Here is a 72,089-nt window from a genome sequence, read left to right on the forward strand (position 1 = left end):
AGAAATGAGAAGCATTTATATATACTGTAAATAAGAAAGACTTAGTCTGCTGATCTGAAAAAGAGCCAAAGCTGTCAAAAAGCTGAGGGACCATCTTCAAAGTGCAATGCTGAAACAAATAATGCAAGCAATAAAATGTAACTTCCAGGGCTTGAGATTAAAGTAGTCCCGTCGTCCCAGGGACGGTAAAAAAAATGCACGGGACGAAATGAAATGCTCCCGGGGCGATGGCTTTTAACCATTTTTTTTATTTTTATGTATTTATTAATTTTACATTTTATATTAAATGTCTTGGTTTTTCTACCCTCTGAAAATCCTATGAAATTTTTAACAAGCCATCCTATAATAATACAACAGCTATTAATGTAACAATACAATAAAACACATATATTTAATGATGTTGTTTTCATTATTTTAACAATAGGCTAATGTATATTACTTTATATAGATTCTACAAGAAACACAAAACTTAAAAACTAAATTATTTACAATTGCAGACACAAGGTTCTTGTTCTGCAGTGCTGTGTGCTAATGTGCTTCGCACACCTGCCAGACCGCAAGCAAGGTCGCAAAGAAAATGCGGACTGGATTTTGAGTGATGTGGGCATTTTCTATATGAACAAGTGGAATGGATTGGATACCGACGCACTAAAGGGGCTCTCTACCTTACGCTATGAAGTGAGGGGAAACTGAGTGAATAATGACAGTTTATATGATTATTTATTTAAACTCATATTCGGGCCACTTTATAATGAATATGTCGGCATGTACACCAAATGATTTAGGGGGGCTTAAGAACATTTTAGGGGGGCTTGAGCCCCCCTAAAATAGGCCTAACAACGCCAATGGTTCTTAATATGAAATAAACGTAAATAAAAGTCCGCTTACAGCAGAGCCAACGAATTTCCCTCATAAAATCCAATAAATAACCATTCAAAAACCGCCAAAAATACTACATTAGCCAAGTATAAGGGATATTATTGTTACGGCTCAGACTCCTGCCAACGCCGCTCATCCGTCTGTGCGCACCTCGGGACACGCCCACGGGTGCGCACATGCAGGGACGCGCTGCGCGCGTCTCCGCCCTGCAGCAGCCACCAGCTGCAATCACTCACCGGCAATCTGCACACCTGGGACTAGCACCAGTCCCCGGCTAGTCTCCGAGCTAGCACCAGTCCCCAGGATAGCCCCTGCGTCTCCACCAGCTCCCAGGCTGGCCCCCGCGTCTCCACCAGCTCCCAGGCTGGCCCCGACCTTCGCCCCTCGGCCAGCAGCGCCGACATTTTCCCCTCGGCCAGCAGCGCCGACATTCACCCCTCGGCCAGCAGCGCTGACCTTTGCCCCTCGGCCAGCTCCGCCGACTTCAGCACCTTGGCCTGCTCCGCCGACTTCAGCACCTCGGCCTGCTCCGCCGACTTCAGCACCTTGGCCAGCTGCGCTGACTTCAGCACCTCGGCCAGCAGAACTGGCTTCAGCACCTCGGCCAGCTCCTCAGCTGCCCTCCTCGTCTCCGGCTTTGACGTCCGCTGCTTCCACGCCGATGACTTCCGCTGCTGCTTCCACGCAAAGGACGTCCGCTGCTGCTGCTTCCACGCCGATGACGTTGTCTGCTGCTGCTTCCACGCCGATGCCGTCGTCTGCTGCTGCTTCCACGCCTCAGACGTCATCCTCTTCGCCTCAGACGTCTCCTCCTCGTTTCCGGCGAGACGCACCATGGCGCCACTCGCGTCTGCCTTCCCGACGGCCAAGATGGTGGCCGTTCCTTGGTCGCCCGCCTCGCCGGCCTCAGCGACGTTCTACTCGCCGCCGCCACCAGACTCGTCCCCGGTGGATTCGGGGACATTTGGGCCGGCGACCCACCAGTTCACCCCTCCGCCCTCCCTTGACTTTTGTTCCTGTGCCTTTTGTGGTACGACCTGTAGGACATCTGGGAGCTGTCCATAAGGAGGGGGTACTGTTACGGCTCAGACTCCTGCCAACGCCGCTCATCCGTCTGTGTGCACCTCGGGACACGCCCACAGGTGCGCACATCCAGGGACGCGGCGCGCGCGTCTCCGCCCTGCAGCAGCCACCAGCTGCAATCACTCACCGGCAATCTGCACACCTGGGACTGATGAGGGCGAGCTGGATAAAAGACCAGTGGACCCAAGGATCGGCGTGGGAACTTAGTTTTCTCACGGATACCGTAAGGCTTATGCTCTCTCTCTCTGCGTGTTTCCCTCGTGTCTGATATCCTTGTTTGTTCTCCCGTGCCTCCGCAGTGTTTACCTTCCGTTGCCCTGGATTTTGACTGCCTCCCTCGTTTCCCGACTCCTCGCTCGCCCCCGGACTCTGACGTCTCTCTCTGCCCCACGGACCCCTCGCGGATCTTGGACTCCTTTTGCCTTGCCCTTTTGGTTTTTGTCTACCTTCCTCATTCAACATTTACGGTAACACTCAACAGCTAATCTACACACATAGTCACACACATACACTCTTGGATTTTGTCACACTCCATTCTAGTTTATTAGTATTGTTAATTATTATTATTATATATATATACAGTATATAAATATGTTAACTATATATATAATTAATAATTGTACATACTACCCCCTGGTGTCTGTTTGCCTTCACCTCCCCTTAGTTCAACCATAACAATTACTATTATAAGAACTAACACACACAAACTATTTATAGCGGCGCCGTGATCATTACCGTGTGTGCCTATGTTTACATCATCAAATGGTCTGCTGCTTCTTCGCTTCCTTGCTCCCTGTAAGTTTATTCTAGATCATAAATCATGCCTCTCACCTGGACAGAACATAGTCTGAGTAGGTATTCGAACAAGTTGGGACACGTTGACAGCCATCTAGGACTAGGAAATGGCTAGGACGACACCCGCACCCTCCTAACCCGTTTTTTTCGTGAGGATTATGAGACATTCTTCACCTAAATGGGAATATATGAGAGGGACAAGTAGTAGAAAATGTATATATGGATGAACATCCCAGCAGTCGGCATCCTAATGACAGCAGACCTTGCAAAGTAAGTGATGCTTTATTATGTTTGTTGGCTCTCATGAAGTTTGCAGTGAGTAATAATCAGTGATGAGGGAAAAAAAAGAAGCAAATGTCGTTATGCGTTTTTGAAATTAATACGCCGCAAATGCTTAAAATGTTTAAAATACGTAAATATTAAATGTTATTATAATTGTGCCCGATACTACATCACATATACAGTATACTTACATCATGTATTAAAACCCTAATGGAGGTGTTTGGATGTTTTTTAAGGGCTGGTCCAGACCACCGTGACATAATCCCTTGATACAATTATTTTTCAATTTAAATTCAATTCAATGGTTTTTATTTGGTCATCAGTTCATGTTAACAGTACACTTCATGTGCATAGCAGATAAATAAATAAAAGTATTGGTTTACATTTCCTGACCAAAAAGGTATAAATGCTTATTGCTACCCTTTCCACATTCACTTTGTACATGTCAATTAGAGAAAAGAAAAAACAAAAACAAGAAATCGATCTTGAGATAAAGAAACACAAGAAAGGACTCTAGAGTCTCTGTCAAAATCATAGTACTTGATCACATGCATTGTTAAGCATGTAAATACATGCATTTACAATATATACATATGAAAATATAGACATCTACACATATACACCTACCACATTCAATTGTTCAAATGCACAATTGTGCATACATTTCATTTTTTTTTCATTTTTCCTTCCCCTTCCTCTTTCTCCCTCTTTCCTGCCTTTCCTTTCCATCCCTTTCTTCCCACATCGTGATCCATAATATAGTAAAGTAAAGAAGTCTTGTGTATAAAGAAGAAGTTAGTAATGTACAGGTATATAAACATGATACTATCATGTTCCACCTCTATTGATCGTATTTATTTCTACTCACAGCACATCTCTGTACTTATTTATGGTCTTATTTTTTTTAATTTAATTTTAAACACATGGATTGAACTGCACATCCCCAGTTCCTTTTTTCAGCATTTCCACAGGTTTACCCCTTTCACAGATGCACAATGCTCTCTGTAGGTAGTCTTGCCCATGTTGTTGGAAACATATCTGCATTTCTGAGTTCATATACAGTGTCTTTGGTCACAAACAGCTTCTGAAGACATTGTGGAAGTAGATTGTTGTGAGCTTTCATTTTCTTGGAGTTTGCTTGCATTTTCTGTTTCAGCACTCTTATTTGTGTTTCCATTTCCTGTTTGCCTCCTTTTCTGCCACAACTTCTCTTTTTAGAGCGCTGGCTCCTTCACCTGTCCCTTTATTTTTGTTCATAAATACATACATTTGCTCCCACACTTTGAGAAATTGCCACCATTCCTGTTAACCTATAATATTGTATAGCACCATATTTACAGTTAATTTGTCCCAGAGAAAATAATTGAAATTAAATTAATCTGTTCAAAGGTCAAGTTGTCGCCGTTACAAAATGTTTTATTAACGGTAAAGACCATTTTTAATATTTAATACATTTTGTAAATGACATACAAGTGTAGAAATAAGTAAAGCAGTTAAATGTGAAAGGTAAAACCGGTAAAACACGTTCTTCACTTTATTCCTGCGCATGTCAATTTGGCTATATTGTACTGAGCAACCAGGACGACGGATGTTGCCCTCCAAAAAAATCTCTCTCTTTTTGAAGAAATAATATCAGAGGAACTCCTTCGACTTGTCAATGGGACAAAACAAACAACATGTTTACTTGACCCATTTCTGGGAAACTTATCAAATAACTGTTTGTAATATTAGGACCATCAGTGCTAAATATTATAAACGTATCACTTTTCTCTGATACTGTTCCCCAAGCATTCAAAAAAGTGGTTATTCATCCTCTGCTCAAAAGACCTATCTTCGATCCTGACCTCATGATAAACTACCGGCCGGTGTCCCACCTTCCCTTTATCTCGAAAATCCTCAAAAAAAAATTATTGCACAACAGCTAAATGAAGACTTAGCGTCTAACAATCTCTGTGAACCCTTTCAGTCTGGTTTCAGGGCAAATCACTCTACGGAGACAGCCCTTGCAAAAATTACTAATGATCTATTGCTAACTATGGATGCTGATGCGTCATCCATGTTGCTGCTTCTTGATCTTAGCGCTGCTTTTGATACTGTCGATTATGACATTCTGTTAGAACATATCAAAACTAGGGTTGTCCCGATACCAATAATTTGGTACCACTACTGGTACTAAAATGTATATCGATATTTTTTATACTTTTTAAAATAAAGGGAACTACAAAAATGTCAATATTGGCTTTATTTTAACAGAAAATCTTACAATACAATAAACATATGTTTCCTATTGCACTCAAAGAACAATTTTAGAAGGTTAAAATATAAATTAAAGGGCATTAAACACATTGGGCTTTTCTTGTTGCACTCAAAGAACCATTTACAATTTTCCGGCCATAATCAAGGATTAGGTTTGCTGAATATAATACAAAGCTTTATTGACATTAAATTAAATGCTTCATGATTTATGGTGGCCACTCCTGGTCTATGCTTTAAGAAAAATATAATTATTAGTAAGTACTAAAAACAAAACTATGGATAAATGTACCCATATAAGCCATGTAGCAGGTAAAACACACATTTGTTAAAGATAGAACACAAATTGTAGCAATTTGTTACCAAATTCAGTCACTTTACTTGCATTAGTTGACTTTATATGGGTCTTAACTGCACTAATATTTGGCATCAAGTCAAGCAGCTGTGTGTACGTCTACACATCTACATGTTATGTATGTACATGTTCTGTATCTACATGTGCACAACTGAGGAGCTGGTTAACTTAGAGTAGTGTATGTCTGTTTAAGAGAATGGCAACGTGTTGTCTGAGTGATGTCAGTGAGTGAGTGGACGAGTAAAGAGGGAGAGAGGTAGTGCATGCACTGCGCAGTACAGTGATGAACGGTCCGGTTGTGTCAAGCAAAACTAATAATAAAGCAATCAGATTATCACAAATCAGTGGCCTCATCATTCTGACCTGAAATCGGAGCTTAGCAGACCCATTGGCAGGTAAAGTGAAGGGTATTAACCCGACGAAAGCATTGACCCTAAAGGGAACGTCTGCCCTGTGCTCCTCCACTACGGTTTGCACCGGAGCAGAACAGCAGGACAGGTGTAACAACTACATTATTACCTGTCACTCTTTAAACTCCTTGTGCAGATATGAATGCTTACTATTTAAATGTTTATCTAAGTTTGAAGCAAAGGTGGTAATACTAATCGCCATATTTGGCGAAGCGTGTTTTAAAGCAACACTTGAAGCGCGGCGCTTCCTTGTTCAAAGCGTCACCTTTATTGTTGGTTTTGAAACCCAAATACTTCCATATTGCGCTTCACCATCCTCTTTATTAACCAGTAGAATTGTCGTTTTTTTGCCATTCTTCCTCTCCAAGATGTTATTGCTTGTATGCACTTTGTGTTTGCGTTTTGACACAATCAACATCATGCGCCTCGGCTATGTAGTCACCGCCACACAGCGGCATTCAGATGAAAGAATGGTACCGGTACTTTTCAAAGGCAGTATAGTATCGATTGCAATCAGTTAGTATCGCAGTACTTTATTAGTACCGGTATATCGTACAACCCTAGTCAAAACATATACTGGTGTGTCAGACTTAGCCTTTTCTTGGTTTAATTCCTATCTTACTGACAAGATGCAGTGCGTCTCCCATAACAATGTGACCTCGGAATATGTGGTTTTTTTTTGTTTTTTTAAAAAAAAATTTCATAAAGAAATACAATCATGTGTGTTTACGGACTGTATCCTTGCAGACTGTATTGATCTATATTGTTATATAATCTATATATTGTGTTTTTATGTTGATTTAATTTGAAAAAAAAAAAAAAAAAAAAAAAAAAATTTTTTAAATTATCATTATTTTTTTTACATTTCTTGTGCGGCCCGGTACCAATCGGTACCGGTCCGCGGCCCGGTGGTTGGGGGCCACTGTGTTAGGGTAACGTGCGGAGTCCCACAGGGTTTGGTTCTTGGCCCTGCACTCTTCAGCATCTACATGCTGCCGCTAGGTGACATCATAAGCAAATACCATGTTAGCTTTCATTGTTATGCTGATGACACCCAACTCTACATGCCCCTAAAGCTGACCAACACGCCGGATTGTAGTCACCTGGAGGCGTGTCTAAATGAAATTAAACAATGGATGTCCAGCCAACTTTTTGCATCTCAACACTAAGAAAATGGAAATGCTGATTATCAGTCCTGCTAGACACCGGCACGTATTTAATAATACCACCTTGACATTTGACAGGAAAACAATTATACAAAGCGACTCAGTAAAGAATCTCGGTATTATCTTCGACCCAACTCTCTCATTTGAGTCCCACATTAAGAGTGTTACTAAAACAACCTTCTTTCAGTTTTACTACTTACGTATAAAATACTAAACGGTCGAGCTCCATCCTATCTTGCTGATTGTATTGTACCATATGTCTCGGCCAGAATGATTCCCGGAGTCCCAAAAAAGTCTGCGGGCTTTAGAGCGTTCTCTATTCGGGCTCCAGTACTCTAGAATGCCCTACCGGTAACAGTTAGAGATGCTACCTCAGTAGAAGCATTTAAGTCCCATCTTTAAACTCATTTGTATCTCTAGCCTTTACATAGACTCCTTTTTAGACCAGTTGATCTGCTGTCTCTCTTTTTTGCTCTGCCCCCCTTTCCTGCATGGAGAGTTTATCAGGTGACCACGGAGATACATCAACGGATGCAGAGCTAGCTGCTCAAAGTCGGGACCCCGAATTGGACCACTCCTCTTTGCATCAGTTGGTGACGTCTCTGCGCTGTTGACTTGTCTCCATTCAAGATGATCTCCTGCTAGCCTACCAATGGACTGGACTTTCACATGAAGTCGGGACCCAGACTGACCACTCCTTATGTCTCTGCGCCCCGACATGTCTACATGCAAAACGATCCCCTGCTGGCTCTGCTATGGACTGAACTCTCACATTATTAACCGTATTCACTCTGCATCCATTGCACCTGTCATCCACGGCGGGTCCCTACATCTGTGGTCCCTTCCAAGGTTTCTTGTTGTTCTCATTGGGTTGAGTTTTTTCTTGCCCTGATGTGGGATCTGAGCAGAGGATGTCAGTGTGGCTTGTGCAGCCCTTTGAGACATTTGTGAATAAGGGTTATATAAGTAAACTTTGATTGATTGAATGATGGCAGAGTAAAAGTCAGGCAAAGCAATAGTTTGATGGGTGAAGGGTATGTAGCACACAGGCGACCAAACTTTGCATCCCAGAAAAGGGGAAGACAGGCACCGCCTGGCAAAAAAAAAATTGCAATAAAAATATGATATTAATACACAAAATTAATACACACAACACCAAAGCGCCAGAGGTGGATAGCTTACGTTTAAGTGCAATTACTCTAAAAACATATGTTTATAATTTTAACAGCTGTGTTCGTTAGCATAACTAAAACAGACACTTGTTACATACATGTAACCAGCAGCATGAAGACCCATGGCAAATACGTAAGATTGGTCTCAGCATCAGCACAGGAAAACCGTCTATAAACAAGTAACATGTCTAAAAGGCAACAATTTAAATAGCTGATTTGGCCATACAGCTAACAGTTACTAGTCTACATGCCTTCAGTGCAAGCGAGAGGATGTTAGGCGTCCAGGAAGTGGGCGTAACACAATATAATGGGACTAACCTTCCTAATTATAAAGTGACCCCAAGTGGCAGCCTCAAGTCATGATAGGCCCCCATCACCTGTTGACAATGAGGTCCCACACACCTGGTAGTAAATAGCCACACACACACACACACACACACACACACACACACACACACACACACACACACACACACACACACACACACACACACACACACACTCACGCACACACTTGTCCAAAACAACAATGAGCAACCTCATCCTGCTACACATACTTGGGCGTCCAGGTCACACATATGTTTACCGAACTTTATGAAGCCAACTTTGTTCCACTTCTGTCCAGAATCCAGGGAGACTTTGATTGCTGGTCCCTACTTAACTTATCTACAGTTTCTCATGTCAACTATATTGAATCTAATATATTTCACCGATTTTCTTATCTGTTCCTGTGCATACACTCTTTCTCCCTCAGTCCTTCTGTCGTTAATTCAATAGTCTGATTTTGGATTTTATTTGAAATAAAAAGACTTACAGGTTACGTGAACAATATTGTTGGGAGGATTAGCACGACCAAACTTTAGGTTTTATTACTAGGCCACCAACATTAGAATTCTTAAGTAATGGCTACAATATGAAGCATTTGATCCCCTTCCGTTATTGGTGATTATGGAGGCAAACTCAACTAAACCAGTTTCTCTTAGAGCTTTGGTTCACTCACCCATTCACTCATGCACCTCCTCTTATACCAAAGACCTCAATTGTAAAGAACTAATTAAAGATTTGGATGCAATATGAGTGCTATTTTGGTCTACAAACTATTTCTAGTCTTGAACCCATCACTGCTGATCATGCTTTCCCTCTTTCCATTGTCGATAGTGCCTTTTTAAGATGGTCAAGTCTGGAGATCAACAACATTAAAAATGTATACATTGACAACACTTTTGCTTTTTTTCAGCAAATTTGTAATACATTTTCGCTCCCTAACATAATTTTTTTAGATATCTACATATCCGCAGTTTTGTTCGTAATACTTTTCCCAGGTTCCCAAACTTACCGACTTACTCAGTTTTAGATGCGTTTTTGACAACACTTCTGACTTTAGAAGGATCAATTACAAGTATTTACAATCAAATTTTTAATTTACGCCTGGAGTCTCTGAAAATTAATTAAGGCACAGGGGTTAGTGCATTTGTCTCACAATACGAAGGTCCTGGGTTCGATCCCCGGGCTTTTGGTCTTTCTGTGTGGAGTTTGCATGTTCTTCTCGTGACTGCGTGGGTTCCCTCCGGGTACTCCAGCTTCCTCCCACCTCCAAAGACATGCACCTGGGGATAGGTTGATTGGCAACACTAAAATTGGCCCTAGTGTGTGAATGGAGTGTGAATGTTGTCTGTCTATCTGTGATGGCCCTGTGATGAGGTGGTGACTTGTCCAGGGTGTACCCCGCCCTCCACCCAAATGCAGCTGAGATAGGCTCCAGCACCCCCCCCCCGACCCCGAAGGGGACAAGCGGTAGAAAATGGATGGATGGATGGACTTAGGAGTGACCCTACAAGATGAGAGCTGGACAGAGATCTTAAGTAGCCTTATTCAATGCAAGCTAATACACCACACTTGTACGAAGGTCCAAGTGGCTAAGATGTTTGACAGAATATCGGTACTATGTGAATGGTGTCAACAGTTTCCAGCTAACGTAATACACATGTTTTGGCTTTCCTCATCCCTGTGAAGTTATTTGACTGAAATGTTAAATACTTTGTCTTTGGTAATTGGCAAAAATATTAAACCAAAGCCACCAAGCGGACTATTGGGGTCGCCCCTCTGTCATCTTCTCCCATCAAAACCAGAAGTACAGTAGGTGTGTTAGCTAGAACACTCATTATGTTAAATTGGAAGGATGCAATGCCTCCCTGCCATACCCGCTGGATTAGAGATATTGTTTATTTCCTTAAATTGGAGACAATTAGGCTCACAATGAAAAGTTGTTCTGTGAAATTTACAGTATCCCATACTGTAAGGCAGGGGTCACCAACGCGGTGCCCGCGGGCACCAGATCGCCCGTAAGGACCAGATGAGTCGCCCGCGGGCCTGTTCTGAAAAAAATAAAAAATAATAATAAAAAAATTTAAAAAAAAATATTTTTTTATTTTTTTTTTAAATTAAATCTACATAGAAAAAACACAAGATACACTTTCAATCAGTGCATCAACCCAAACAACCTCCCCCATGCACACTCATCCACACCCACTCACACAAAAGGGGTTATTTCTTTCTGCTACCAATATTCTGGTTCCCACAACATAGACAACACATCTGCAAGGGACACAGTCCCTGAAGCACACATGATTGTATAGGCTGCTGGTCCACTAACATTTTCATTAATTACTATTTTTTATGTAATTATTTTTATATTGTTTTACTTTCTTTTTTTTCCAAGAAAATGTTTTTTATTTATTTATCTTATTTTATTTTATTTTTTTAAAAAGGGCCTTATCTTCAACAGACCAGGTTGTCAATGAAATTAGATTTGTTTAAAGGGTTTTTTAAACCAGGCCCAGTCCAGATAATGTCCAAGTCGGACTCAGCAACACACACCTTCATTCATGTACACAGAAAAAAATTAGGGAACACAACAGATTGCATATAATTTATAAACAAAATTACATTTTCAAAATAAGCATTTATGTACAGTCCAGATTATGTCCAGGTCACTCAAATTAGGGAACACAACAACAGATATCATATAATCTATAAACATAATTATACTTTCAAAATAAGCCTTTGAGGACTTCTCATCTTTTTTTTAATGTTTTTTGGCATCATTATCGTTTTCAACCATGCAACTTTCTAAAATTAGAAAATACTGAATAAATGTTTTAAAGAAAGTAATACTAAGTGAATATCTGTTTTTGGCCTTAAAAATAAACATTTTACCGAGTACTATAATTAAATTGACTAAATCATGATTGTCAATGAACTCTCCTAAAATAACAGAAACCACATTAAGCTTCATAAACAAACCAATCCTTAAACACATTTTTTCAACTTCCACCCAAAACAAAGACACAATATGACAATACCAAAACAAATGCAGGGTGGATTCAGGCTCCTGACAACAAAATCGACAATCATCTGACTCTGTCATATTCCATAATTTTAACATTTTCCCTGTGGGTAAGAAGTTATAAATAATTTTAATTTGAAAATAACGATTTTGCACATCGATAGTGGTTTTATAGATTAGTTTGAATATGGCATCCCATGGCAACGGGCAGTCAAAAAAGTCCTCCCATTTTCTATTTGTGTTGTATGAGGCAGCCTTCAAAGATTTCTTTATTAAATAAAAAATATATATTTTTCTATTTATTTTAGTTCCTTTTTGCCAACTAGAATTTCTTATTAGAGGTTTACAAACTAATAATTTAATAGTTCCATAATTAATTATTTGTTTCCATCTTTTCCCAATTACTCCAGTTAGTTGATAAAATGAAAAGCTTGAGCAAGCATCACCATACATAGCTCTAAATTCATCATACTTCATAATTTTACCATTCTCATTGATAATATCATTGACAAAAATGATTCCTCTTTCAAACATATTTTTCCAAAAGAAAGGCTTTCCATCTATTACAATATTAGAGTTCATCCATATTAACTGCTGCAAAATATCGTCTCTTTTTTCTGGCACATAAAATTGAAAACACCACTATGAGTGGATTGTTTCCTTTATGAACCCCGCCATGTTTCCCAGCAGACTCTCTGGGAGGGGATCACTTGTAAAAAAGGATACAATTTCTTTTGATACAGTACATGTTTTTTGTCCAACAGGACATTTGTGTACCACTCAATGTTTAAATACATCTTTGGAACAATTGATGCTTTTAAAGACAGACACATAGCTTCAAGGTTGAGAAGTTTCAGGCCCCCATATTCATACTCTTTGTACAAAACCTTTCTTTTAATCTTTTCTGGTTTGCCGTTCCAGACAAAATCGAAGACCCTCCGCTCATAAATCTTAAAAAAGTTTTGTGATGGAGCTGGTAATGACAAAAACTAATAAATAAATTGAGGAATAATTAACAAGTTGGCAATAGACATTTTACCATACAAGGTTAGGGATTTCCCTTTCCATAATTGCATACTTTTGTCCAGCTTTCTTAGTCGATTATCATAATTTACTGAGCCTAGATCTTCCAGATTTTCTGGGACAACAACACCAAGTATGTTAACTGGTCCATCTGTCCACAAAACAGGCACTTTGCATTCCATTCGAAAGGACGTTCCCTTTAGATTTCCGATCCTTAACATTTTACATTTATCATAATTAAGCTTAAGGCCAGATTGCTGTGAAAATATGTCCAAAAGATTAAGAAGGTTCCGCAAACAATGAGGAAAAATCTTATCTTTGTGAATCAGCCTTTTCTGACATGAACTTCATCAAGAACAAACACAGAACACGCCTCACTGATGCACATCTGCAAGACTCACTCAGAGTTGCAGTGTCAAGTTACACACCAGCAGAGGTGGGACCAAGTCATTGCTTTGCAAGTCACAAGTAAGTCTCAAGTCTTTGCCCTCAAGTCTCGAGTCAAGTCCCGAGTCAAGACAGGCAAGTCCCGAGTCAAGTCCAAAGTCAAGACTAGAAAGTCTCAAGTCAAGTCCCAAGTCCTGCATTTTGAGTTTCGAGTCCTTTCAAGTCCTTTTAACCACAGACTAATATTTTTACACAGATTGTGTATGCTTTTAAAACGCTGTATTTATTTATTAAAACAAGTGCATTTGAAATTGCAGGAAAAAAAATGGTGCTGACATTGCAATTCATAATAGCACTATTAACCAGTCATTTTAATAGTTTAAACAATTTTAAACATTTAACTCATTCCTTTACAGAATAAACACATTTGCAAAAACAAACATTAACATACTATTGGTGGTATTTTATGAAAATAACATTACCACAAAGTTGAGAAGGAGCAAAGATCTTCAATATTTGTATGTGAGAATCACAAAGAAATCTTCTGGGGGAGGATGACACCCCTACAGGGGTTTGGTTTACAAACTTTCAGCCCCACCTAAAACAAAATTCACCAGCCGCCACTGATTATGTTGCATTCTCATTTTAGGCAAAGTATAAGACAATACTTTCTTAACAGTATAATTGTAACCAGGAATAAGTCTTCAAGTAACAATATTCAAATACTAACATTGTTGGGTAAGACAGCATTTGGTTTTATTCTGAATCCAGTGAAACAGATTGGTGGTTTTAGCTGATATAAAGACTTTCAGGTGTTTATATATGTTTAAGTATTTGGCAGACGCTTTTATCCAAAGCGACATACATAAAAAATAGATATAAAACAATCACTGTAAACATGATCATTTAAGGGAAGAATGTAATACAAAATATCAATACAAAGTGTCAAGACAGAATAAACTCTCTGCTGCTGCAGCAACAGAGATACAGTCAATAGATATATAGATATCTAATGTATTCATACATTGTTTATGTAGGATATACGCATGTATATATAACCTAATCATATTGTTTCTTCAATTTAAAAATAGCTGACCGTTTTTTTCCCCCTTCTCTGGGATTATATTCCCAGTTTTGATCTCGGACGTCTGGTCATTTATAGCGTATAAGAATATTATATTACTGTTAAGCAAACTATGAATAATAAAAACGCCAAAACATGTGTCCGTTATCATAGCTACACGTATGACAAAAAACCGCGTGAAAATCAGTGGTATTCAGTGAGGTAAGATGAATTAAATTTGCTGACAGTTCATTGCTCCTGCCAAATGAATTGCACTGAGTGGAGCGGATCACCACTCCAAGATGGCGGCCCCGCGTCTCGTCTGCGCCAGTAAGCAGTAGCGCTCAATGCTGCGTACCCTTAAAACATGTCTATGGTTATAACGTTAGCAGTGAGTTTACAGCCTCACTGATTTAACTACACAGCAAATAAAAGTCATGTTACTTAGCCAATAAACGTTATCTTACATTCAAAACTTACCCTTCTTTGGGCAACTTCAAATGTCGAACGAAGTTGGAAGTTGTTGCGTCTCCGTCTGTAATATTCAAACTGCGTGATTTGCATACGCAATTCGTTTTTTGTTGACCAAGTCGTAGTTTTTGTACCCGAACGAAACCAACTTTGGCATAATTGTTTCTCTCTGCCGCATTGTTTGACAACTCATGTTCGGTGGTTGTCCTGCAATTTGATTGGATGAATGCTGTGTGATGAAAACAACGTAGATTTAATTTCATTGGCTGTTGTACTGACAGCACACACGCTGACACGCAGCACACACGCTGATAGACAGACAGACACGTACAAAATGAAAGATACGGAGCGCTCCCAAATAACTTTTTAAGCTTTGGGTTTTGGGGAAAGTAGCAAGTCATGTCAAGTCAAAAGGCTCAAGTCCAAGTGAAGTCACAAGTCATTGATGTTAAAGTCTAAGTCGAGTTGCAAGTCTCTTTACATTTTGTCAAGTCGAGTCTAAAGTCATCAAATTCATGACTCGAGTCTGACTCGAGTCCAAGTCATGTGACTCGAGTCCACACCTCTGCACACCAGAGTATAACACACTAGTTAACAGCATGCAATGCCAGGCTTCCCACTAACTGACAAAGAAACAGATAACAGATTTGGTGTCCAGTTCAAAGTGTGACATGATTTAAAAATTTGAGAGTTTACTTTTGTATTTTACATGAGTTATTATTTGTACAAACATGGTGCAAAGTAATTCATGATTTGTTAAAAAATGTTAGTGGCTAGCTAGTTAAAATGGGATATTGTGATTTCACAAGACTGTCTTAGAAGTGATCATTTGAAAATGTTCAATTTGAAAAATGTGCACTTAGAGCAAATATAAAAATAAAGTGTTGCATATTGATATTTATCTGTTTCTATATATATTTATTGTGAGAAATCATTAAGATGATCAGTGTTTCCACAAAGATAAATATCATTAATTATTAATAATAACAGAGTTAAAGGTAAATTGAGCAAATTGGCTACTTCTGGCAATTTATTTAAGTGTGTATCTAACTGGTAGCCCTTCGCATTAATCAGTACCCAAGAAGTAGCCCTTGGTTTCAAAAAGGTTGGTGACCCCTGCTGTAAGGTATGGGATAATTTCCTAAAATATGTATAAGAGACTGATGTCAAATTTAACCCTGATTAAAAGTAATTAAAATGTAGATAATTGATGAGCCTTTTGTTTGCTTTTGTGTATAGCTGCACCGTGTTGGGGACATTCCATACATAGTGCAGTTGTCTGTGGCTTCATGTCAATATATGCCTGTACTTATTTGACGGATGTTTTTGGGGGCTTGGGGGGGGGGACATCTGAAATGTATTGAGTTGTATTTCTGGCAAATATATACGTATGTCAAAAACTCAATAAACAAAAAAATTAAAAACAGGATAAAAAAAAGAACTATACACTACATTGTATTAGAAATGGCAACAGTGGAAGATGCATGTACATGTACGAGCTAGTCTGCCCCACAACAAGAGGATAACGAAAAAGAAGGAGCTTATTAACTACATTGTCTGACTAGAATGGTGGACGTGCGTAAAGCCCTTTAGGTAATTTTCTACTGTAATTATAACACCAGCTCAGTGGCCTTCCAGTCTCATATACTGAGACTGGAAGGTCGTGAGTTCAAACCCCGGCCGAGTCATACCAAAGACTATAAAAATGAGACCCATTGCCTCCCTGATTGGCACTCAGCATCAAGGGTTGGAATTGGGATTATTCCTGAGCATGGTCACCGCTGCTGCTCACTGCTCCCCTCACCTCCCAGGGGATGAACATGGGGATGGGTCAAATGCAGAGGACAAATTTCACCACACCCAGTGTGTAACGATCGTTGGGACTTTAACTTTGACTTTAACCTGCAAACGTCACCAAATGGACAAATTTCAAACAGCTAGTTTTCCGGAAGTATGAAGGAAGGCAAGATTGTTTTATGAATATTTCATTTCAACCACTTATGCAGATCCCAAATACACAACAATAGGTAAGAAAAGTTGGTTTTACATCAAATAGGGGCCAGCACATACTGTATACAGGGTATGTTGACAAGCACATGTGGTACACAGATTCAGCAAAATCGCCTCATTTCTCACAGCTGTGTGTGTGCGTGCAGCTTGAGTTTTATTCTTGATAAATAAAACGGTGTGTGCTAAATGATTATATTTGCATCCTCTCCTCCAAGTATTGTGGAATGAGGACAGACAAGCTAAAGTCTGCTCACTGAAGAGACACAATCTCTTGTGTACAAGTTTAGTAGCTCAGCTTTGCGTGTGCAATCAAATTAGCGCGTGTTTTAGTACACATAAACCTTTACTAGATCAGGCCCTACGTGAATTTGTTTTATTATGTTTGTAGTTTGTATTTCATGTTTAGCACTTGGCACTCCTGATAAGTGATTTTTTTTGTTTGAACCTGCTTATCACTCAGTGTCTAAGACTTGTAGATTATCATCCGTATATTCAAGCTCTAAAATATAAGGTTCTGAATCATCATTTGTCCCAAAGTCGTCGTTTTTTTCTAATGAAGTCTTCCATGTTTGGTATTTTGTTGATGTAAATAGCCGAAGTTGTGATTCCATGCACTGCCGAATGTTAAAAATGCGCAAAATACGTAAATATGTCATGTTGTTATGTGCCTGTTACTACATTACATACAGTATATACTTACATCATGTATATGAAAGGCTTTTATATGGGCGGAAAAGATCAAATCCCCATTACCTGCATTAATGTTAGCCGTTTTTTTTAAATGCATAAAAAAAGAAAAACATATTTGTGATTGTCTCACCTTGGGAATGATGATGGTAGGAGGGAAAAGTGCAGTTCCCGTTTGTTTTGGTTTTACGTGTTTTTGTGAAGAAGAATAAAGTAGCCTATGCATTTTTTAAATTATGTGTGCGTCTCTTGGAGAAAAAACCCAAAAGTGATTTATTGTTGTGTTGATCAAATAAGTGCCGTACGAGCTCTTTAGCAGCGCACCAATGAAGTGTGTGCATTTAATTATGAGGAGGAGGCGGGTCAGGAAGATGAAGTAAACATGGGGGTGGCGTGTTGATTCATATGATAATGAAGGGGAGATGATTGGGAGCAGTAATACACACAGAAACATTGACATTAGACTTCAATGAAGGAGATGGAAACAAAAATGATTTACTTCACGGTGAATGGAAAACCAGAACAAGCAGAGTTTTCACTGGACTGTCCTGCTCAGGATGTCAAAGGTAAGAACTTCATTATAAAGAATGATGATGATGATGTCTGGAAGATTGGGGAACATTTTGAATTGTCTCAAGTGACCAAGATTCTATGTTGTTGTATGAAAGTCAAAGTGTTGTACAGCAGCAGACTGGTCTAATGCATTTGTAACAGCTGCCACTGACAGCTCCTCACTTCTTCTTTGGATAATACATATTTTTATTCTCCTTGTTTCTTTTTCTAATTCTCAACACTCAGTTATTTATATATATATATATATATATATATATATATATATATATATATATATATATATATATATATATATATATATATATATATATATATATATATATATATACTGTATATATATATATATATATATATATATATATATATATATATATATATATATATATATATATGTATATGTATATATATATATATATATATATATATATATATATATATATATATATATGTAATGTATGCACTTAAAGTACAGCAATATATATATATATATATATATATATATATATATATATATATATATATATATATATATATATATATATATATATATATATATATATATATATATATATTTGGACACACCTCATTCAATTCGTTTTCTTTATTTTCATGACTATTTACATTGTAGATTGTCACTGAAGGCATCAAGACTATGAATGAACACATGTGGAGTTATGTACTTAACAAAAAAAGGTGAAATAACTGAAAATATTTTTGTATTCTAGTTTCTTCAAATAGCCACCCCTTGCTCTGATTACTGCTTTGCACACTCTTGGCATTCTCTCGATGAGCTTCAAGCACACCTGTGAAGTGAAAACCATTTCAGGTGACTACCTCTTGAAGCTCATCGAGAGAATGCCAAGAGTGTGCGAAAAAGTAATCATAGCAAAGGGTGGCTATTTTGAAGAAACTATAATATAAAACATGTTTTCAGTTATTTTACCTTTTTTTGTTAAGTACATAACTCCCCATGTGTTCATTCATAGTTTTGATGCCTAATATCAAATAATCATGAAAATAAAGAAAACACATTGAATGAGAAGGTGTGTCCAAACCTTTGGCCTGTACTTGTTACGGTCTTGGTCAAGGGGGGTGACCCCAGGATGCAGAGACGGGAGACAAGGTGGAATTACAAAAATGAAAAAATGTAATTAGATAAAAGGGATAACTAAGGGCGATGAGGCAGAAGCGCACACCATGTAACCTGGACAAAATAGGTTCCTCAGAGGTCGGCAGGAGAAAAGGCCAGGGTGCACTGAGCAGGGCAAGAGTCCAACAAAAGAATCCCCTTTACCTCAGGGGGGCTAGGAAACAAACACAGAAGAGGTTAGGGAATTCAGGACTAAGTAGCGACAACGTACCAGGTCTGGTGAGGTGAAGCAGGCGCATGCATGAGAGAGGCTCAGGATACATTAACCGGCAAGGCCAAGCTGTCAGTGACGAGCTTTAATACTGGCGGACTAATTGCGAGCAGGTGAAGTGAAGTGAAGTGAAGTGAATTATATTTTGTATAGCGCTTTTCTCTAGTGACTCAAAGCGCTTTACATAGTGAAACCCAATATCTAAATTACATTTAAACCAGTGTGGGTGGCACTGGGAGCAGGTGGGTAAAGTGTCTTGCCCAAGGACACAACAGCAGTGCCTAGGACGGCGGAAGCAGGAATTGAACCGGCAACCCTCAAGTTGCTGGCACGGCCACTCTACCAACCGAGCCATGCCGCCCCAGGTGTGCCTCAAGGCCTGTCCCTCGCCGAGGACGAATCACTGAATACACAGGTGCAGACAAAGGAGAAGGCAGGATAAAACTACAACACAACAGTACCCCTCCCCTTAATGGACGCCACCTGGCGGCTTACCTGGCTTCTCCGGAAAAAGATCATAAAATGCAGTTAGCAGTGAAGGGTCTAGGATAAGTGAACGCGGGACCAAGGATCGGTCCTCTGGGCTGTAACCCTCCCAGTCGACCAGATACTGGAAACCCCTGCCCCTTCTCCTCACGTCGAGAATGGCCTTGACTGTGAACGCATGGTGGCCATCAATAAGCCTGGGAGGTGGAGGAGGCACCTCTGGAGGACTCAAGGGACTGGAGGACACAGGCTTGAGTAGAGAGACGTGGAAGGAGGGATGTATCTTGAGAGAGTCCGGGAGGCGTAGTCGAACAGCTGAGGGATTGATGACTCGCTCAATGGGGTAAGGCCCAATAAATCGTGGCTGCAGTTTCTTAGAGACCACCCGGAGAGGTAAATCACGAGATTACATTATTTAAGCCTGCCTTTGCCAGTCAGTCGGTCTGGCTTCTTTGTTTGCGTCACGCTACTGTTACGTAAGTTTTGCTTGTCTCGTAGCCCCTGCTAGTGATCTCTAGTCTGTGCTAAGTAGTAGCCTTAGCTTCAGGTGCTATCGGCACCTTGTTCCGTCAGTTTGTTTTCTGTTTTGTACCTCTTTGAGTGTTAATTTACGATTAAATCATGTTCCTACCTGCAAGTCCTGTCCGGAGTCGTCCGTTTGCATTCTGGGAGAACAAACCTCGCAGTAAGCTGCAACCCCATCATAACAGTACTGTATATATATACACCTGTATATATACAGTATATATACATATATATATATATATATATATATATATATATATATATATATATATATATATATATATATATATATATATATATATATATATATATATATATATATATATATATATATATATATATATATATATATATATATATATATATATATGTGTGTATATATGTGTATATATATATATAAATACAAAATGATGTATACATCATCATTTTCGAATCAGTGTTCTTTTACTCTCGTCCCAGGAAACAGGGAAACATTTATGATCTCTGTAAGTTAGGGATGAATATATACATTTTGGGGACTTATGGGGAACCCAAAATACACAAAAACAGGTTCCAACAGGTATCTAAAACATTTGTTTTGTATAATAGGGCCCCTTTAAGTGCATACATTACTCTAATTTAGGTGCGTAAATTACATTACTTTAAGTGCATACATTACACGACTTTAGTTTCATACTTTACAGTGATTTAAATGCATTCAATACTGCACTTGAATATTACAGTAATTCAAGTGCATATATTACAGTACTGTAAGTGCATACTTTACAGTGCTGTAAGCGCATATATTGCTGTACTTTAAGTGCATACATTACACTACTTAAAGTGCATACTGTACATTACAGTAATTCAAGTGCATATATTACACCAGGGGTCACCAACCTTTCTGAAACCAAGAGCTACTTCTTGGGTACTGATTAATGCGAAGGGCTACCAGTTTGATACACACTTAAATAAATTGCCAGAAATAGCCAATTTGCTCAATTTACCTTTAACTCTATGTTATTATTAATAATTAATGATATTTATCTTTGTGGAAACACTGATCATCTTAATAATTTCTCACAATAAATATATATAGAAACAGATACATTTCAATATGCAACACTTTATTTTTATATTTTCTCTAAGTGCACATTTTTCAAATTGAACATTTTCAAATGATCACTTCTAAGACAGTCTTGTGAAATCACAATATCCCATTTTAACTAGCTAGCCACTAACGTTTTTTTAACAAATCATGAATTACTTTGCACCATGTTTGTACAAATAATAACTCATGTAAAATACAAAAGTAAACTCTCAAATTTTTAAATAAATCATGTCACACTTTGAACTGGACACCAAATCTGTTATCTGTTTCTTTGTCAGTTAGTGAAGACCTCGCTTTAAAATATTTTCTTGGATTTTCAAATTCTATTTGAGTTTTGTCTCTCTTAGAATTAAAAATGTCGAGCAAAGCGAGACCAGCTTGCTAGTAAATAAATAAAATTTAAAAAATAGCGGCAGCTCACTGGAAAGTGCTGCTATTTGAGCTATTTTTAGAACAGGCCAGCGGGCTACTCATCTGGTCCTTACGGGCTACCTGGTGCCCGCGGGCACCGCGTTGGTGACCCCTGTATTACACTATTCTAGGTGCATTTTATTTTCAAGTTTGTGCTGCTGTAATGGCTGCTGGTTGCAGGAGCTCTGTGTGTGTGTGTCGTCCTTTGTGTTCTTGATGTTTCCCTCTTGTTTTCATGTGTTTTTTGCCTTTGCGGGCACCTTTGGCACCGCTGCATTACTTTTTGGTGCTTTTTTGTGGACATTTGGATCTGCCTCTGGGAAGCCTTTTGGTTTTAACAGCTCAGTTGTTTGCGCCGTAGACCAGCTGCTGACTCTCTCCCACACCTGGAGAAACCGGAGGATCCAGTGGAGATGCGGAGGAAGAGATGGGGCTGACTTTGTGCTTTGTGATCGATGAGCTTCAAGAAGTCTAGCATTAAAAGATTACAGTTGGTACAAAATGCGGCTGCTAGATTTTTGACAAAAACAAGAAAGTTTGATCATATTACGCCTATACTGGCTCACTTGCACTGGCTTCCTGTGCACTTAAGATGCGACTTTAAGGTTTTACTACTTACGTATAAAATACTACACGGTTTAGCTCCAGCCTATCTCGGCGATTGTATTGTACCATATGTCCCGACAAGAAATCTGCGTTCAAAGAACTCTGGCTTATTAGTGATTCCCAGAGCCAAAAAAAAGTCTGCGGGCTATAGAGCGTTTTCTATTCGGGCTCCAGTACTCTGGAATGCCCTCCCGGTAACAGTTAGAGATGCTACCTCAGTAGAAGCATTTAAGTCCCATCTTAAAACTCATTTGTATAATCTAGCCTTTAAATAGACCCCCCTTTTTAGACCAGTTGATCTGCCGTTTCTTTTCTTCTCTCCTCTTCTCCCCTGTCCCTTGGGAGGGGGAGTTGCATAGGTCCGGTGGCCATGGATGAAGTGCTGGCTGTCCAGAGTCGGGACCCCGGGTGGACCACTAGCCTGTGCATCGGTTGGGGACATCTCTGCGCTGCTGACCCGTCTCCGCTCGGGATGGTTTCCTGCTGGCCCCACTATGGACTGGACTCTCGCTGATGTGTTGGATCCACTGTGGACTGGACTTTCACAATATTATGTCAGACCCACTCGACATCCATTGCTTTCGGTCTCCCCTAGAGGGGGGGGGGGGGGGGTTACCCACATATGCGGTCCTCTCCAAGGTTTCTCATAGTCATTCACCGACGTTCCACTGGGGTGAGTTTTTCCTTGCCCGTATGTGGGCTCTGTACCGAGGATGTCGTTGTGGCTTGTGCAGCCCTTTGAGACACTTGTGATTTAGGGCTATATAAATAAACATTGATTGATTGATTGATTGAAGTCCTGGCTGGATGAGCCTGTATCGGACACTTCATATTTGAACCTACAACCTACATCATTTCCCCGTTTCTTATAAAGTTTGCAGCACACAAAAAAGTTGCGTCAGCAGGGCTGAAAAGTGCGGGAGTAACTTTCACTGCAAACTGTATTAATTAAAAAAATATACGCGAAAAAGTTACGTGTTTCTACGCATTTCTCGACTATGCTTTGAGCTCAGGCAAGGTTTTTCAGACAAGGAAATCAGCAACGCCCTATGGTGTCACCGTAAAATAAAGCTCCCATGAATAACATCAATGCACTATAAAAATAAACCTAAACCCCATCCTAACTCGATCAATTAAAATAAACCAAAACAAAGAGTTCCAAGTGGTTTTAGAAGCAGAACTGCTTCCATAGAAACAGTTGTCTACATGATGTTTCTTCCACAAGAGTGATGTAGAAGCTTTAAACCGTCACACACAAATGTTAAAAATTTTAAAGATTTTATTCAGTGACGGAAAATGAGTACAGAGTCAAAAAGTGAGGTGTTCTGTATGGAATATCAAATCTCAAAATGGTTATTGAATTGTTTCAGAGTCCAATGAAGACTCAATCAATGTTTCCAGATCTGTTCCGCTCTGCAGCTGAAGCAGGACCACATGACATCCTGAAGCTGTACAATCCCAAAGGCAACATCATCAACATCTCACCTAATCTGGAGCCCAATCATCCCAACTCCTGCTACAAACTGGAAGTGGTGGCGTCTGACTGCAACAATGAGCCTTTAGGTAACTTGACTTTCATCTTCACCTCCACAACACAGCTGAAGGTTTGACTTTGACCGTGTGCTGACAAATCAGGCGTGGAGCTTGCTGGTGCACTGGGATTTGACCTCTCATCTATGGAGAAAAGGTACATAAGTATGGAATCAAGACTATGATTTACGACAACAACATCTCATTGAAGTGTAAATGTTCAGCTTTAAGTCAATTTGACGTCATCATTTAATTCAGGTATACAAAACATATTCAATAATGTTTATATAGTTGGTAGATTCTATTGGAAGTGGTGAACAAACCATTTCACTGGCTGGGACAGGTTAGCGAGCTCGAGAGTCGGGCGAGCTCGAGAGTCTGCCGACCTCGCCTCACGAGATTTTGATACTCTTGAAACAGCTTTCTTGAAAATGGCCTTGCAAGTCTGCAATTGAATCAACGTTTTGCTGTCCTTCGGCCATCATGGGTTAAAAAAGCGAGTAGATGTCCGATTTCTCGGATAACCAAATGTGGCTTCGGTGTGACTCGGCTGATCAGCCAAGCACTTCTAAACTATGGAAATGTATAATATAATTCATATAGCAATACGGTCTCACTGCACAGCAGGCCAGCAGTTAGCCGAGTCATTGCGCAATCCATGGCGAGGCTCAACTGGCTGGTGACTCACCGCAAGTCTCTTCTCAGTATTTGAACGGCAAATGTGAAAATTCAGCCATTTTGAATAGAAATAATCTAAAACTGGTGAAGTTAAATGGAAAATAACGCTATAGTATAATCACTGGATACATATAACAATTAAATTCATTTTTTTTCTTTTTAAATTTTTTTTCTTTCCATGATGGCACGGGAGGCCCCGCCTCACCTGCTTCCCCTGACTGCACGTCACTGCATACAGGTCACACTGAGGGTGACCGTATAAACAACTTTAACACTATTACAAATATGCGCCACACCAAACAAGAATGACAAACACATTTCGGGAGAACATCCGCACCGTAACACAACATAAACACAACAGAACAAATATACAGATCCCCTTGCAGCACTAACTTTTCCTGGACGCTACAATATACAACTCCCCGCTACCCCACCTCAACCTCCTCCAAATTCCAAGCTGCTGTTTTGAGGCATGTTCAAAAAAATAATGCACTTTGTGACTTCAATAATAAATATGGCAGTGCCATGTTGGCATTTTTTTCCATAACTTGAGTTGATTTATTTTGGAAAACCTTGTTACATTGTTTAATGCATCCAGCGGGGCATCACAACAAAATTAGGCATACTGTATATATCGGTATCGGTTGATATCGGAATCGGTAATTAAGAGTTGGACAATATTGGAATATAATATGAAAAAGCCATTATCGGACATCTCTATATTTAATTTATATCTGCATTTCTCATGACATATTATTTGTATGTAGTAACATAACACATAGTCATTTTGATGGTAGGCTAATATAGACACTTATATCACGTGTTGGCTTCATTATATCACTTACAGAAAGCTTTAATTTTTTGCGGCTCAAGACAGATTTTATTTATTTATTTGGTCCAATTTGGCTCTTTCAATATTTTGGGTTGCCGACCCTTGCCTTAACCAGTGTCAACAAACTAATATCGTTCATGTTTTTATCTGACTTGAATTTATATGTAATCTTGCAGTTGTCTACCATAATCTTTTTCTTCCATTCTCCTTCTTCATCATCTTTGTGCACTCTTTTAGCACTTGACTTTCCTTCATTACCTTCTCTGCCCTTCTTTCCTTTCTCCCCTCAAGTCCTATCCATGTCCATACCTTCCTCATACATCCCGTCACTATCCCCTTCCATCTCGATCCAGTCACAAATCAGATTATGCACAACCGCCAAAAAGATTCAAACAATTGATACTCTCACTGTCAGCCACCGATCCTTGGTCCACTTCTGCTTCCCGCCTCCCTCATGTGTCAAAGTTATGTGCAACGGTTCAACATGTGGCTACTGAGAAGGGCCACTGACAACAACGTGTGATCTGATTGGCTATCGCAACTGTCTATCAACTGTATGTGTAAAAGCTGTGATGCAAAATCAGCAACACTGGCGCCTAATAGGACATGATGATTAATTGCATATATTAAGGAAAAGTAATTGTAGTTTCCTAATGAAGCCTTAGCTTGACGCTCCTCTCTTTCTCCGGCTCCTGCTTGCTGCGGCAACAACAACAAAAAAATTCCAGACGCTCCTCTTCAGTTTAGGTATCATTTACTTGTGAACTTAGTCATTCCAAAACGTCAAACAATAACGATGTGGGAAAAAATGTGTAGCAAAATAAATAGTAAGAAAAAGTAAGAGTAAGGTCAAAAAACTGTGTGGCTCGATTCCATCATACCTGACTGCCATAACCCATAATACAATATGTACAAACCTTATTACCACACAGATCCTTCCACCATAAATGCAATTAAACAGTTACACATTTTTCCCTGTATTAAAGCAGTATAAAATAGTACGTTATCAAATTGTTCACACAAGATTAATGATTACAAATAAAGTGTGCCTTATAATTACTCTAAGTATGCAATAAATACATTTTCGTATTATTCAAATAAAGTAAATAGTCCACTTTTGGCTGAATAAACATAAAGCACCTTCCATAAAATGTCAATTAACTTAAATAGCATTTAGGCTCCTACAATATTTTAAGCTAAAATTAACTTTTAAAGGCCTACTTAAATGATTTTTTTTTATTTAAACGGGGATAGCAGATCCATTCTATGTGTCATACTTGATCATTTCGCAATATTGCCATATTTTTGCTGAAAGGATTTAGTAGAGAACATCGACGATAAAGTTCGCAACTTTTGGTCGCTGATTAAAAAAGCCTTGCCTGTACCGGAAGTAGCGTGACGTCACAGGTTGAAAGGCTCCTCACATTTCCCCATTGTTTTCAATGCAGCCAGAGCGATTCGGACCGAGAAAGCGACGATTACCCCATTAATTTGAGCGAGGATGAAAGATTTGTGGATGAGGAACGTCAGAGTGAAGGACTAGAGTGCAGTGCAGGACGTATCTTTTTTCGCTCTGACCGTAACTTAGGTACAAGGGTTCATTGGATTCCACACTTTCTCCTTTTTCTATTGTGGATCACGGATTTGTATTTTAAACCACCTCGGATACTATATCCTCTTGAAAATGAGAGTCGAGAACGCAAAATGGACATTCACAGTGACTTTTATCTCCACGGCAATACATCGACGAAGCTCTTTAGCTACGGAGCTAACGTGATAGCACATCGGGCTTAAATGCAGATAGAAACAAAATAAATAAACCCCTGACTGGAAGGATAGACATAAAATCAACAATACTATAAACCATGGACATGTAAATACACGGTTAATGCTTTCCAGCTTGGCGAAGCTTAACAATGCTGTTGCTAACGACGCCATTGAAGCTAACTTAGCAACGGGACGTCACAGAGCTATGTTAAAAACATTAGCGCTCCACCTACGCCAGCCAGCCCTCATCTGCTCATCAACACCCGTGCTCACCTGCGTTCCAGCAATCGACGGAGCGACGATCATAGATGCGGTCGGCGGCCCGGAGACGGAGGAAATCAAGGTGAGGTCGGCGGCTAGCGCGTCTGCTATCCATCTCAAAGTCCTCCTGGTTGTGTTGCTGTAGTTCGCCGCTAATACACTGATCCCACCTACAACTTTCTTCTTTGCAGTCTTCATTGTTCATTAAACAAATTGCAAAAGATTCACCAACACAGATGTCCAGAATACTGTGGAATTTTGAGATGAAAACAGAGCTTTTTTGTATTGGATTCAATGGTGTACCAATACTTCCGGTTCAACGATTGACGTCACGCACATACGTCATCATACATAGACGTTTTCAACCGGAAGTTTAGCGGGAAATTTAAAATTGCGCTTTATAAATTAACCCGGCCGTATTGGCATGTGTTGCAATGTTAAGATTTCATCATTGATATATAAACTATCAGACTGCGTGGTCGGTAGTAGTGGGTTTCAGTAGGCCTTTAACAATTTATGATCATGAGAGAGCAGAGAAGGCATTGCAATTTGATTTAGATTCTTTGGGTGACGTTTCAATTCAGAATCAATTCTCGAGCCAATACAATTCTTGATTCAAACCAATTATCGCAATACATAGTTTGGTATAAAATTATAATAAAACGTTTTTAAAACAAATTACAGGTTACAAATGCTGCTCTTAGTTGCTGATGTACGACTGTTACAGGACACACAGGGAGAAAGCGCAGAGATGGCCTAAAACTTATTTTTGAAAAACATATAGCAAGAATTTACTGTTGAAAATTACGAATTAATTCATAATCGGGATGAATAAGAAGCGCGATTAGGATGTGAATGGAATTAATTCAGCACCCTTAGTGTTTATTTCATATAATTTCTTTATATTCTATACAAGCATTAGGCAGGCAGGCAGACACGCTGTATCTATTGTACAAAGACTCTGAATGTGTAGTAATAAAAAACATGTCATGTGACCTTAGACTACAGGGTCTGGAAAAGAAAATCCTCTTTGAAGCAGGAGACACACCTGCGGTCATCTACGAGATGAAAAAACAGGTGGACTCATTCCGGGAGAAACTGGAGGTTCAGTGAAATCATTTTCAAGCTTTAAAGTTGCCCGTCAAACAAACAGCAAACACCTGTATCTTTATTAATTTTACTACAATAATAATAACAATTACCTCTGGTATTTCATTATTGCTTTACAATTCCACCTGAACTATTGCTTGCCAACATCATGCGGGACGTCTGTTGTTTTTAGAGTGTGGAACATCTGAGCTGGCTTGGCTTGTTCAAGGACTTATCGGAGGAAACACACAAGCCCTCTCCGTTTTACCACAAGAGAACCTTGCACAAAACCAAAGAGGAATGTGATCATGTGCGGGAAAAGTTCTTTCAAATGAGGTATGTGCAAAAATATAACACTTATTTGTGTGTAAATATATTTAAGAAGCATATTAGAATACAGTATACAGTAGAATAAGGAGGGTAAAATGTTTGCTTAGAACAGGGGTGTCAAACTCATTTTAGATCAGGGGCCACATGGAGAAAAATCTACTCCCAAGTGGGCCGGACTGGTAAAATCCCGGCACGATAACTTAAAAATAAAGACAACTTCAGATTGTTTTCTTTGTATAAAAATAGAACAAGCACATTCTGAAAATGTACAAATCATAATGTTGTTGTTTTTTTTTTTTACACTTACATGTTACCGTTAATAGTATTCTATCTTTATTCGTCGTTATTTATATTTTCTGAATAAATTATGTGATAAGGTTCATCAGTCAACTCTTTGGTGTTAATTTTCAATCTATCAAGATAAAAATGTTATATCAAAATCAAATTACAGGATTTGATATATGTAGTTTGATCATTTTCCTAGACTGGTGCACTAACATCATATGGTTTATTTTGTACATATGTAGCATCATCTACAAATATACAAAGAATTGCTATTGCGACATCTAGTGGACACAATTAGAACAGTAGTTTATTTCATTCAAAAGTTTCAGGTTATTTTTTTATACTTAGCAAACTCATCCCGCTGGCCGGATAAAAACTGTTGGCGGGCCGTACGTTTGACACCCCTGGTTTAGAGGGTAACGTTCCTGGTTACAGGTTAACGTTCTTAGTTCCAGGGTAAAGTTCCTAATTAGAGGGTTAAAGGTGATGTGTCCGACAAGTGCCTGTGAGGTGGTGGGTGATGCTGTTGTTGGAGGTGATGATGATGATGATATGGGTGACGATGTAATGGGAGTAAGACGGGTCATCAAGGAGAGCTGCAGCACGTTAGGTAAGAGGAGGTGTCTGATCTAACCAATGAACAAAATGGTTACTATTACATCATTAATGTTTATTTCACCTTCACAGTTCTCTGGAGGTATCAGAGGAAGTGAGGCAATACTTAAAGACTCCCACATTTGACAACTGGTAAGTTGTGTGGCCGTCACAAACACACAACCACGGAGTTTGGCAGTCTGCTGATGACAGAACTGCAAGTACTTGACAAGCTTGTTCAAAAAGACGTGGGCCCTCGAGCTTTTCTTCTCGTTGCCACACTCATCTCCATATAAATAGGCCTGCAGGGCTCTCACATATCAAAGGTTTCCGAAAAGGTTTCATCAACACACTAGGTTTAAAGGGAGTGCTTTCACAAATGTTCCATTTATAATATTCCAATATCCTATTTAAATATTAAATAACGCAACATCCAAGACACACACTGCCTTCAGAACTCTACAGCATCCACTTGAATAAAAACAATAAACACATCTCCAACGTTTTCTGCTTAGCTCACCTTGGGGAGGTCATGTACATGAACAATATCAACAATAGTAATGCAGGTTTGTTATTTTTTAGAAGAACATACATGTCCAAAACTGCGTATATGTGTAAGTATACAGGCACTAAAACAATTTCATGAATTGAGTTGAAAGGAAGCACATTGATCTGGCATGAAAACACATTGATGGATTGCTCATCAAAGCTGGCAACTGACCACCACCTGGTAATGAGTTGGATTAGATCAGGGGTATTAAACTCGCAGCGCACAGTTAAATACATTATGGCAATCTTCAATCCCACTACACACTAACTACAACAAGAAAAAGCACTACTTCCCATTAGTAAAAAATACATGAATCCAGCTAGTGATCCAGATCATCCCCAAAATGTAAGGACTTATTATTTTCCATTTCTGACATTTCCTAAAAGTTAGATGAAAATCTGTCCATAACTTTTTAAGCTATTTATAGCGGAATAGAAAAAATGCATTGAATGATCTTGTCAGTCATCCACTGTCTTTGTCTCTGTGGATGGAGGCGAGGCCGCAAACATACACACAAAAGTTGAAGCCTGTAAGGCAGGGGTCCCCAAACTACGGCCCGCGGGCCGGATCCCGCCCCCCAGCATGCAAAATACGGCCCACGGAAAGTCCCAAGTTAAAAATGTTTTTAATTTATTTATTTAAAATGTTAAAATTTTTTTAATCTTTAATTTCTAGTCCATTTTCTACCGCTTGTTACTCTCTGTGTCTCCTAGCCGCTCAGGCAAATCATATTGTCTAAAAATAAATTTTCCCATCGATAATGTGACAATGTTAAATGACAAAACGGATTAACTCGCTGGAATATAAAGACAATGTATATATATATATATATATATATATATATATATATATATATATATATATATATATATATATATATATATATATATATATATATATATATATATATATATATATATACACATATATACATATATATGTATATATATATATATATATATATATATATATATATATATATATATATATATATATATATATATATATATATATATATATATATATATATATATATATATATATATATATATATATATATACATATTAGAGATGCGCGGTTTGCGGACACAACCGCGGAGTCCGCGGATAATCCGCGGGTCGGGCGGATGCATGACGAAAAAAATTGATTTTAAATAGATTCGGGCGGGTGGCGGTTGAACCAATTCAGAAAAAAGAAATACATATTTAAATGTTGTTACCCACATACGAAAAACGAGCAGCACTCTTTGAAACAGGCAATTATTCATCAGGCACTGCTGCAGCTGTCACAAATGTCTTCCCCCTACAAAAACATTGCCCCACATTTACTTCCGGGGCTGCGTCCAATAAAGTCACAAAGTTGCCGGGGGTCCTTAACCCGCACGCGACTGTCCTGTTTCGCGCTTGTACAAAAAAAAACAATCGATTTCTTCAGATTCCAGCAGCTGTCAAAGACGAAGTATCCTTCCAGCGACGGGCAGTCAAAGCCGAAGTGCTATCGATCGCTGTCAATGACGTAAGAGGAAACATGACCACGGAAGTAAATGGGGGGGTAGGGGTAAGAAATTTGGCGTGACACAGCACACCACTACACAACACAACAGAAGAAGAAGAAAAACATAAAAAGATTGCAACGCCGGCTGCAAACATGGGAATACTAAAGACCAGGGAAAAAAATAACGATAATAGTCAACACTTTCTTAATGGAAATGACAATAATATTATAATAATGATAAATAATATTATCACGCATTAATATCTCTTAGCCTCTAATGCGTGGCCAAGAGATATTAATGCGTGGCACGCATTGAATGTCTCTGCTGCATTGGATCAGTCTCCTTTCTTTAACAGGAATGCCTTGCATCGTCTATATTAGATATATAACAACGGGTGGGTGGCGGGTGGCGGGCGGTTGTGGTTTTGATAAAATGTTAGTTCGGGTGGATGGCGGGTGGATGACTACTTTTGTGATGCGGTTGCGGATGAAATAATTGCCTATCCGCGCATCTCTAATACATATATATATATATATATATATATATATATATATATATATATATATATATATATATATATATACACTACCGTTCAAAAGTTTGGGGTCACCCAAACAATTTTGTGGAATAGCCTTCATTTCTAAGAACAAGAATAGACTGTCGAGTTTCAGATGAAAGTTCTCTTTTTCTGGCCATTTTGAGCATTTAATTGACCCCACAAATGTGATGCTCCAGAAACTCAATCTGCTCAAAGGAAGGTCAGTTTTGTAGCTTCTGTAACGAGCTAAACTGTTTTCAGATGTGTGAACATGATTGCACAAGGGTTTTCTAATCATCAATTAGCCTTCTGAGCCAATGAGCAAACACATTGTACCATTAGAACACTGGAGTGATAGTTGCTGGAAATGGGCCTCTATACACCTTAGTAGATATTGCACCAAAAACCAGACATTTGCAGCTAGAATAGTCATTTACCACATTAGCAATGTATAGAGTGTATTTCTTTAAAGTTAAGACTAGTTTAAAGTTATCTTCATTGAAAAGTACAGTGCTTTTCCTTCAAAAATAAGGACATTTCAATGTGACCCCAAACTTTTGAACGGTAGTGTATATATATATATATATATATATATATATATATATATATATTTCTTATATATATATATATATATATGTGTAACCCAATGCGGCCCCCGAGTGAAAAAGTTTGGGGACCACTGCTGTAAGGTAACGTCGTAAAAATAGTTTGAATCAGCCCCAAAATCTTATCAGTTGTTCTTAATTCCATTTCAGACATTTCCTGAAAGTTTCATTAAAATCCGCCTTTACCTTTTTGAGTTATTTTGCCTCCTAACTAACTAACTAACTAACTAACTAACTAACTAACTAACTAACTAACTAACTAACTAACTGACAAACCAACAACAAAGATAACATAACCTCCTCACGGCAGTTATAACGGTGCCAACACAAAATAATGCAACACACAAACATTGGGTGACAAAAAGAGCAACTTCCTTTAAGCAAGCGAAACTCAAGTGTCAAAATATACAATTTTTACATTCAAATTCACATTTTCAATGACTTAAGGTACTGTACTGTAACTGTACCATAGCTCAGGGTCACTATAGCAAATTTAGTCAGGTTGTGAAACCCGTGATTTCGAAGTGAATACTTTGTGTGGCCCAGCCTCACCCAGACTCTACCTTCAGCATCCCCCAGTTAAATTGACTTTAGGAGTTGCAACAATTTCCCCCTCTGTCTTCTTTTTCTTCTTCTTTCTATCCCCTCCTGCTGCGGTCCGGCTGTGTCAAACACTAAATATATCCATTTGATAAAATCAAATACAAATGGGGCAACAATATACCCAGATAGCAGTTCATACTGCGCCAGATCCGCTTTCAAATCACCAGATCCCTATAGAAATCACGCCTGCTCAGCAAATGTGGCTGGAACTCTTAGATCAGGGGTCTCAAACTCAATTTACCTGGGGGCCACTGGATGCAGACACTGGGTGAGGCTGGGCCGCACGAAAAGATTTCTTTAAAAAAATCTAACATGCACTTTTTAATGAATTCACCTTCTTTGAATGGCTTTCCCGCCCTAGCAACCATCTCACTCACCATGTAGCTAGCTTTGACTGCTGCATCGCTCTTTTCGGTTGCTTTCTTGAAGAAATCTTGTTGCCTCAGTAGACTGGTTTTAAAATTTGCAACCCGGTTCACTCTCTCATCTACCTGGTATTTTGCATACTCCTCAGCATGTCTAGTTGTATAATGACGTTTCAAATTGTATTCCTTGTGCACCGCAACTTTCTCTGTGCAAATAAGACACGTCGGGGTGCCTATGTGCTCAACAAAGGAATATTGCATCTCCCACTTTTCCTGGAATTGTCTTTGCTCATCACTAACCTTTCTCTTCACTGCAGGCTTTGAAAAAGATATGTTTGGGGTTGTGGAATATATTTGTATTTAGCCGACGCACGGAGAATAATGTTATTTCCGCAATGTGTGTCGTTCCGCTTTTCCTCCCTATAACAACACGGTGGTCAGCGGATAATAGCCGGGAAAGCGCAAAAAAGTGACGGCTCCCGGAGTGTTATCCAGCGTCATATAGAAATATATGTACTGTTCATCGTGTGAGGCAATGCAAATTAAACAATAAAAAAAACATATAACGGTTTTAATTGGTCCAGGTTATCGGGGACTGTTATTACTGACGGACAGGTGTTGCGGTGTGACTGCAGCAAGGCATGCAAGAGAACCCTTGTCTCCATGGCAACGTTTGTGTTGCTTTCACTCGTTTGCCGCTTTTCCACTAACGCAGGGGTAGGCAACCCAGAACGTTGAAAGAGCCATTTTGGAGCCAAATAACAAAAATCATCTCTGTCTGGAGTCAACGGGAGGGGGGGAGGGGGGGGCTCACCGTGGAGTTTGCAGTTACGGTAGCACAATTAGCCCCGAACGGGCTAACATCACGACTAACGTGTTACACGTCTGATTCGCCCAGCGATTCTCTGCCGGAGTATTAGCGCTGGGGTCCAGTGTACCACAGTTTTGTATTGTTGCTCTGTCATTCGGCGGACTTCTTCGGAAGCTACCGGACCGCTCGTCTCCTCGGCCCGGACTGTTTACAGCGGCACCAGGAGAGGGAGCGATAGAGAGACACACACACAGTGACAGAGACAGCTCGAGAGAGAGAGCGAGCAGGCGGGCGAGTGAGGGAGGGAGAGAGGGAGGAAGAGCGCGTGCGGGTCTAGTGGAAAAGCGACAAAACGTTTCTCTGCTTACATCACGTAAGTGACGTCAATGTTCGGCCCTCGAGAGCCATATACCACACCGTGATAGGTAGATTCGTTCAGCTACGCACACAACGCTGTCAAGCGCCATTCATATAAAACTTGCGGGCCGCACTAACATTAAACTTTCATATTAAGGTGGGGGCCGCAAAATAACGTCTTGCGGGCCGCAATTGGCCCGCGGGCCACGTGTCTGACACCCCTGCCGTAGATTTTATAACGTGACTGGGCCGGCACGCTATTTATATGAAAGAAAAGCGGACGTGACGACAGGCTGTCCTCACTCAGGTCCGCACGGACCTGTAGGGGGCGTGCCTTAAGTCTGTCTGGAAATCGGGAGAAATTTGGGAGAATGGTTGTCCCGGGAGATTTTCGGAAGAGGCACTGAAATTCGGGAGTCTCCCGGAAAATTCGGGAGGGTTGGCAAGTATGCCTGTATGGCTGTTGATCAAGTATGTCTTGCAGTCACTTTTGTGTGTATGCCGAAGCCGCATACAACATGTGACTGGGCCGGCATGCTGTTTGTATGGTGAAAATGCGGACGCGTCGACAGGTTGTAGAGGACGCTAAAGGCAGTGCCATCACGGCACGCCCTTAATATTGAAAATCGGGAGAAATTTGGGAGAATGGTTGCCCCAGGAGATTTTCGGGAGGGGCACTGAAATTCGGGAGTCTCCCGGAAAAATCAGGAGGGTTGGCAAGTATGCGTTATACTGACACCTACTGACCAGTCAATATACACTACTATGATCACAATCTGTTTATTTCTCACTCAAAAAACAGCACAATAGATTTGACTGATAGTCGACTATGGGCAAAACAGATTTGACTATAAAAATCCTTAGTCGAGGACAGCCCTAGTGCCAACACTCTTGCCGCCCGCAGAACAAGGATACGCAAGGGTGTCTGATTGCTGACAGTCTGGCCATGTGCGGATTGTGGCGGTTTTTTTTCATGGGTTCGAAAAAAACCCACAGCCAAAATTGATACGCATAGCTGAAAGCATCATGTAATGAGAGAAAAAAAATAAACATTAAAACTAATAATGAGCAAAAACACAAATATGTGTCTTTTAATATACTGTATGTATAACATTTCTTTAGCCTTGTTATTATTGTGACCCTGCGGTGAGGTGGCGACCCCGAAAGGGACAGGCGGTAGAAAAAGGATGGATGGATGGATTATTGTCGTCAAACCTGAGTCCTCCTGAAAGAGAGTGTCAACTCGCTGTCTAGAACTATTTTTTGAGATTGTTAGGGAGTGAGGTTTACTAAAGTAATTTGGCCCCACCACACTGGCTGGCCTTTGCTACATTATCTTATTATCTTACAAATGACATGATGACGTCACAGAAAGTGGCTTGAAGATGGTCAGTAAAACAAAATGTGTGCGGCATTTGGACAATTACATGTTATGTAAACCAGGGGGGTCAAAATCAATCCCACAGGGGGCCAACATTCAGAGCCAAACAGATTAATTGACCCCCTATCATAATAATCAATCAATCATCAATCAATCAATGTTTATTTATATAGCCCTAAATCACAAGTGTCTCAAAGGGCTGCACAAGCCACAACGACATCCTCGGTACAGAGCCCACATACGGGCAAGGAAAAACTCACCCCAGTGGAACGTCGGTGAATGACTATGAGAAACCTTGGAGAGGACCGCATATGTGGGTAACCCCCCCCCCCACCCCCCCCCCCTCTAGGGGAGACAGAAAGCAATGGATGTCGAGTGGGTCTGAGCCAGCACTTCATCCATGGACCTATGCAACTCCCCCTCGCAAGGGACAGGGGAGAAGAAGAGAGAAGAAAAGAAACGGCAGATCAACTGGTCTAAAAAGGGGGGTCTATTTAAAGGCTAGATTATACAAATGAGTTTTAAGATGGGACTTAAATGCTTCTACTGAGGTAGCATCTCTAACTGTTACCGGGAGGGCATTCCAGAGTACTGGAGCCCGAATAGAAAACGCTCTATAGCCCGCAGACTTTTTTTTGGCTCTGGGAATCACTAATAAGCCGGAGTTCTTTGAACGCAGATTTCTTGTCGGGACATATGGTACAATACAATCGGCGAGATAGGCTGGAGCTAAACCGTGTAGTATTTTATACGTAAGTAGTAAAACCTTAAAATCGCATCTTAAGTGCACAGGAAGCCAGTGCAGGTGAGCCAGTATAGGCGTAATATGATCAAACTTTCTTGTTTTTGTCAAAAGTCTTGCAGCCGCATTTTGTACCAACTGTAATCTTTTAATGCTAGACATAGGGAGACCCGAAAATAATACGTTACAGTAATCGAGACGAGACGTAACGAACGCATGAATAATGATCTCAGCGTCGCTAGTGGACAAGATGGAATGAATTTTAGCGATATTACGGAGATGAAAGAAGGCCGTTTTAGTAACACTCTTAATGTGTGACTCAAACGAGAGAGTTGGGTCGAAGATAATACCCAGATTCTTTACAGAGTCGTCTTGTGTAATTGTTTGGTTGTCAAATGTTAAGGTGGTATTATTAAATAGATGTCGGTGTCTAGCAGGACCGATAATCAGCATTTCCGTTTTCTTAGCGTTGAGTTGCAAAACGTTAGCGGACCTCCATTGTTTAATTTCATTAAGACACGCCTCCAGCTGACTACAATCCGGCGTGTTGGTCAGCTTTAGGGGCATGTAGAGTTGAGTGTCATTAGCATAACAGTGATAGCTAACACTGTATTTGCGTATGATGTCACCTAGTGGCAGCATGTAAATACTAAAGAGTGCAGGGCCAAGAACCGAACCCTGGGGAACTCCGCACGTTACCTTGACATAGTCCGAGGTCACATTGTTATGGGAGACGCACTGCATCCTGTCAGTAAGATAACAGTTAAACCAAGACAAGGCTAAGTCTGACATCCCAATACGCGTTTTGATACGCTCTAATAAAATATTATGATCGACGGTATCGAAAGCGGCGCTAAGATCAAGAAGCAGCAACATAGATGACGCATCAGAATCCATCGTTAGCAATAGATCATTAGTCATTTTTGCGAGGGCTGTCTCCGTAGAGTGATTTGCCCTGAAACCGGATTGAAAAGGTTCACAGAGATTGTTAGTCACTAAGTGTTCATTTAGCTGCTGTGCAACAATTTTTTCGAGAATTTTGGAAATAAACGGAAGGTGGGAGACTGGTCGGTAGTTTACCATGAGGTCAGGATCGAGGTTAGGTCTTTTGAGCAGAGGATGAATGACCGCTTTTTTGAATGTTAGGGGAACAGTGCCAGAGGAAAGTGATAAGTTTATAATATTTAACACTGATGGACCTAATAATACAAACAGTTCCTTGATAAGTTTCCCAGGAAGTGGGTCAAGTAAACATATTGTTTGTTTTATCCCACTTACACGCTGTAATAATTCCTCTAATGTTATTTCATCAAATATAGAGAGACTATTTTGGAGGGCAGTGTCCGTCGTATATACAGTCGTATTTGTGTTAATAGAACCCAGTTGTAGCTGGGATGCGTTGTCTTTAATCTCCTTTCTAATGAGTTCAATTTTCTTATTAAAGAAATTCATAAAATCATCTGCCGAGTGGGTGGAGCTACTGGGAGGAGTCCCTTGTTGGGTTAGCGATGCTACTGTACTAAACAGAAATTTAGGATCGTTTTTGTTGAGGCGGATGAGATTTGAGTAGTATTTAGCTTTAGCTAAGGTAAGCATGCGTTTATAAGTTATTAAACTATCACTCCATGCTTGATGGAAAACCTCAAGTTTAGTCGCGCGCCATTTGCGTTCCAGCTTTCTACATGATCATTTATGAGCTCTAATTTCTTCTGTAAACCATGGGGTGCGCCTTTTAGGGGCCCTTTTTTGCTTTAGCGGTGCTATACTATCAATAATTTCGCGCAAGGCATCGTCAAAGTTGTTAGTGAGGTTATCAATAGAGCCGACATAATTTGGGAATGGTGCCATTACCGAAGGCAGTAGGTCAGCAAGAGTCATCGTTGTGGCAGCATTAATGTTGCGGCCGCTATAGCAATTATAATGATTATTAGCTTGTTAACAATGAGTCAAAACTTCAAATTTTATAAGGTAATGATCGGACATTACTTTAGTATATGGAAGTATCATAACTTTGGAGGTGGTGACACCCCTGACAAGCACTAGATCTATTGTATTACCCTTGCGATGCGTGGGTTCATGTATTATTTGTGTAAGACCACAGCTATCAATTATGGTTTGGAGCGCCACGCACTGAGGGTCCGATGGGGTATTCATATGGATATTAAAGTCCCCCATTATGATTATATTGTCGGCGTGCGTCACTAGATCAGCAACGAACTCTGAGAATTCACTGATAAAGTCCGAATAGGGCCCAGGGGGGCGGTAGATAACAGCCAGGTCGAGAGGTAGCGGTGTGACAGACCTCATAGTAAGCACCTCAAACGATTTATATTTATTATTTAGGTTGGGGGTAAGGTTGAAATTTTCATTGTATATTAGTGCGACACCCCCTCCCCTTTTAAGAGGACGGGCAACATGCGCATTCGTATAGTTAGGAGGAGATGCCTCATTTAGCGCAAAAAATTTGTCTGGTTTGAGCCAGGTTTCGCTAAGACCAATGACGTTAAGATTGTTGTCTCTAATGACCTCATTAACTAATAACGCCTTGAGAGACAATGATCTTATGTTTAAAAAGCCCATATTATAGGTATTGGGCTGTTTTGATGAGTTTTTGTTAAGATTATCCGTAGTAGCAATATTAACAATGTTGCGTTTATTATGCGTAGTGCACTTTAAATAGTTTCAACCATATCTAGGAATTGATATGACGGGATTTTTCTGATTGTTTGCTTAGTGCTGCAATAGACTGGACATATCATAATTTGCCACCTCAGTAGAATGCATGTCCACCTCTGACACAGACACAACAGAAAAAACATTATGTGAATTGTGTATTATTCTAAGAGAATTGCTATGCGTACATGGATTATCCAGCCTGGCGCTGGCTAGTTCTAGCTTAACTGACTCCTCACCCAGACTAACAGACATTGTAATTGCCTGTGACCGGGCTTGCTCTAGTGTAGTCAGTCAAGTGAGACTTAAATAGTAGTCTATGTTTCTAGCGAGGATGATGGCGCCTTCCTGGTTAGGGTGAAGGCCGTCTCTCATCAGCAAGCCTAGTTTGCCCCAGAAAGAGGGCCAGTTATCAATAAACGTTAGTCCCTGTTGCCTACAGAAGCTAGAGAGACACTTGTTAAGCGAGGCTAATCTGCTATATCTCTCATCATTGCCTCTCGCAGGCAGGGGGCCAGAGACAATTACTCGATGCCTGGACATCTTTCTGGTGAGATCACAAGTCCTGGCTATGTTTCTCTTTGTAATCTCTGACTGTCTCATCCTAGTGTCATTGGAGCCAACGTGTACAACTATATTTGCATAATTAGTGGTGCGATTAGCCTGTCGTACGTGTTTACTAGGCCTGTTGCGAGTTAGCTCCCTAAGATTAGCTTCAATGTCAGGTGCTCTGGCCCCGGGGATACACTTTATTGTGGCTGGTTTGCTAAGCTTTATGTTTCGGGTGATGGAGTCCCCTATGACTAAGGTGTGGTGCCCGGTAGACTGGGGTGTAGGACTAGCTAAGGAGCTAAATCTATTATGCGTCTTAACCGGTACACCGTAGCTTGTAGGCCGCTTAGGACTGCTACAAGCTGGGCTAGTTAGCTCGCTACAGCTAACGCTAGCAGATGTGTCCGCAACATCTAAAGTTACGACATTACTCTGCTCTAACTGGCGGACACGGCCCTCTAGCAGAGCCAACCTCTCCGTGAGTATGGTGCAAGACGCGCAGGAAGCCATTACTCACAGTGTTTTCTGTCACCAAGTGAAGTTCCTGCTGTCCTCAGGGAAGTGGTCGCGGTCTGCGGGAGTAGCTTCCTACTTACCTTCTGACCGGCGCTGCCTTTCTCCGCGCTAGCTTAGCAGCTAGCTAGCTGAGGAAAGGGTGGTGGGACAGAGATCGAGTGATTTGCAAGTTAAATAGTACCACTAAATATGTTTGAGAAGTGATAAAGAAGGTGTAGAACAATTAAAAGCACACAGATAGAGCGATACTTAGCCTTTTTCGCAACAGCGAACAGATAATACATTAAGATTATGATTAAAATTATTAGTGCGTTTCCTGAGGGTTAAGCCTTCCATGTTTTTAAAACCTAGCGACACCTCTGTTTCCAACTTTAATCAAGGTTTCATGAACAAAGAAAAAAAGCAAAGTCATGTGCTATGATATGCAAAAGTGAAACTTAAACATAACTTTGTCAGATGCTGCAACAAATGTTCCCAAATGTTGGCGCTGTGTGTGAACGCATAAATGTGAGCTTTGATGATGTCAACACGACTGTGTTGATTAAACAGTAAAGTGTTTCATGCTGGGTTTGACGCTTACCAGAAAGAATGAGAAATGATTTACGTGGACCCCGACTTAAACAAGTTGAAAAACTTATTCGGGTGTTACCATTTAGTGGTCAATTGTGCGGAATATGTACTGTACTGTACAATCTACTAATAAAAGCTTCAATCCATCAATCAATCAATCAATCAATCAATTAATCAATCAAGCATTTTTGCAAGAGAGTGTAGGTAGTGCTAAACATTCCTAATGTGTTTTATACCACCTTATTATTGAACTTTGACAGCAAAATTGACTTTATCTGAACTTTTATGCCATCATATTTTGTAGCGGACAGATTTAAATGAAAATAAAAAAACATCTTCAAATCTTTACAAAATCCCAGGCCACGATCACGTGGCCCGCCAAGTGGTTGTGGCCATGATTACTATTACTTTAATGTGTTATTTTGTACAAACATTGTTTAATAGTTAGAGTGGTGTTGTTTTATGTTGTGTACTTCTAAATTATTGTTACTTTTGGTAGTAATCTAACACCATTAGTAAGAATGTTTAGTGCAACTAATACAACTGTGGCAAGTATGTACAGTACAGGCCACAAGTTTGGACACACCTTCTCATTCAATGCTTTTTCTTTATTTTCATGACTATTTACATTGTAGATTGTCACTGAAGGCATGAAAACTATGAATGAACACATGTGGAGTTATAAAAGGTGAAATAACTGAAAACAAGTTTTATATTCCAGTTTCTTCAAAATAGCCACCCTTTGCTTTGATTACTGCTTTACACACTCTTGGCATTCTCTTGATGAGCTTCAAGAGGTAGTCATTTGAAATGATTTTCACTTCACAGGTGTGCCTTATTGGGTTGATTAGTGGAATGTCTTGCTTTATCAATGGGGTTGGGACCATCATTTGTGTTGTGAATGAGAAGGTGTGTCCAAACTTTTGACCTGTACTGTATATAATGTAGTAACAGACACGTTCATAACAATAAGTAATATGTACACACTGCAAGTATATATATATATATATATATATATATATATATATATATATATATATATATATATATATATATATATATATATATATATATATATATATATATAATGTAGTAACAGATACATCCATAACAATAATATGTACATATGTACTATAGTGTGTAGAATATTTTCCGTATTTTGTCATTTCAAGCAATGCTCTGCGCATTTATTTCCGTTTCCATAGCAGCGCACTTCCGACTTCTGGCAACAAATGTGTGTTCCTACTTCTGGAAACAAACGCTAGTGTTTTCTAATCATGGCAGACTTGGTAATAGACAACGAAGACTACTATTTTTGGACAAATGAGGATTCACAACCCTATCTTTTTTAACTTGAATATACGGAGGATGAACTGCTGCGTATAAAAGTAAGCACAAACGGAGAGTGAAACTTTGGAGCAGACAAAAGTCGAGAAGGTGAGGTCGGTGTGACTTTGACGCTGTAAATGTGGAACTTGTAGCCCAGCTATGCTGACAGAAATGGGTTGCTTACCCAAAATCAACTGGAAACGTCTTCGGCCAGCTGGACCAAACTAACTGTCCATGGAGTGTGTCACTATACTATTGATCATGATACATGCAGTGCATCATGTGTGTTAGAACAACTACAGTACATACACTGTCGAGCTAGCTGTGTACAAACAAAACATGAAATGTGGGCTAATACTTTACAGATACTCTAATATGATTGTTCATGTTTTTCAGTCAGTACAGATTGTTGTCCTATCGCATTGTGTTGTGCATTACAAACTCAAATGCGATCTGGCTGCTGACATAGAAGCCAGTTTATATCTCGCCGTAGCTCTCACGACTAATACTGTCACACGCCGATGTGTTACTACGCTAGATAAACAGTTCCTCAGTGTTCACTCTTACAATAACAATGTTGCTACAGCTTGGTTATTATACAGGTTACAGAACGTAAATAAAGTTTTGTTGGTCGGTTTTTAAATTATTTAAAGTGATATAGAGACAGAATGGATTGCTCCCATTAGCTGCATTGCTAGCCACCTAGAACAAGATGATTTTCAAATTTTAGAATGCAAAAAAACCAAAAACTTCTTGTCTTTATAAGTATTGTGAACGATAGACAGGAGTCCAAAAAAAAGTGCAATCCCCTATAATTTCGCCATGCGAACTGGATGCGCGTTGATTTGCAAATGGTCCAGCGGACCGAGAATTTGGCGTTTGTGACGTAGACCTCAGGGAAGTCTTTTATGACTTCATAATATGACCCCTTTAAGCGCTGTTTTCTGTTTTTCATATTTGCAGGCAGTGGGAGGATGCAGAGATCATGGTGCTCCTGCAAGTCATGTACTCTGACTTAGACTTTATAGCCATCTACAATATTGAGCCTGAAGTATTGCAACAGTTCCTGTTTGAAGTTTACCGTAGATACAACAACATCCCTTTTCACAACTTCAAGCACTGCTTCTGTGTCACCCAGATGGTGAGTGACTCATGCATCTTTAATAGCAACTGAAATACGTTAATTTTAAACCATGGAGCACTTTGCTGTAAAAAGACAAAATACAGTATTGTAAAATACAGTATTTGCAACCGCTTTAACAAGACCCAGATCCAAAGGTATAGATCAAACTAACCAAACTAAGAGAAAGACCAAACTAAGCTCGTTTGAAACAACACTAAGAAATAAATGCTTCGTAAAGTTTAAGAAGTGTAGATGGAAGCATGTTACACAGCAGAAAGTGGCCCAGGGTTGAAGAAGTTTTGGATAATATCACATATTTACATAAATGAGCATTCTAATACGGGTCTTACCTGACATGTTGTGTTTGGACAAGCTGAGATTAGCCCAGCTAATTCACTTTTAACTATAAAGACCATTGAGCTAATAATCAGCTACAGACAACTACCACTTAAAATGAAAGTTAAGCAACAAGATGATACAATATAGTAATAGTTGTTGAATTGAGTTGAGTTTGAGTTTATTTCCAACATGCAAACAATTACAACATGATACATCACAGTTTCCAGTTTTTCTTTTCAACATGTTCGAAAAGGAGTACCGGTAGTGAATTTATTTAATCCTACACCTTTTCCTTTACATAACAGTTGCTAACACTTGTGTTCACTTCCTGTTCTCAATTTATTCACAATATACTCCATAAATAATACAATTAAAAATGAATGAATAAATAAATAGTGAAGTAAGTTGTATTTCATAATGTGAGATAAATAGGATTATCAATACATTCAGAATGTTTATCATGGTTCTTCTTCTTTGTGCTTTGTAAACACTTTAAGTTTGAAGAGTTTCTTGAATTGGATCATATTAGTACATTGTTTGATTTATTTGCTTAATCCATTCCATAATTTAATTCCACATATGAAAGGTCTTAAGTGTTGTATGTGCACAAATGTTTTAAATAACATTTTTCTCTGAGGTTATATTTCTTCTCTTCTGTTGAGAAGAATTGTTGTACGTTCTTCGGTAGCAGGTTTGCTTTGTGCATAATTTTAGCTGTTAGCAAATTCACTATGTCGTGGATTTTTTGTATTTTCGATTCAATTAATGAAGGGCTTTAATGTTTTCTATACCCAACATTATGTATTATTCTAAGTGATCTTTTTTCTAACATGGTTAATGAATGAAGTGTACTTTTGTAGTTATCAGATATGGTAACACTAGCGAGCAGTAGAGAATATGGACGGATTTTTGGTCCTGTACATATTTTGCTTTATTTATTATTGCCGTGTCTCTTGCTACCTTATGTTGTATATTTTTATATGAGATTTCCAGTTAATTTTTTCATCAGTCATTGTATCTAGAAATTTGGTTTCATTTACTCTTTCAATTCTATTACGTCTATTTGTGTTTGACTTTCCTTTCTACTGTTACCAAATAGTAGTAATAGTAATAGTGACACGTAAACATTGACAACCTTTCTATCTTTTCTGTGCTTTATTTTGTGCAGATGTATGGTTTAATTTGGCTCACTGACTTGGGAAGTAAGATGGACAGCATTGACTTGCTCATAATGCTGACCTCAGCAGTTTGCCATGATCTTGACCACACTGGCTACAATAATGCTTACCAGGTACGATCTCTCTTCCATAAAAAAAACCCAACTATCTGATGAGGGGAACATATCTTCTATTTTTGCTACTTAGTGGGCTAAATCCGTGACCTTGGGTACTAAATTCTGTGACAACGGACAGACCAAAGCATATAGTGAATGTGTCCTTGTAAAGTTTGTCAGTCTTCAATCCAATGTGAAACAATTCAGTCTATTCTTTAACTCACACCCCAAAAAACCCACCTCCGACAGAGTTTTGCCTGCATCTCTGGGAAGGCAGAGGAGCCTACTGTATATAGACAGTATTTAATGCTTCCATTGCTGAGGCGGCCAATCTGAGTTATGGTCGCAAGGTTACTAGTGCCAGTTCTGGCCGAAATCGATGGTGGACACGAGAGGTTGGGGGGCTGTCAAGGTGAAGAAGGAGTTATTTAGCAGGAATGGCTTGTGGGACTTGTAACGCAGCTGTCAATCCAAGCAGGCAGGCCAAGAGTTGCGTATCTTTGACAGTGGTCAAGGCAAAAACTCAGGTGCAGAAGGAATTTGGTAGGAACATGAAGAAGGATTTTCAGTAGGCTTCAAAGAGGTTCTCAGAAACCGTCAGGCTGCTCAAAAGGTGAAGTAATGGAGTAAGGAATACTTCGAGGCCCTTCTCAAGACCACTGACATACATTCTGTAAAGCTTAGTGGCATAGTTTTGCCTCAAATTCCTAGAGGCTCTGGATGTTGTGGTTCTGTCTTGGTAGACACATCTTTTCAACATTACGGGGAAGTCAAAAGAACAGCAGCGTTGGCTTAGCAGACCAGGGTGGTGGTCCCCCTTTTCAAAAAGGGTGAGCAAAGGGGGATCACACTCCTTTCCTGGGAAAGTCTATTACAGAGTACTGGCGAAAAGGGTACAACCCTTTGAACCTTGGCTACAGGAGGTGCAATGTGCTTTTTGTTCTGGTCTTGGGGGGGTGCATGAATATTTGCCCAAAATGGTCTTTGTGTACTTGTAAAAACGGCATTTGAGCTAGTCTTTGAGGGTGGCGCCAGAGCATGAGCCTAGTTTGCACTGCCTGCTGTAAATAAAGCCTGTTCACTGTGAATTTTGGCCAAGTTGACCTTAGTCGTCGGTTCTGTTTATAATATGTGCAGTTTACGGGAAATAGGACCTCATATTTGTTATTTGTGATCTGGTTTTAATGGTCTTAATTCAGTTGTGACATTTGCTAGTGTGGTTCAGAGCTAAGACTCAGCTCCTCTAAATCTAAGGCCATGGATCTCAGCCAGAAAACAATGGCTTTCCCCCTTTGGGATGAGAGTAAGGTCTTGCCCGAGGTGGAAGTGTTTAAGTATCTCTGGGTCTTTTTCACATGCATCTATCCATCCATTTTCTACCACTTATCCATCTCAGGATCGGATGGGATAGGCGCTGGAGCCTATCCCAGCTGCATTCGGGCAAAAGGCGGGGTACATGCTGGACAAGTCGCCACCTCATCGCAAGGCCAACACAGATAGACAACATTCACACTCACATTTACACACTAGGGCCAATTTAGTGTTGCCAATCAACCTATCTTTTACACATGTGGGGGGACAATAGAATGGGCGCAGTGTCGAGCTTTGAGTAGTAAAAGAGCAATATTATGACTATAAGAGTTCAAAATCAATTTTCTTCAGGTTGACTGGACTAACTCTTACATAGGGTGTGGCACTTGGTCACCTGGGAGGAGCTCAGATTAAAGCCACTGCTCTTTCACATCTAGAGGAGCCAGTTGAGGTGACTCAGGTATCTCGTCCTGATGACTAATGGACGCCTTCATGGTGAGGAGTTCCAGGCAAGCCTAGTCGAGAAGAGGCCTCACGGTAGACTTGTGGAAACACTAGACCAGGGGTGTCAAACTCAAATACAGAGTGGGCCAAAATTTAAAACTGAACAAAGCCGCGGGCCAAGGTTGAACAAATTAACCTTTTAATAGGGACCCAAACAAGTTTTGCATTGAATATTGAACAAGCAAGGCTTATATAACTTTATAGTGACATGCAAAATCGAGTTTCAAATAATAATAATAATAATAATAATTAAAAAATATCAATGGCATATCAAATACAATTTAAATAAAAATGTAATGCCTCTTTTCTATTTGCAGCCTTCTGAGGTAAATATCAACATTAACTTTTTCCGCAGGCTAATAAATTTGAAAATAAAATAACAATGAATAAACCAACCATTCAGGACTTTAAACTGCTCAGTTTGCAACACACTGATCTAACCTGATGTGCCCAAGCCAGATACCTGGCATCTTTTCTTGGATGCTATTTCATTAATGTCGGGGCTCAAGCTTTGAGCTGAGGCAACCTTCATTATCGAACAAAGGTGTTCATCAGTCATTATATCTCGTAGTCCACCCGGACCACAGTCTTGGGGCGTGCCTTAAAGGCACTGCCTTTAACGTCCTCTACGAGCTGTCGTCACGTTCGCTTTTCATCCATTCTAACAACGTGCCGGCCCAGTCACAAGATATGTGCGGCTTCTGTACGCAAACACACGTGAATGCAATGCACACTTGATCAACAGCGATACAGATTACACTGAGGGTAGCCGTATAAACAACTTTAACACTGTTAGAAATATACGGCACACTGTGAATCCACACCAAACAAGAATGACAAACATATTTCGGGAGAACATCCGCACCGTAACACAACATAAGCACAACAGAACAAATACCCAGAACCCTTTGCAGCACTAACTCTTCCGGGACGCTACAAAATACACCCCCCCCGCTACCACCAAACCCCCCAACCCCCCCACACACACACACACACCTTGTAGCGTCCCGGAAGAGTTAGTGCTGCAAAGGGTTCTGGGTATTTGTTTTGTTGTGTTTATGTTGTGTTACGGTGCGGTGCGGATGTTCTCCCGAAATGTGTTTGTCATTCTTGTTTGGTGTGGGTTCACAGTGTCCCGTATATTTCTAACAGTGTTAAAGTTGTTTATACGGCTACCCTTAGTGTAACCTGAAACACTGTTGATCAAGTATGCGTTGCATTCACTTGTGTGTGCGTGCAGAAGCCGCACATATTATGTGACTGGGCCAGCACTTGTTGGACTGGATCAAAAGCAGACGTGACGATTTTCGGGAGGGGCACTGAAATTTGGGAGTCTCCCGGGAGGGTTGGCAAGTATGAGAATTAGCGGTGAATGCGGTGTTACCGCGGCACCGCCGCTGTATATAATCGGCGGGCCAGCACTAGTGTTAATTTGATATCGCCTCAAGGGCCAAGTGAAATTACACGGCGGGCCAATTTTGGCCGCGGGCCAGAGTTTGACACCCATGCTCTAGACGATTATGTCTCGCAGCTGGCACAGACTGGGAATTAACTGAATGGATGGCTGTCTTGTATGTAGTCAGTTTGGCTGCTGTTAACAGGAGGAATGTTAATCCATTGACAGCCTGATAAGGCAGCAGAGGTATCTGCAGACCGTTAATGGGTAAAATAATCCCTATTGTATTAGTGCTTATATCATCAGTGAGTTATTTGTTCAGCGCTAATAAATTGTGTCACACTGAATTTGAGTACTGGAAACGGCAAGTTTACAAGATTAGCTGAGAAGCTTGTGGTGCTTCCCTTGAGGTGTTCCAGGCATGTTCAGCCAGGAGGAGGTCCAGTGTAGACCGAAGACACACTGGAAGGTTTATGTCTCGCAGCTGGCCAAGTTTTTTACATCCAGTGGAACTGGAGGAGGTGACGGGAGACCGAGAAGTCTGCGCTTTCCTAGTGCAACTAATACCCTCATTACCCAGACCCAGAAAATGGATGGATGAATGGATTGAATTCACTAGCTCTGATTGCTGACACTGTTCACCCTTACCCCTGTTTGTTACCATGGCTGATTCAAAGTTCATTCAGAGTATGTTATCGAGTTTCCAGCAGAGCTTTAGTCTTCCATTGTCAGGGTGCACTAGGAGTTCCAAGATGAAACCAGGTTTTTTTTGGTTCGTACCTGGCTCCAAAAAGTTGGCTCAGTTAACTTGGGAACCGTTCGCAAAATGAAGTGGAGGCACGGTTTCCCCACAAAAATGCCTGTGATATCTATATTTAATGCTCCTAAACAACGCCCCGGCCCCCAACCCCAGCACACCCCAACCCCAGCGCACCAAATACAAGACCACAACAAAAACCCGGCCTATTTCGCATAAAATCCATGGGATGATGGCCGCAGCAGTGCTGGCAAGTTTTTTACAATAAACTCAAAAAATTTAAGGATGACAACACAGACGGAAAAGGGCCTGGAGGGATTATGTCTTGCAGCAGGCCTGGAAAAAGATAAGGTGAGTGGAGATCTAGAAGTATAATGTAAGCTTCATTACTGAGACAGTGAAACTGCTGCTCTGTGATCTGGGCTCACATATGCGGAATGAAATGGATGATTGATGAAGGGCAGCATGTGTATTTAAATTCTGTAGTGCAACAATGAATGCTGAACATAAACAGTGGATAATGAACCTCATGTGTCATAACACTGTTGTAGATCAATGCTCGGACCGAACTTGCACTTCGCTACAATGACATCTCTCCACTGGAGAACCACCACTGTGCCGTAGCGTTTGAGATACTAGAGAAGGTGAAACTCCACATTGAACATTTTTAGAAAAGAACCGGATTTTTCATAGTAAAGTAGTTTTGATAGTGACAAGATGATGTTCTTGTGTCTAGACAGAGAGCAACATTTTCAGAAACGTGTCTTTGGACCTGTACAAACATATACGGGAAGGCATCATCAAGTGAGATCATCTTTCTTATAATACCCTTTGATGTATCCTGTCTCAAATTCACCACAGCAAACTGTTTTAAAACTACAGATGCATTCTGGCCACTGACATGACAAGTCACAATGAGATCCTTAACAAGTTCAAGTCCATTCTTTCTCATTTTGACTTCACCAACAAGGACCATCGAGATGTGGTAAGATTATTATGATTCGTTCACCTTTAAAAGCTCAGGACCCTGGTTGGGTGTTACTATGCTAGCTACTACACAACACTTGGGGGGTCTGGTACCAGGAATTGGTACTGAATGGGTTCTAATGTCACATGCACCATTCCTGACTGTGTCTGTGGGTTGTTTTATGTGTGTATGCAGCTAATGATGATTCTGATCAAAGTGAGTGACATCTCCAATGAAGCTCGGCCGATGGAGGTCGCTGAGCCTTGGCTAGATTGTCTATTGCAGGAATTCTACAACCAGGTAACTAAATCTTTCTGCATATTGTGAAAATGTGCTTTGTTGACCAGTAAAAGAACAAAAAACCTAATGTGACTTGAATATAAAATATCAATCTTGATATCTTATGAGTAATTAAATCCAAGTTTAACTGATTCTGATGGACCTTCCCTGTGATTGTCAGAGTGATGTGGAGAAGTTAGAGGGTCTTCCAGTCACCCCCTTCATGGATCGGGACAAGATAACCAAACCTTCATCACAAACTGGCTTCATCAGATTTGTTCTGTTGCCCCTTTTCATAGAGCTGGCAAACCTTTTTCCCTGCCTGGAGGTAATAAGAATATATCAATATTCTATTAACACAGTGAAGCATGGGGTCAAGATGTCTGCCTTACAGTCGTACGTTCTGGGTATGAGTCTCTGCCCGGACCTCTGTGTGTATATCACCCCTGCCCCACTTTGCATCCTTGCATTGGTTTACACTTCTTTCCTGCCACAGTCCAAAAGCATGCATGTTAGGGTTCACGAGAGACTCTAAATTGTTAGTGATGCTCTCATGTTGAACTCTTCCGAAGTGTCCGATAAGACCAGAAACATTTGCCAATCGCTTTTTGAAAAGCTGAATCTAGAGGGGTCTAAATACATGCTTAATTCAACAACAGTGTTACAATTTTGGCAACACTGATCTTTCCTGGTACGTCTTCTTATGCTGTGGCTAAACTGGGGCCTCATGTATTAAGACTTGTGCAGAATTCCTACTGAAAAAATGGTGTACGCTCAAAACATTGTACGCACAAAAAATGTCAGATGTGTTAAAGTGTTAATCCAAGCTCGGGTTGTCCCAATACCAATAGTTTGCTACCGGTACCAAAATGTATTTCGGTACTTTTCAATACTTTTCGATACTTTTTTAAATAAAGGGCATTGTTGGCTTTATTTTAACAAAATATCTTATGGTACAATAAATATAAGTTTCTTATTGCAATCGAAGAACTGTTTTGTCCTTAAATAAAATAGTCAACATACTAGACAACTTGTCTTTTAGTATTAAGTAAGCAAACGAAGGCTCCTAATTTTGCCGTTGATGTATGCAGTAACATATTGTGTCATTTATCATTCTATTATTTCGTCAACATTGTGAAGGACAAGCTGTAAAAAATGTATTATTAATCTATTTGTTCATTTACTGTGAATATCTGGTTATTTTCTGTTTTAACATGTTCTATCTACACTTTTGTTCAAATGTAATAAACACTTATTTTTCTGTTGGATGATACCAAAATGTGGGTATCGATCCGATACCGAGTAGTTACATGATCATACAATGGTCATAATTAAATTCCTCATGTGTCCAGGGACATATTTCCTGACTTTATAAACATAATATACATTTTTTTTAAAGGAAAAAAGATTTTGTGGCGATAAAAAATATCGATGTAATCATTGTAGTATCGACCAGATGCGCTCTTGTACTTGGTATCATTACAGTGGATGTCAGGTGTAGATCCACCCATGGCATTTGCTTACATTGATGAGCACTGGCCTGTTAGCGGTGAGCTATTGTATCCTCCTACAGTGTGTAGTGAAGCATGTTTAGCTATTCCTCGTCCTGCAGGGATGATACTTGTAAGAAACTTACTTTATTTGTCGCCATGAAGACGAGGATTAAATGATAAATGGTAAATGGGCTCCAGCGCCCCCCGCGACCCCGAAGGGAATAAGCGGTAGAAAATGGATGGATGGATGGGTTATACTTGTATAGCGCTTTTCTACCTTCAAGGTACTCAAAGAGCTTTGACAGTATTTCCACATTCATCCATTCACACACTGATGGCGGGAGCTGCCATGAAAGGCGCTAACCAGCAGCCATCAGGAGCAAGGGTGAAGTGTCTTGCTCAAGGACACAACGGACGTGACTAGGATGGTAGAAGGTGGGGATTGAACCCTAGTAACCAGCAACCCTCCGATTGCTGGCACGGCCACTCTACCAACTTCGCCACGCCGTCCCTTCGTGATTAGTGATTTAGAAGTAGCTAAAACACTGCCGACTGTGGATGGATTTTAGCCGCTAGCTCTTGAGCCATGTTTAAAAGCACCTCTTGTTGAGCGGCGTTTCAGTGTTATAGCTTCACCTTTATCTTTAGTTTTTAAGCCAACATGTGTCCATTCTCCCTTTTCTGTTGACACACTGTGTCTGCTTGTAAGTACTGCGTGATTGTGCGCTGCCAAACATATTTCTCTGCTTGTAAAACCAGCAATGTCACGACATGACAATGATGCCTTTGGAAAAAATAAATAAATAAAAGGGAACCGGTATTTTTCAAAGAGAGTATAGTACTGTGGAGGTATTGCTCCCCAGGGTTCCTTGGATCACCACAGAAGGACTTGACAGCTTCGGTCATATTTGCGCACAAAGATTTATTTTGCAATAAATAGTTCTTTATGCTTTTCAGCAAATGTCTGGCACGCTCAGTGAGCACACAAATGGTTTCTCTGCAGTCTTTCGCTTGTGCTCCGCTGCCAACTCGCCACCTCAACGATATTCAACAACCCCCTTCTCCTTCCCGACTGCTCCCTTTAACAGAGCGACAGGTGATCAGACAAACACTCTCAGCTGTGTCATCCACGCACCTGTCGCTAATCTCGAAGCCGGTCCCGGCACATCCCGCCTTGCTGCAGGTCCGCAGGCCACGCCCCTCACAAGTACCATTTTTGATCCATTAGTACTATGGTATTTTACTAAAACCGGTATACCGTACAATACAAATCCAAGCGCATAAACGCACATGTTGAAGTGGCAACCACTCTCTGTCCACACCCCTATTTAAAAACTCAAATCATATTTAAATTACCGTATTTTCCGCACCATAAGCCGCCCCGTGTTATAAGCCGCACCTTCAATGAACGTCATATTTCAAAACTTTGTTTACCTATTAGCCGCACCGGGGTTATAAGCCGCACCTTCAATGAACGGCATATTTCAAAACTTTGTTTACCTATTAGCCGCACCGGGGTTATTAGCCGCACCTACGCTGCGCTAAAGGGAATGTCAAAAAAACAGTCGGATGGAGGTCAGTCAAACTTTAATATATTAAAAACAAGCGTTCTAACAACTCTGTTCACTCCCAAAATGTAATGTGCAATCATGTAACGTGCAAATGTGCAATCACAAAAATAGTAACACTCAAAATAGTGCAGAGCAGAGCAATAGCAACATCAATAACTCAACGTTGCTCGAACGATAATGTCACACAACACACAAAATAAACATTTAAAGCTCACTTTCTGAAGTTATTCTTCATCCATAAATCCCTCGAATTCTTCTTCTTCTGTGTCTGAATTAAAAAGTTGGGCAAACACGGCATCCAAAATGGCCGGCTCCGTCTCGTCGAAGTCATCAGAGTCAGTGTCACTGTTGTTGTCCAGCAGTTCCGTGAATCCTGCCTTCCGGAAAGCTCGGACCACAGTTGAGACCGATATATCCGCCCAGGCATTTACAATCCACTGGCAGATGTTGGCGTATGTTGTCTGGCGCTGTCTCCCTGTTTTAGTGAAGGTGTGCTCGCCTTCGGTCATCCATTGTTCCCACGCCGTTCGCAGTCGAGCTTTAAATGCCCTGTTGACACCAATATCCAGTGGTTGGAGTTCTTTGGTTAATCCACCCGGAATGACGGCGAGTGTTGAATTAGTGTGTTTCACTTGTTTTTTTACACCATCAGTGATGTGGGCACGTATGGAGTCGTAAATCAACAAGGATGGAGCTGCGTGAAAAAAGCCACCCGGTCTCTTCACATACACTTCTTTCAACCACTCGCTCATCTTTTCCTCATCCATCCATCCCTTTGAGTCAGCCTTTATGATAATGCCGGCTGGAAAGTTCTCTTTTGGCAAGGTCTTCCTTTTGAAAATAACCATGGGTGGAAGTTTCTGTCCATTAGCATGGCAAGCTAGAACCAGGAATTCTCATGCCCTGTGGTGCGAATATTTACCGTACGTGCTCCTGTTTTATCCACGGTGCGGTTCACAGGAATATCAAAAGTGAGGGGAACCTCGTCCATGTTGATGATGTGCTCTGGCCGGATCTTTTTTTCAGCTATCTTGTTTTTACAATATGCGTGAAAAGTAGCCAGCTTTTCTTGAAAGTCTTTTGGTAGTTGCTGTGAAATAGTAGTCCGTGTGAGGATGGAGAGATTGCGTCTTTTCATGAACCGAAAACACCAAGAAGCACCACCTTTAAAATCATCCAAGTTAAGTTCGCTTGCTAGCGCTGTTTCCTTCATGCGAATAGTGATGGTACTAACACTTCTGCTTGCTGCTCTCTGCTCAACAACCCACTGTTCAAGTTTGTCCTCCAACTGTAGCCATCTTGCTTTGTTCCCTCGGAAACTCTGTTTTGTCTTCTTTACTTGGCGCAGGTCATCTTGTTGCTTCCTCCACCTACGCACCATTGATTCATTTATGTTCAATTCTCTCGCTGCTGCTCTATTTCCGTGTTCTTCTGCGTGACTTATTGCCTTGAGTTTAAACTCTGCGTTGTACGCGTGTCTCTTTGTAGGAGCCATTTTGTGGTCGTCTTTACAGTAACACACAAATGAAATGAATCGTATTATCCGTGCGCTTCTTCTTATACGGGGGCGGGTGCTCACCTTGGAGGTTGCTTACCGTAGAAGAAGAAGCGCTTCCTCTTCTATGGGGGCGGGTGCTCGCCTTGGTGGTTGCTTACCGTAGAAGAAGAAGCGCTTCCTCTTCTACGGGGAAAAAACATGGCGGCTGTTTACCGTAGTTGCGAGACCTAAACTTTATGAAAACGAATATTAATATTAATCCATACAAAATACGCACCGGGTTATAAGCCGCACTGTCAGCTTTTGAGAAAATTTGTGGCTTTTAGGTGCGGCTTATGGTGCGGAAAATACGGTAGCCATGTTCCTGAGATTCCCCACGAAGACGAAGAAAAAGAAGATTTTCGCCGACAATGAGTTGGAGGTGGTTCTTGCTTGAGTGGACGCATGCATAAATGTAGCCTTTGGCACGCTGTCCTCTGGCGTTAGATAGCAAGCGGAAAAGGAGTGAATAGAATAGTGCGTGCGAGGGGTAAGAAAACTGCAAACATGCATTTTTTTTTTCAAGCTGGTGCCGCTGTAGTGGCTGCTTGTTGCAGGAGCTCCGTGCTGCTGTGCGCTCTCCTTTCTGTTCTTGATGTTTCCCTTTTGTTTTTATGTGATTTTTGCCTTTTGGTTTGGGCGCCTTCGGTATTGCGCAACAACGGGTGGCATTTTCTGACTTCTGCTCTGATGATTTTGTGGACTTCTGGATCTGCCTCGAGGGAGTCTTTTGGTCATGGCCATTTTTGTGCAAAAGACCAGATGTTGGCTCTCTGCCACACCAGAGTCCGCTTGGAGAAACCTTAGGCGGTGCAGAGAAGGAGACGGGGCTGCAGAGCTGTCGTTGAGCGTCGGGATGGAAAAGAGCATGTGCCAGACGCTTCTGTCTCTCAAAAAGGATTCTATCTGGCCCGCGCAAACCGGACGTTGGTTAGGAGCTAGTGGGAAGCCTGAGATGAATTTGGCTCTCTTGGTTGGCTTTGTTTGGTCTGTTTTGACTCAGGCCGTGATGGCCCCCACCCCGGCGTATGATGCCGTGTAGCACCGCAGAGGCCATCGCGGTGTATGTGAGTGTTGAGATGGTGTAATTGTTCTAATGTTTTTGATGTGCACATCAGTCAGTCTGAGGAATAATTGTTTGGACATTTCTTTATTTAAAAGGTTACCTAGCATCACATATGTGTGTCGCTGATGTAGCCAAAGCATATACAAATGTGTGTATGCCAGCCAAGAGGGTTGGCTTGAGGCATCACACATTTCCACATTCAGTTCACTTTTAATGCTGTACATCTCATCTCTGCCGTGAAAGAGTGTGCACGCCAGGTTTTTTTTGCGTATGCACGTTTAATACATGAGACCCATGGTGTCTCATCTATAAAACTGTCCAAGGAATTCTGACAGTTTTCCGATGCAGGAAACCTGAATGTACTTACCTACAAAAATATTCAGACCTACACAAGTTGGCAGACTGACTTCTTTCACGCAATTTGTGCTTTATAGATCAAGAAATGTACACACGTGCGTCACTTTCTCTCCATGCCGCCACTTTACCATTTATTACTACCTCCAGGGGGGCCAAGTTGTGGACCTCCTCATGGTGACAACAACAACTAGAGACAGTAGCACCAGCAGCTACAGCAAGATATAACGTCATTGACAACAACATATAATTGGAGCTTGCAGCATATTGTCAACCTGGAACGCGTACCCTTTTCAGGGCAGGCAATATTAGATGCCATATGGGAAGGCATCACTGTGCTACAGCTAAAGGTGGAGGGCCTTACCAAGGCCAACACCTCCATCATTGAGCATCTACCACAGACACACAAAATCACCGCATTCCTCCTACAAGAGACCCATGTAACCGACAGTTCTCGCCTAAAGATCCCTGGATACACTTTGGCTTTACATACTGAGAGTGACATTCAATTGATTGTCACATAAATAAAAAACACGGCTAACTGAAAAGCGATTGCCACATCGCCTCAATACTCAAGCCTGGATTGGGCAGCCACTCAGGTTGAAGGTATAACTGTCATTAACATCTCCAAGCCCCCTACATCTTGGCTTCAGGTAAACTCAATCCCTGCTTTTGACCCACCCTGCATCTCTGACGAGGACTTCAACTGCCGCAGCACTACTTGGGGATATACCTCATCTAACCCAGGCGGTGTCACCCTCGAGGAACGGGCATCAGCAACTGCCGTGCAACTCATCTATGATTCAAAAAAACCAGACAGCTTCCACTCTGGCAGGCGGAACACAACCTCAAACCTGGACCTTGCTTTCTCCAACCGGAATGGCCCATTACCCCACAGCATCACCCTGGACACTTTTCCCAGATCATAACATAAGTCCTTGTTGATAATCCCAGATAACCCTATCGAACCAATCCCTACAAAGCCAGCGAAGAGGTGAAATTTACGCAAGGCTAACTGAGAACAGTTCACCAACCTTGTGGACTCAGGCAGAAACAGTGTACCCGCACCAACCACTCCTAACCTAGATGGTGTTTCCGTCATTGTTACATACCCACTTGGGAAGAGGAGTGTGATGCAGACTACAACAAATTCCTGCATGCTAAAACTGGTGAGGAGGCAGCCACATCTGACAGACTAGACTGCCTAGACAATAAACACAGAGAAAGATGGGAGAAGACTGTCCGAGGAATTGATTTCACTCACTCCAGAAGGCTGGCTTGAAAGACCTTTAACCGCCTTACTGGTAGAAGGTCCAGACATTCCTCCTTGCAAATGGCTGTTTCATGGATGCCAACAAGGATCACACCCGTTCCATCAAGCAAGAACCAACCAGCCTATTGCAAGCCCCAGGAGTCGATGGCACCACCTGAGTTTCATTTCTGCTAGAAATGCCTGGACTAGCTACAGGTGTTCTACTTCTCCTGTCGCCTTCATCAGTCGATACCCAAGATATATCAATATTGCTCTGCCAAAACCAAACAAACCTACGGTTCACCAAAATAATTAGGCCCTATTTCACTCCTTTGAGTCCTCTTCAAGCCCTCAAACAATTCCTCTGACCAGTCTCATATTACTTGTCACTCATATGTTGACCAGCACATACAATATGCAACATCGCATTTGAATATCAAAATTACATCAATCAGAGTCAAGTAAAATAGCACCGTTTTCCATAAATGTTAATTTCAAGTCCATAATTGCGTGACGGTTAATGTCATGAATGAAAAGGAAAGTTTAGACAACAGAGAAAGCAGCCAAAGTGTTCAAAAAGTGTGTATGAGAGGTACCGTGATGTCATGCTTTGTGACAGGAATGTTTTCTTGTAAATGTCTGTGTTATAACCTGCTTGACTTGACGCTTGGAAGAAACATTAGACTCCAGTCTGTTCAATAAGCAGCTTGAAGAGTAGCTGCTGTGCGAAGTTTAGCCAGCAGTGATGGACCATTTACAGCTTTGTATCTGACAGATACAAATGTTTTTTGTTTTTTTTTATCTAAATGACAGGCACTAAAAGAAAACTTCCAGCAGATATAAGAAAAGTATCTTCTATGTAAAATTAATCGGTTTTGAGCAACAAAAGCTTTGGTGTACCAATGAAGACATCAGCTAGCTCACGTCAGAATGTGTTTTCATAGATCACATATTTGTGTGGAAAACATTGTTTTGAGCGTACACAAGTTTTATAGCTGGCGTGTTGAAAGGATAAACTACAAAGCCATCTAATGTACAACAGGTAAGTACATTCATAGGCAGTCCCATCATTGGGTGTTTTTGAATAGTTACATGTTACACAAAATCTATTTGTGGCAGTACAAATGTATTTCAGGTATGGATGTATGGAAAACATAGATTTTATTTACATTTTTTTAAATTGGGTCTCTCTCTTTTTCTAGAAAGTTTACATGCAATTTCTAGACTGTCCATATGTTGTTTTTAAGGGGGTGAACTGACAAAATCAAAGACTTATATTTACACAGTACAAGTTAAAGCCTGTATTAATGTATCTTTGTGAGTTTTACAAGAAACATGTGTTTTTGTAAGGTTTGCAAACACAAAAATTAGTTTTTTACTCAATATCACAGTAATGTTCTTAGAATCCTGAGAAAATGTGTTTGAAGCAATAAAAAATAGTTTCAAGCATAACTCATAAACCAAACATGCAATATGTGTAATAATGCCTGAAATAATGTATCTTCGTGAGTTTTACTAGAAACATATGCTTTTGTAAGGATCGCAACCACAAAAAATATTTTTTTTACTCAATATGACAGTAATATTCTTAAAATCCTAAATATAGTAGCAGCCCAAACCATGTGACTGTTTTGTGTCTCAGACAACCTGTGACATTATCATTTTATATTCTTGACGTGGCATTTGTGATTTCTTTTGAAACCCTGCAGCAACACATCATCGACCCGGTGCGGAAGGCCCTGGACTATTACACAGAGATGGAGAAAGCACTGGAGAGGGAGAAGCAGACCCGCGCGCAGTGTGAAAAAGCGGCGAAGAGCAAAGAGATGCCAGCGGAGCAGCAGAGCACAGAACCGAAAGCACAATGAACTAGCGAGCAGAGACCATCTATGTGTTCCACACTCTAAGATTAGGAATGGGAACAAAACATTAATTAATTTATGCTGAACATTATAATTAAAATACTTCAAAAAAACAAATGTCCTACATCACTATATAAAGTATGAATAACGATGGTGCTTGTGAATGTTTTGACTAAATGACATCGAGGCAATGATACTTAATGTGATCTACCACTATTCATTATTGTAGACTAACGAAACATACACATTATTTTTTACTCTGTATTAAATTGTGCACACAAGAAAGTTTTTGTGTCAAAATCTGGCTATTTATAGGTTTCTCTTCCTCGGGTTGCTCCACGGTATGTGCTTGTGCCATGTCACGTATTTAAAATGTCTTTTTTGAGAACATACTGACATTTATTAAACGCATATTGATTAATTAATCTATATGCTTGTTAAAGGCATAAACATATATACATACACACACACACACACACACACACACACATATATATATATATATATATATATATATATATATATATATATATATATATATATATATATATATATATATATATATATATATATATATATATATATAAAAATGGGGCTGCGCATATATACACGGTATGACAACAGAAACAATATAACATTTGGCCGCGGTATAAGTTTTAGGTATAATCCCAGGACTGGGCCGATAGTAATAATGGTTTATGGTTTGAGTTTAATTTGAACATGCATACAATTACAACATGATACATCACATTTTACAGTTTCTCTTTTCAACATGTTCAAAGGCAATCAATTGAACGGTAAATGAAAATGAACTGAATAACTTTGCAGTCATCGATTTTTTGCTTCGTCCGTCCGTGTTTCTTTTCTTCGGCTGCGGCTTTCAAACTGTGTGTAAATTTTAAGATGTTTACGACTTAAGGAACTATGCCCGCCTCCTCACCATATGGACAGCAGCAGGAGATGCAGGCCTAAATTATGAATAGTTAATAACTCCACCATACTTTTATCTAGATGCACCAAAATGTCATATGTCCCTCCCAGGTAGGGGGTCTAACGGATTCCAGAGTGTGGAGTTGCTGGTGCCTTCCCAAGATGTTTAAACTGCTAATATGAGGACTTCCATCCATATTCCTCCGCTTATCCGAGCAGAGAAGCCCAGACTTCCCTCTCTCCAGCCACTTCGTCCAGCTCCTCCTGGGGGATCCTGAGGCGTTCCCAGGCCAGCCGGGAGACATAGTCTTCCCAACGTGTGCAGGGACTTCCCCGTGGCCTCCTACCGGTCGGACATGCCCTAAACACCTTCCTAGGGAGGCGTTCGGGTGGCATCCTGCATGACCAGATGCTCGAACCACCTCATCTGGCTCCTTTTGATGTGGAGGAGCAGCGGCTTTACTTTGAGCTCCTCCCGGATAATTAGAGCTTCTCACTAGAGATGTCCGATAATGGCTTTTTTGCCGATATCCGATATTCCGATATTGTCCAACTCTTAATTACCGATTCCAATATCAACCGATACCGATATATACAGCCGTGGAATTAACACATTATTATGCCTAATTTTGTTGTGATGCCTTCCCCGCTGGATGTATTAAACAATGTAACAAGGTTTTCCAAAATAAATCAACTCAAGTTATGGAAAAAAATGCCAAAATGGCACTGCCATATTTATTATTGAAGTCACAAAGTGGGGGGGTAGTGAGAGGTGTATATTGTAGCGTCCTGGAAGAGTTAGTGCTGCAAGGGGTTCTGGGTATTTGTTCTGTTGTGTTTATGTTGTGTTACGGTGCGGATGTTCTGCCGTGGGCTGCCTTCGGTTAAAGGGGGCTGCAGGGCGGCTGAATGAAGGATGGTGACCTTTGACCAGAGACAAATTATGTCTCCGTTTCTGCAATATGTCACAGGACCTTTGCCCGAGAGCTCTCTAATTGTCAACATCACATCAGGGAGTGCGCCTCCACACGTGTACTGCTTATAGAGTGTGTAGCACGAAATAAGACCTCTAATGACACTGTTTCGCCAACGCTCAAAAAAGAAGGCCAACATACTCCTTTTCTAATGGTTTTCCTCATTACTTTCTATGAGAGGTCTCAAATCTTCAGGCATGCATCGGGCACTGCTCCTCAACATGTAGACTGCTTTTAGGGCGTCTGCCTCAACTCAACAGGCAAAGTGACACGGCTATAGTAAGGCCAAAACACTCCTCTTCTGCCTGTTATCTCCCCACTACTTTCTCCAAGAGCTCACAAATGTTTGTGTGTCTTCTTGGGAGCCTATTTTTGTATATTATGCAATTTTCATAATTTTTTCCAACATGCTCCGCTTAGATCTGTCGTGGTCTGGGGCCAGAAACTGTCTGCGTGCTAGTACGGTCTCGCCAGGCAACTTTGAAGACCCTTTTTTAATACAAACTTGGAGCTCAGGGGTCATGTGAGGTATCAAACTACTCACCATGCAGGCTTGGAGCACCTTTTGCAATGCAAGGGCTGTAACACAGCTCCGGTTCCAATAACACTCCAGAGCTATCTCTAGTTTTGAAGGTAAAGAGCTAAATAAACCAACCGAATAATTCTTGTTGTGATTATCGATGTCGAAGCAATTTTATTTGGTACATGGTGTAATGATAAGTGTGACCAGTAGATGGTAGTCACATCTAAGAGATATGTGTAGATGGCGATATGACGCCATTAAACAACACCAAAACTTTAAATGTTCCATTGAGAAAATAGAACATTAAACACGGTGCCAAAAAAATCTGTCAAAAGTGTTAGTACGATTTTGGTAAGCTAAGAAGCTGCACCGCTTGATGGATTGTTGGCGCATTACGGCTACAGTAGTCAGACATACAAGTATTATTATGGTACGTGTATTAGGACTGCAAAATGGCACCCATTAGCAGACACATCCTCTGGCGTTTTGTTTTGCAATATTATGCAAAATCAACTTTTCTTACCTTCTTATACCTGCTGATGTGTATTTGGTATCTGCATAAGTCCTGAAAATTTGCGCGCGTCCGCCGTGTTGTCTTCTTCATTTTCTCTATCTTCTTGTTATGGGGCATTAATCCTCCGCTGTTGGCATTTCTAATATAAAGTAGCATAAAGTTCTAATTTATATCCATCAGTAGGCTTGCTATGAAAGCGCTAAAAACTACCTGTGTAGTGGGTTTACATAATTCACCCACGGAACTTTAGTTATTAGAGACTTTCGGCCGGACAGTTTTTCACGGGAATCATTTCTGGGGTTGTTGCACTAATGAGCCACGGATGAGGAGATTCTGCTCTGTTGTTGACCTAAATAAAGTCTGAATGTCATTAAAACAGTTAGCTCCATCTTTTGACACTTCTTCGACTCCCGTCCTTGCACGCTAGATGACGGGGAGAAGACTCTGTCGAAGCGGAGCCACGTAAATAATACCGCCAACAAAACGGCGCATCTTGAAGCGAAGGTCAGAAAGTGACTTGAAGATGGTCTGTAAAACATAATTTATGCAACATTTTGACCAAATAACCACTATTACATGGTATGTAGACCACCAAGGAAGTGTTTTAAATGTAGAAAAAAATCATAAAATGACCCCGGTGCACCTTTTGTATGAAAATAGACCTGAATAGACCCTCTCATCGGCGGTGCGCCCTATGGTCCGGAAAATATATACGTTAACTTCCTGGCACTAAACCTGCAAATACTCGTTTTTCTCAGGTTTCTCTAAGTTTACATTCTCACACATTGCACTATTGTGTTACACTTTATTAAGCATTTCTTGCATATTCCTTGTATTTTCACCCTTAAAAGGGTTATTTTTAAATGTTTGTGATTTGAGAATTTAGTTAACATTGATTGATTGTTTTCCATGCTGGTATTGATATTTCATTTCCTTTCTGCCTTGATAGCTGTGGGAAGTATAATCAGGAAGGTTACATTTGAAATGAAAATGTTTACATTTATTATATTTTTCTCCAGGTCCATATTTTCCATAAGTCCTAAAAATGTCAATAATTATCGATATCGACCAATATAAAAACATATCATAATAAAGTGTTCAGTTATATCGGCCAGCCCTATAAACACACGTCTTTTTGTCAAATTACTCATTCCTGATTTTAATGCTATTGTCCTACAGCTAATGTCCTGAGATGTGTGTGACGATCTGTCACTTCACTTCTGGATGTGGTTCCTTGTTTGGCGTTTCTTTCCTGTCGGTGCTCTTATTTTTGTTCCCCTTCCCTGCATGTCTCCCTGAGCGCTCGTTTCCCTCACCTGTCCCTGATTGGCAGCCTGGCACACCTGGTTTCAGTTGCCAATCAGGCGGCTATTTATGCCTGCCTCGCCTGTTCGTCGGAGCTCGAGGATTGACTATGTTAGGGACCTTTTGCTGGATGCATGACTTCTCCTCTTTGTTTGAGTATAATAAAGACCCTTACCTGCACGTCGTTCTCCTGTTTCCTGCATCTTGGCGACACAATCGCCACAGCCATGTGGATTCCTCACAATGTGATACCTTTTCTGATTGAGAATACATTAAGGAGGCCAAGTTCAAGAAATATTTGGTGAACAAATGTCAGGTCAGAGCAGTTTTAAGTGGGCCAAAGTACCTGAAAAGTTGACTCTGGGATATGATGTGCCTTTCGTCAATTTGTTAATATTGTGTATGTTAATATTTGTTTTAGGGTTTTATGATATCAAATATTTTAAATAGTCCAACGATAGAGCTTTTTAACTAATATTCTGAGCGAAAACAACAATTATTTTGTAAATGTATTAATTGAAATTCGATTAATTGCCCAACGCTAGAATAAGTCATGCTAAGCGGAGGTAAAACTCTTGGATGTTGGTGGATCAATACAAATATCAAAAATAACAATACCAAGTATAGTATTAGTAAATAGTTGATACTAACTCACTGTTCATTCAGTTTGGCAGTCTTGTTCGCTACATGTGACTGTTGATGTTGGATACTATTTCAATTGTCTATATTTTGCTATACTAATTTAGCCCGAGGTTCACAGTGGCACAACCTACTGCGTTATTTTGCTTTGCATTTGGAGAATAAGTTATCATTTTACCTGCATGGAGAATCAACTAATGCTAATGCATGCAACCCAAACACAACATTTTAATTGTCTACAAACTTAGGAAAATATCAGAGCAAAGAAGGAAATATTTAATTGATATTGTTACACCGCCTCCTGCGTTTTTGTCTGATCATAATTGTGATTAAAGATATAAACATGATTATCTTGAAAATCAACCTGCTCCTCTACCTACTTTGTATTTGATGACTACCAAATTTCAGTGGAAATGTCTGTGGATATGCTGAAATCTGCGTTTTTTTAAACGTTAACTATTGTGTCAAAATTTCAGTTCCACGTTTTTAAATGAAATATTGTAGCGTGAGAGCATGGGCATCGAAGAAGGAGTGTCAAAAGATGGAGCTAATTGTGTTAACGGTGTTCAGACTTTGTTTTCTTATCAGCAATCGAGCAGTATTTATACCTTCATGGCTTCTCAGCGCATTGACTAGGGTTGCCAACTCCCTGAAAAAAAGAATAAGGGACACCTTGCAGGGCTGGTTTACCAAAATTTTTTTGGCATTTTTATATTTGTGGGAAATGAGTCTTAAACTATCCACAAAGGTTAAATGGAGGCAACTGGAGTCTTGTTTAAGATATTAAAGAGTTTCTTCCATTCAACCATTGTGGATTGTATAACGTGATGACTTACAATTTACATATTTTTATATTATTTGACTCCAACAAGAATTCAATTAGATGCACAGGTTTTGAATTCATATGAATACATGGAAAACAAATTGTTATAACATATTATGTGAAGAATTACTAAATTAACAGAATAAAATATTTTGTCTTCAATAGAAATATTTCCTGCTTAACAGAAGTCTATCCTGCTCAACTTAAAACAGAATAAATTCAGTGTGCAACTTTATGATAGAGCAGGACCTGCTGGTCATGTATGACTTTGAAATATTCTGGTCCCTCCAACGTTTCAAATTTAGTGGCGAAAGGAAGTAAACACGCTTTTTCATTCAATTTTACACGACAGAAGCGTGTTCCATCAAAAACGTCAGTTTGTGGCGACTTCCGTCTTTTGATTGGAGACATTGCTCTTACACCCCAGTCTTTCAACTTTTTGAAAATTTCTTCATCTGCAATATACTGTATATACAGGGAGTCCCACGATTGAAACAATCTGCTAATCTCTCATTACTTCATAAGCCAGCAATGTGTTGTTTCTGATTTTAAAACCATCAACAAGTTTTGTCTTCCCTTCTTTTGTTTTCATCCTTGTGATGGCCATAGGGGTCCATCTATATATGTGTGTGTATATATGTGTGTGTATATATATATATATATATATATATATATATATATATATATATATATATATATATATATATATATATATATATATATATATATATATATATATACACATTATATATGGACTCAAATGCCAACAACTACATTCGCAAGTGGCTGGGCTTTCCCAGATGTCTTTCCAACACGGCGCTGTTTGGAAGAACCATTCTGAAGCTGCCACTGAAATCCATCAGCTTGGGCTACAAACAGGAGAAGGTGAGGCTCGTGTTCGAGCTCAGAGACTCACCTTATCCGTCTGTCCGTAACACCAAGACTCAAGTCTGTACAGGGCATAAGTGGAATGCTACACAGACAGTAGACCAGGCCATCGTCCGACTGAAACACCAGGAGATGGTAGGACAGAATCAGTCTGGCAGAGCCGACTTCGGATGGGGAACAGCATCCAAGATGTGGTCCAAAGCCTCAAGGAAGGAAAGAAAAGATCTGGTGATCTCAGAAGTGGTCAAGATGGAAGAGGAGAGCTACATGATCAAGGCTGTGGGCCAACAGCAGCAAGGGAGATGGACCAATTGGGAGGCGGTTGTCAACAGAGTTGTTACGTGGGCAGACATGTGGAAGATGCCCCAGGCGAGGCTAAGTTTCCTCATCAGGGCCACGTACGATACCCTCCCCAGTCCCAGGAACTTGCATGTGTGGTACGGCGCAGAGGTGACCTGCCAGCTCTGTGACTCCCAGAACCCAAGTTTGCACCACATTCTTTCTGGCTGCAAGGTAGCTTTGTCGCAGGGCCGGTATGGATGGCGGCACGACCGCGTCCTGCGGAAGCTAGCTGAAATCCTGGAGGCATGCAGAGTGGAAGCAAATGGGGCCAGTCCGGGAACAGCTCAGCAGTCGATTAAGTTTGTCAAGCAAGGTGGCCAGCCTCAGAACAGCAGCAAGAGCATCCAGTCCCTCCTATCAGCTGGCAGAGAATGGAACATGAGGGCTGATCTAGATCGTCAGTTGAAGTTCCCTCAAGAGATCACAACAACCTCGTTACGCCCAGACATTGTCCTGTGTCCACCTCTACTAAAACTGTCATCATGGTAGAATTAACAGTACCATGGGAAGAGGGAATGGAGGCTGCCTTTGAAAGAAAGAGGGACAAATACTCAGAGCTGGCAAGCGAGTGCGCACAAGCAGGATGGAGGCCCTTCACCTATCCAGTAGAAGTTGGCTGTAGAGGCTACACTGGAGCATCCACCCAGCGGCTCCTAAAGTCCCTCGGGATCAAAGGCTCCAATCTAAAGAATGCCCTTATAGCCCTGGCAGAGGAGGCAGAGCAAGGGAGCTTCTGGTTGTGGCTCAGAAGAAACGACAAGGCTTGGGGAAAGCAAGGCGCGTAGACAGGGGGCAGTAGGGAGGCTTCCCTGCTGCCATGTTATGGTATGCGGTCAGGCCCACGCTTGACTCAGGGAGATGGACATCCCTGCCATGCATAGTCCCTTGGGACTCATTCCATATACACAACAGCAATAACACCGAGGTTACAATGTGGGTACAGTATGGATCCTTCAGCTGGCTGCAGGGGGCGGCAGGGAGACGTCCCAGTTGCTGCTCCACCACCCAGAGATGTTCCGGGATTAAAGGAGCGAAACATCCGTGAAGGGTGGCTCCCGGCTGATGACCCTGCAGCCAGCACCACATGCACTGTCGGAGGTGCGTCAGGCAGTAATGCCCTGCAAGTGTTAACTTGTGTTTACATCTATATATATATACTGTATATGTTTATATAGTATATATATACAGTATATATAATAAATATTGCCAGTCACAATTAACTTGTGCTCAGCTGGGAAAAGAAGTATATATACTTATTATGTCATCCATTTATCTAATATTATGAACTGTTACAGGTGTATTTAATAATCATGCTAATATGAAAAATGTAACTTAATAGAATTTGGGGATATAAAAGGCATCCGGTGCTATCAGACCGGGCGGAAGCGGAAATTGACGTCACTCACCACCTGGAACACCTGTCAGCCACAGCGTTTTTGCTACGGAGTCACTGCATGGAAGGAATCCTCATTTTTGACCGTTTTTGTGGACTTACCATTGGCCTGTGGAGAACTGGGACGAACAGAGACTCTTACCAGGAGGACTTTGAGTTGGATGCGTGGTACCGTAAGTACGCTGCGGCTTCCAAACATTTAATCGCTTGCCCGTACGTGCATGCCGCTATGTGCATGTCACGTATGTAACTTTGGGGACTTTGGGGAATATATGTGCTGTATGAACTTTGGGGAGGTGAACGGCACTTTGGGCTGTGGGATTGAGTGTGTTGTGCAGGTGTTTGATTTGTATTGGCGGGTTATATGGACGGGAGGTGGTAGATGTTTGTTATGTGGGATTAATTTCTGGCATATTAAATATAAGCCTGATCGTGTTGTGGCTAATAGTTATATATGTCTTGTGTTTATTTACTGTTTTAGTCGTTCCCAGCTGAATATCAGGTCCCACCCATGACTCCTTAATTTGCGTAGTGGCAGCGACACCCAGATAACTTGGGTGCGTTTGTTACAGAGTGGTGGCTCGTACGGGGGGCGGGCTTAGTGTATCATTGATATCAGCGACTTTTATTTTCGTTGTTTATTGCGAAGCACGTTAAGGGGAATAAGTAGAATAGAAACATTTATTTGTCTCGTTAAAATATAAATGTATATTGGGTTCACTTTTTTCCCCTAAATAGTCAGCAGTGTGGCACGCACACTCCTATTGTGTCACCACTTTTCTACATTTCAATACATACAGTACATATATACATTTTCTGGTATATAAATACATACATTTTTTATACATTTACACAAATAGACACTCACTTTAACAAATATGACAGTTAATACTTACACATAATTAATTTAATTGGAGCAATGTCGACCAGCAGCCACTACCTCATGGAGGAAGAGGACAGACAGGACTGCGCGGATGCAGCCCGAGACCCAACTCCACCCCTTGACCCTTTCCGCCATGTCACTGTTGTGATTAGCTACACACGAGAAGTATTATAGACTAATCTTGATAATAACTGGACGTAGAAACTTCTTAATTCTCAGTTTAGCCCGGGAGCTCTTTATTTAGTTTACCTCTTGGTCGAACACCGGCATATCCTCCACTTCCGGTTAGTGAAGTGCCATACATCCTGTTACAGCAGTAAGGAACAGACTTTCACAATAAAGGTTTCAGCTGTAAACATTACATCTCCCTTCAACAAAATAAGATGTGTATATGGAGATTGTCAATGGCATGCAGAAAAACTAAGGCACTTAAACACAATTCTGAGCCGCAACATTTGAGTCATAATATACTGTAAATCTTTAGCAGTGCAAATAACGTCGGTAACATCAGTATATTCGAAAGTGCTGCAGTATTTAAGTGTGTTACTTCTGGAACAAAATTAACAGCAGTGAACATCTCACAATGTAACCTATTAACGCAGTGCAATGTTACAAAACAGGTTCTTTTTTTTTTCTTTCCAATCTTTTCCTTTTTTTTTTTTTTAGTTTTAGGGCAGCGATCCGCCTACACCCTTTACAATCAATTATAAGTCGAGGACTTGCCTCGGCCTTATGACACGTCCATATCTTGTGCGTTGGCAGGGCTCGGTGTGACCAGGTTCACACACAGAACTGGTGTGATGATGTTGCGCACCTGGGTCCTCTGGTGTAGTGTTGGAGTCATCATCGCTGGCCTCTGGCTGCTGTGTGATGGGTGTGTGGTTGTCTAGCAGGTGCCGTCGGTTGCGTCTGAATGACTGTCCATCACTGGTCTCGATGTGGTAGCTCCGCGGTGTCTCAGCTGGTCGGATGACTGTCGTTGGTTTCCACGTGCCATCGTCCTGCTGTAAACGGATGGGTGCTCCGGCGCGCAGCGTTGACAGCAGTCTGGTAGATCTGTTGTACTGTTGTTTCTGGTGCTGCTGGCAGTTCTCTCTCCTTGCACGTACAGTAGCCTCGGGGGTCACCTGAAGTCGAAGTTGTTGAGTTGTCGTGGGCAGGATGGTGGGCAGGATGGAGCGCAGCCTGCGGCTCATCAGGATCTGGGCTGGGGATTTTAGTCCGTCAACTGGTGTGTTTCTATACTACAGAAAGCAGAGATAGGGGTCTTTCTTGTCCTCTTTGGCCTTGGTGAGGATTCGCTTTGCAGTTTGAACAGTCTTTTCTGTCAAGCCGTTGCTCTGCGGGTAATGTGGGCTCGAGGTGATGTGCTGGAAATCCCATGACTCTGCGAACTGCTTGAATTCACTTGAGTTGTAACATGGCCCATTATAACTGATGACTCGGCGGGCGATTCCTTGCCTAGAAAACATCGCTTTCATCTTGTGAATGACAGCGGCTGTGGTGATGTTATGCAGGCGCTCAATTTCAAAGTATCTGCTGAGGTAGTCACAGATGATGATATAGTTCCCAGAGTTCCATGTGAATAGATCTGTTGCTACAGTCTCCCATGGAGTCTCTGGAATGTCATGTGAGAGCATGGGTTCTTTGGTGTTGGCACTACGATGTGTTTGGCATATGTCACATCTTTGGACTGTTTCCTCAATCTGTTGACCCATGCCAGGCCAAAACATTATGTCTCTTGCCCTGTGTTTGCTCTTCTCAACTCCTAAATGTCCTCTGTGGATGCATTTTAGCATGTGTTGTCTGAGCTTGTGTGGAATGATTATTTTCTCACCCTTTAGGAGGATCCCATCGGCTTCTGTGATCTCGTCACGGTGATTCCAGTAATCGCTGATGAGCGGGTGACATCGTTTTCGTGTCTCCGGCCAGCCTGACCGGATGACTTGCTTTAGCTTGGAGAGCTGCTCGTCCTGAGCTGTCTCCATTTTGATGTTGTCCAGCCTGTCAGTACTCACCGGGGCTGAGCTAATGACAGTATGCACTTGTGTCTCCATAGCCTCGGATAGAGACTCGTCCTCTTCATCCATGGATTTTCTCGACAGTGTGTCGGCTACAGGGATCTCTTTGCCTGGTCTGTGGGTGAGAGTTATGCTGTATTTTTGTAATGCAAGCATCATGCGGTTAGGGGTTTTCGAAGAATGGTCTCTAGCGGTTTGTGGTCTGATTCCACAGTTATGTTACGCCCATAGAGGTACTCATGGAACCTCTTACAACCATACAGAACTGCATACAGCTCCTTCTCGATTTGGGCATAATTTTGCTCTGTGCTGGTGAGCAGCTTGGATGCATATGCTACAGGTCTTCCTTCCAGCATGATGGTTGCACCCAGGCCGTTTTTTGACGCATCCACTTGCAGTGTCACTTCTTTTTCAGGATCAAAGTAAGCCAACACTGGCCCTGCTCCGCTGTGATGATCTCTTTCATCTTCTGAAACGCATTATCATGGATAGTGCCCCATATGAACTCTGTGTCCTGTCTTAGCAGTAGTCTGAGTGGTGCACACACCTCAGCTAGGTTGGGTGCAAATCTCGCTAGGTAGTTGACCATGCCTAGCACGGTTTCGAGCTCTGCCTCACTTGTTGGCGGTGGCATGTCTCTTATGGCTCTCACCTTAAGTGGGTCTGGTTTCAAACCGTTGGCTGTGAGCTTATGGCCAAAGTAGCTCACCTCAGAAACACAAATGCGGCATTTATCTGGATTCAGGTGTATGCCTCTCTTTCTGGTGCGGTCGAGCATGGCTCGGAGATTGCTGTCGTGTTCCTGCTTTGTTTTTCCAAACACGACGATGTCGTCAACAATGCCAGCTACTCCTCTCAGGCCTTCGAATGTCTCATCCACTC

General features: G+C 40.8%; 1 protein-coding gene across 1 annotated transcript; it reads left to right on the forward strand.

Moving 5' to 3' along the window:
- The first annotated feature begins 17,794 nt into the window (after positions 1–17,794).
- si:dkey-219c10.4 (high affinity cGMP-specific 3',5'-cyclic phosphodiesterase 9A) lies at positions 17,795–60,089 on the forward strand. Its single transcript, XM_062067779.1, has 14 exons — positions 17,795–17,948; positions 23,836–23,997; positions 24,070–24,121; positions 28,504–28,606; positions 28,785–28,927; positions 29,894–29,953; positions 43,852–44,029; positions 45,519–45,641; positions 50,143–50,235; positions 50,328–50,395; positions 50,474–50,576; positions 50,754–50,858; positions 51,019–51,165; positions 59,820–60,089. The coding sequence occupies exons 1-14, from the start codon at positions 17,852–17,854 to the stop codon at positions 59,976–59,978; spliced, it is 1,593 nt and encodes a 530-aa protein (XP_061923763.1). The 5' UTR covers positions 17,795–17,851; the 3' UTR covers positions 59,979–60,089.
- Positions 60,090–72,089: the final 12,000 nt, after the last annotated feature.

The sequence above is a fragment of the Entelurus aequoreus genome, linkage group LG13 (assembly GCF_033978785.1).
Source record: "Entelurus aequoreus isolate RoL-2023_Sb linkage group LG13, RoL_Eaeq_v1.1, whole genome shotgun sequence".
NCBI classification, from domain to species: Eukaryota; Metazoa; Chordata; class Actinopteri; order Syngnathiformes; family Syngnathidae; genus Entelurus; species Entelurus aequoreus.

Coding starts and splice junctions, on each gene's coding strand:
- si:dkey-219c10.4 (XM_062067779.1), top strand. CDS start 17,852: ATGAAGGAGATGGAAACAAAAATGATTTACTTCACGGTGAATGGAAAA. Junction 28,607..28,784: donor CATTCCGGGAGAAACTGGAG/GTTCAGTGAAAT, acceptor TGTTGTTTTTAG/AGTGTGGAACATCTGAGCTG. Junction 50,859..51,018: donor TGCAGGAATTCTACAACCAG/GTAACTAAATCT, acceptor TGTGATTGTCAG/AGTGATGTGGAGAAGTTAGA.